This window comes from Castanea sativa, chromosome 10 (genome assembly GCF_040712315.1).
Source record: "Castanea sativa cultivar Marrone di Chiusa Pesio chromosome 10, ASM4071231v1".
In the NCBI taxonomy this organism is placed as follows: domain Eukaryota; kingdom Viridiplantae; phylum Streptophyta; class Magnoliopsida; order Fagales; family Fagaceae; genus Castanea; species Castanea sativa.
The window spans coordinates 21,898,304-21,967,463 of record NC_134022.1 but is presented as its reverse complement, the minus strand read 5'-3'; the positions used below and the strand labels follow the sequence as shown (position 1 = coordinate 21,967,463).

Below are 69,160 nucleotides of genomic sequence, written 5' to 3'. Positions count from 1 at the left end.
AATACTTGACCACATTGAATCAGGTCAGCCGAAGCGGCACTTGCTCACTAGCGGTTGGAGTACCTTTGTGACTGCAAAGAAGCTTGTTGTTGGAGATGAATTTATCTTCCTTAGGTTCTCTCTCTCTCTCTCTCTCTCTCGTTAGTGGGTATATGTTCTAGGATTTTTGGGGTTGGTGTATGTGTACTAAAAAGAGGGTTGGGGGGGGGGGGGGTATGTCCTGGCACTTCTTGAATCTATGTAGACATTACTATTATTGTTATTGTTATTATTGCTTAACAGAGGGGAAAATGGACAACTTCGTGTTGGGGTCCGCCGTGCTGCGAAACAACTAAATAGTCCATCAGTATCTGTCATATCTGGATACAGTATGCAACATGGCATACTTGCTGGTGCTTTCCATGCCGTTTCTACTGGAACCATGTTTACCGTATACTATCGCCCTTGGTACGCTGTAATCATCTTATGCAAAGAATCATTGAGTGCAATACTTTTATCAGGGGTTTACTTTGTATCTCTGTATCATTGGTGACAAAAGATTTTTAGTTAATACACAAGAAACCATTTAATTTGTGTTCTGCAGGACAAGTCCTTCCGAATTTATCATACCTTTTGATCAGTACATGAAGTCAGCTGAAAATTACTATTCAATTGGAACAAGATTCAGAATGCGGTTTGAAGGTGAAGAATGTTCAGAAAAGAGGTAATGAGACAAGCCTTGTGAACCACTTGGCTCTATCTTTCACAATTAATCTTCTTGTTATTCTTACTTATTTCAAATTATATTGAAGACATATCACTCCAACCCCACTCCCCCTCCAAGAAAAGAAGAAAAAGAACATAGATATATACAACATTGTTTGTGCTTGTGTCCCTGCAGTTAAGAAAAATGAATGAAGAGGCTTTAATTGCTGCATTGCATGCTATGACTTTAATCCAACGATTGTTTGATGAAAAATATTGATTGAAGCTTATCTTCCCGCTTTGAAGCACATATATACGCCCTCTACATTCTTTTGACTGAATATTGTTACTGTGCTAACCAGGTATATGGGTACTATAGTTGGTAACAAAGATATTGATTGCATTAGGTGGCCTGGTTCAGAATGGAGATGTCTTGAGGTAACAAGCTGTTTTCATGACTTTAAGATGCCTTTTGGCCCTTCAACAGTATTTTGTAGTTATAGTATCCTTCTACTCAATGATAATTATTTCACAAGCTATTTCTCCTTTCAGGTGAAATGGGATGCCACACCGGACACATTTTTGCATCCTGAAAGGGTTTCACCTTGGAACATTGAGCTGATAGAATCTACTTACAAGAGGTCCACTTCTATCATATCCAAACAAAATAGGAAACGACCAGTTAATCCATCATTGTCTGAGTGCTCTTGCTTGAGTAGAGATGGTTTGTATCCCACACTTATCTTGTGTTCTGAATTTCAAACTCTTATTGGAAGATTTCTCTGTATTTCTGAATGCTGGAAGATATTTTTGTATTAATCTCAATGCCTATATCATCAAATGCAGTTTATTTTCTGACTAATCAAATTCTCTTTTCTATTAGGTTTGGTTCAATATCCAGCTGAATATACATGTTCAAAACACCTAAGGGTCTTTCAAGGTCAAGATAAAAGGAACACTGGTGCTCAAGAACTGGATGCACAAACCCCTGAAGTATTACCACATCTGGTAGCCCCATCAAATCCTAATTGGGGCCATAGACATTTGGGATTAGAGAATCAACTATGCGGTCCAATGCATGAATTGTCTCAATGTAACAGCAACAAAATATCATATTTAAGTCAGAATATAGCGGTTCCTTGCCCTGCGTACCAATGGCATCCAATAATTACCTGTGACAATGTTGCAGCTAGCAGAAACATTTCAGTTTCAAATGTCACCTCTAGCAATTCTGGGTACCAGGAATGCAGGGCTTCCGAATTGAGGGATGAGAATGAAGCTCTGCTTGCTCCATCAACTGGCTGTTACAGATACAGGCTTTTTGGTGTCAATCTATTTAATAGTTACCCGGAGCTCCCTTCACCACAAGTAGCCACTTATTGTGAGCTTTCAAGTCCTTGTTCTGTTCCTCCAAAATCTCAGTCAAGTGTTTGTCAAACTATCCAGGTTTCAGAGCCCTCTAAGAGTATCTCGGATGTTCTTCTGGACAAACAATGCAACAATTGTTCTATCACTAATAGGAGTTGCACAAAGGTAATTTATTTATTTTTAATTTCTTTTACAAATTACAGGGCAAATAGTACTAATTGAATTGCAATTACTGAACTTGAATAACAAGTCATCAGAGTGTGGCAAAATCACAGAGATTAAGGTTCCTGCACTTAATATATAAGCAAGTAATCATGTTATTTTTAGATATGTTGATTGGGACCCTTGTGGAGTTAAAAATGATAGTGCTTAATTGAAGCTACGCAGCTGGGTGCATCTTTTATATATCATTTAGGTTTGATTTGTTTTATAGCTCATATGAAGTAGGCATTTAAGGTCATTATTCGTTGAAGTTGCCTTAGAAGCATAATGGTTCAAGCATGAAATCTAGTTGTTTCCTCTCACATTCTTCGTTATGGTTGAGTTGATTGGAGAAGCTAATCTTGAGTAACTGTAAACTGCAACTCTGCCAGGTGCGCAAGTATGGAAATGCTCTTGGAAGATCAGTTGATCTGATGCGATTTGATGGGTATGATGAACTGATTTCAGAGCTTGACCATATGTTTGATTTCAAAGGAAGTTTGATCAATGGAAGCAGCGGGTGGCATGTAACCTTTACAGATTATGAAGGGGACATGATGCCAATAGGAGATTACCCATGGCAGTTAAGGACCAAAACCCATATTACAGTCTCAAAAAATGTGTTTGGTGATGTCTTGGAGTTTGATTTGATATTGGTATGACTGGGCTAATCTGGTGATATTGCTCTATATATGCAGGGAATTTTGCCTCATGGTGCGAAAGATGGTCATCTATCCGAAGGAAGAGATTGACAGGCAGAATCCAGGCTCACCAGATCCAACTCCCCTCTAATTGCTCTTTGCCGAGGTTACTTATGTCTTATTTTGCATCTGATTATATACTTCAATAATACATATGAGAGAGAGAGAGAGAGAGAGAGATCATTATGTGATCATAGCTATGCACAATATGTTATGCTGTTAGTTGTATTGGGATGAAAACCTATGCACTTTAAATATGTATATGCAGCAATGCTTGTTACATGAATGCTGCTATTTGTTTTATCTACTGGCAAGGTGGTGGTGGTTGTTTGTTTTCCCCTGATGATAATCAATCAGGAACTTTTAGTAGAACACACTACCAAACTCAGTTATAGATGTCATAGCCCAATGGCTTATCTGTACACAATCTCAGTTATGGATATAAAGAAGAAAAAAAACAAGGCTACAACTACAATTCAATCAGCTCTAGTATACAGAACGGACACAAAAATACCCTGATAACACTATAAATCTCTATTTAAACCAGGACCACTGAACCTTCCTTTAGCAGCTACACGCACTTTTATCTCCCATTTGATGGATTGGACAATACTTTTTTCAGATTTAACTTGTTTATTATGGACATTTTTGTTTCTTTGAATCCAAATATGGTAGGCTACTAGATTGTAACTCCCCATGACAGCTTACTAATAGTAGCTTGGACACCACTCCCTTTCCATTTGTACCTACCCCAATCCACCACCTTCTCCCATTCAGTATGTGCGTTAGAGTTTAAACAAAGATCCATGATCTTTTTACCAAACTCTCTTTGTGAAACCACACTCTAAGAACAAATGATCTCTGCATTCCCAACTGTTTTTACAGAAAACACAGCTTAGAAGGCCAATTGAGCGTAGTTAGTTAGTTACACCGAAGTATAAAAGCATGTATTGGTAGAGCTGAAGGAAACCATGCTAGAGTTTTAGGGGCCGTTTGGTAACATTGTTCTAGTAATGTTATTTGCATTTTTTGAAAATACGTGTGGGTGAAAAAGTGTGTGAAAATGCGTGTAATGTTGTTTAAAAACTGAAAATATGTTGTTAAACTACTGTACCAAACGGGGCCTTAACTTCTTCCTTCCTTGATCTAATGGCATTCCAAGTATATGAGGTTGACTTTGAGAGCATGTTGGATTTAGAAGGAACCCACAATGGCTTGTCATGACTTTTGAGCTCCACAAGAAAAAGTTTAATATGAACTTCCACTAAAGCATTGGACCAAGCCGGCAACCGATATAAATGGTAGAAACCTTGGCCTTAATAGTAACTCCCAGGCTCCCACCATCTATACTATCCTTGGGTTATATTTAGGGTATAAATTATAAAACTACATCCAAGTGTCACCAATCCAACCAAAGATTCATAGAACTACCTGATAGAATTATGGTTAAATGATAAAAACCACAATTTTCGAACAATTTAAATTTTTTGGATAATTTGTAATTTATTTATCACTACCGACACCGATTTCAATTTTTATAAACTTTCTAGCTTCACTCCTTGAGTTCAGGATTTTCCTCCATCCCAAATACATTCTTGGGAATTTTTTGCTATCCAAAGGCACCAGCAGGGTTGTTTCTGTTGCTTGTAGAATATGGCGCTGTATTGAGGGCATGCCTAAGATTGTTGTTCCAAAAATTCCAACTAACCAACTAGTTCTAATTCATTTTATTGAATTACTGTGTAATGGGTCCATGAAGAACAAATTTTGAGTTAGTATACTCCTACCTGAGATGTGAATTGGATGTGGTTCATTCATTTTTAAGCGAATCAATGTCTCACTAGTCACTAGGCTCTTGAAAATTAATAGAGGGCCGCTGTAAAAATGTATGCAATGTCAGAGCTTTTACTTATTGTTCGTGAATCGTGATAATTCAAAGGAAACATAAGGCTTAAAAACTACTTTAAAAAAAAAAAAAAAAAAAAAAGAGTTGTTGAGGCGACTATTTGATCATCTATTAAGGCAATAACTTCCTAGAGAGCCATATTGTAGCGCCATCTATGTGCGATACTGAATTTATTTTTTTAGGCAATTGGAATTTATTATGAAGGCAACCATTGCCCACCTTCATAAGCCACCAACTCATGATTTTTTTTTTTCAGTGAAACATCCAAGATGCATGTTAAAGCACAAAGAAAACGAAGTTGTTTTTATTTTTAATTTTACAACAATGGAAGAGGGTGATTTAAATCTTAGATGTTTATATTAAAAACACCATGAGGTACTAATTGAATTACAAGACTCTTGACAAAAAAAATAATAATAATTGTGGCAATATTTTGATTTGTTTTAACAATTATGCACACAAAATGTTAGCAAAAGCAGAACTTGTAAGGCGAATATAAAAGTTGTAATGCAACAATATTGATGTAATAGATTGAGTTTTTATAGAATTATAATTTTTGTGTTACAACTTTTGTTACAATTTTGATGTAACTAACAAATAATAATTATTTATCACTTCCGCATAAATCCATTATTTTTTTTTTTAATTAGGTCACCATTCATAATTGATACATCACTTAAAAGTTATATCGACATACTTTCTCTAATAAATTGGGATTTCAATATGCTCAAACTCAATGAGTTGTTGTTGAAGAAAAAATAAAGAATGTTAATTTATTAAGTCGAGAAGTATTGTCGTAATTAACTACCGTAACGACTCTTATCAAGAATATGTTACTGAAACGACGTTGTTCTTGTCCTCACCGGTTAACTACCCTTTCCCGCGACCAAGCCATTTATTCCCACTCCAGCTATTTTTCTCGAGAAAGTGACAGAAAATAAGAAACCCAAACCCAAAAAATTTCCAAAACCATGAGGTCCTTGTATTCTACTCTACCAGCTACTACACTCATCCCAAACAGTAATCCTCATACATCACTCACAGCTACCTCTCCTGTCCTCTACTTCCCTATCTCACTTCACCCAATTCAGCCTCTTAAGCATTCACTCACTGTTCTAAAATCACAGTCTCATCCAAACCCACTAACCAATGGGTATGAAGATGAAGAAGAAGAAGAAGACCCAGATGGCCAAAATGCTCAAGTTGAAGACTTGAGGGTCCCAGACCATTGGTTGGACCCCTCCAAGGCTTTGGAGGTATTAACTTTTTCCAATTTTCTTCATAGCCCATTTTCCTCTTCAACTTATAGAATTTGTTTTCAATATCAGTTTACTAGCTTAGTGTGCATTGCTTTTATATCTTTTTCCCCATTTAAATCATCATGGTATTGTAAATTTGCAATGTTGGATTGTTGGGTAGTGACCATAAAAATTTAGAGATATTCATAGAATGATAAAAGGTGGAATTTTTTATTTATTTATTATTAATTGATTATTTTAAAGATTAATAATGTTTTTTAACGGTTAATAATGAAAATTTTATAAGACTAGACCAACTATGCTTTATGGTACTAAATGTTGAGCTAATAAGAAGAACATATTCATAAAATTAGTGTTGCTAAAGCAAGAATGTTAAAATGGACAAGTTGAAATATGAGGAAAGATAATATTCAAAATGAGGAAATCAGGATAGGGGTGGCGCTTATTAATGAAAAGAGGAGGGAGGGTAACTTGAGATGGTTTAGTCATGTTTAGAGGAGAGCAATTAATGCACCAGTGAGAAATAGTGAGTTGATTCAAGTTTAGGGAATGCAAAATAATAGAGAGTGACAAAAATAACATTAACTAAACTAGTAAAAAGGACATGTTAGTTAAGGAAGTAACATGGAATATGACTTCAGATAAAATAGAATGACAAAAAAGAATACATGTGTAGACTTTGACTAGTATGTTGAGGATCCATAATCAACTCCAAAATTTTGGAACTAAGGCTTGGTTTGTGGTGGCAAAAATTCTTCCTTTGGGAGTGAAATATCCAATTTGAAATCTGACTTCCTAAGCTAGGCAGCTCTATGTCTTTCGAAGCATGGATCTTTTATGTATTGCTGTTTGTATTTCCTTGATCAGCTGATTTCATTGCTGTTATAGCTAGACCACAGCTATCAGAGCCATCAATAACCAACAGTCATTCTTGAAATTCTAATAGCCATACACGGTAGTAGGCACTTGAGTTTGAGGTATAATGTGGTTCTTTTTGGAAGGTGGATGGGTTGCTGTTTCACTAGCACTGCTGTTCAAGGTTTCAAATTGTCATTTTTTAGAATATTTGATTGATGTGAGAGAGTATTATCTTTGGATCAACTATGATTCAGTGATGTTCATTGGAAATTCTTCGTCTTCCACCATTGAGAGAAGCAGCCCTATTTGCAGAAAATATAGCTAGGAGGTGCTGCCTTTACTTTTACATGGACAAGGAGATATGGTGTTATTTTTCTGTTTCATCTAATAGTTTTCTATGCAAACCAAAATTTTCCACAATGGGAACCATTTAAGTATGAAACACACCCTATGTACTCAATGATTTGGCTTGATTGAAACTGCTAGAGCTCGATCACCTGTTAGTAGGCAGGCATCTCTCATTATTTGACTACAGTGCTTTACCTCTCAAATTTCAGAATTTTGTCCTGCAAAATCTCTAGTTGCTAGCTATCTCAGGGAAAAAGTGTCCAACATTACTGTCAACTTTGCATTACATGGGATGGAAGAATTAATGTTGTGTTCCACCTCGATCTGGAATCCTTTTGAATGATTTATAATCAATCTTTTAATAGTTCAAATGTTATGAAATGCTTATTTATGGGAAGGAGATTATTTTATTTACTTTTGAGATTTTAATTGTAATTTATTTAAAATGATTAACGCTTATGCACAATTTAGGCTTTAGTGATACTGATTGACATTCCAGCATCTATTTCAGGAATCAGAGTGGCTCAGGATTACCCTGCATAAATGGTTGGATGATGAGTATTGTCCAGAAGAAACCAATGTGGAAATCAGCAAGGTTGCTGCCAATTCATACTACAAATCTTTGCTAGAGAAACAAACAGACCTGGGTGAGATTCTGTTGAAGATGGCTCGAGAGTTACAATCAATCTCCTACCAAGAAAGTTTTCATGGGGCATTCTCCTCAGCAAACGCAGCAGTGAACTTAATTGCCCAACGTATAGAACAGGTCTAGTTGTTTAACCAGTTGGGTTCTGAACATAACTAACTTCTGTTTAATTGGAAAAATTATTTGTGCCTTCGCTTATGAAGTTGATTTTGTGCTATTCAATGTTAATCAGAATTTTCTAATTGCAAACTTTGAGAGTATTGAAGACAAGATAGCTAAAAAGGCCTCCTTCATTTGTGTTATTTGAAAGAATTAAATCCAAAGTGTACATATATAGGGAAACTCATCTATATAATATCTAAGCTAAGGCATAGTATTTATTGTTGTTACGCTTCTATTGAGCCACATTAGCGTAGCACTTTTTTCTATTTGGCCCATTTCGGTCCATTTGGTCCATTTCAGTTTACCTACTTAAGAACGGAAAAAGATAGATTTGGCCCATTTGGATTAAAAGATTTATTCTAAATCCAAATTTATTAAAAACTATAGACCTCAAATTAATAAACTATAATAGGATGCTACCGTTTTGTCAAGATTGGTAAGGCATAATCTCTTTATATAGTTTGCTAAAAATACTTATTGATATAATGTATTCAAATAAAACTACAGATCAATAATCTTTTAAATCCTTTATGAATTAGTAGAGCCAAAAACAATGCTTGGCTGTGTAACTTCCACTCAGCACTATCTTATTAAACTTCCACATGGCGGCAAAATTTGCTAAATAGTAACTTTTTAGGAAAATTTTAGGTGAATAGCATGTGTTTGAAGTTATTTAGTTATGTAGACTGTTTTTGGAACTCGAGTTTATCAAACTCAAGTTCCAACCCATAATTGAGTTTGGCAAACTCGAGTTCCATTGGGGAGTAGTCTGACGTGGATTTTAAAATAAAAAAAAAATCACGTGAAACTCGAGTTCCATGCCCTTCTTTTCACTCCTCTTATGAAGCATCCACTACTTCTCACTTCCAAGTTCCAACAAAAAAAGTCAAGTCTATTTGAAATTTGAAGCACTGGTTTGAATTTAGTTCGCATTTGGTTTCAATTGTCAAAAAGCAAATAATTAAAGCCTAACATGTTTGAAATTTGAAGTACTGACTTTGATCGAAAAGAAAACAAAGAGTGCAAAGAAATAGTGTTAGTGTTCTGGGAATACAATGAATTAATTTTTACAGTGTGGAACTTGAGTTGGACCTATACTAATTTTTACAGTGAATTAATTTGTACCGTTTGTGAATACAATGAATTTTTTTTTTTTTAATTCCATGTTAGACCTATACTAGTTGGACCTCGAGTTTGTTGAACTCGATTTTGAGTTGGAACTCAAGTTCCAAAAAAGTTTACGCAACTAAATAACTTCAAACACATGTTACTCACCTAAAATTGTCCTTAGAAGTTACAAATCAGCAAATTTTGCCTCCACATGGCCCCTCATTAAAAATGCAGGTTTCTATAACTAAAATCTTATAAGATTAACTTACTATGAGAGTTCAAACATGAAATTCAGTACTACTACTTACAGTTTAAGGGCCCATTTAGATTGAGGGGGAGGGAGGGGAAGTGAAGGGAAGTAAAGTAGAATTGGCTGAAAATTGGTTAATTTTGGGCCAATTTTACTCTACTCTACTCCCTTTCTCTCTCTCTCTCCCTCTCCCTCTCCCTCGGTACAAACGGATCCTAAGTTGTCAAAACATATTCCAACGCATTTCAAAATATAAAGTACCTTTGGGGCAACTCCTGGAAGTGACAGATCAACAATTCTTTCATTTTCTCCAAAAGAATGCCAGACACTTCTAGATAGCTTTGACTTTGAAACCTGGATGGTTTCTGAAACACTCGACTGATGGTTTCTAAAACACTCAGACTGAGATGTTGGAGGAAGAGAACAAGGACTTACAAGCTCATATGAAGTGGCAGCTTGTGGTGATGGGTTTTCCAGGTGACTGAAGTAAATTTACTCCAAAAAAGCATGTTTCTACCACAGCCATTTTGTTGGGAAGTGGAGTTTCATTCTCAATTCTCCTTTCATAAACTCTGCATTCCTGTGAGTCTGTGACCCGGCATTGCTATGGGTGACATCTGAAATAGAAAAGTTTCTGCTAATCGTAACATGGTCACAGACTATAATTATCCATTACTGCAAACAAATAATCAATTAAAAGTTAAAACATCTTATTACTATATTAGGTTTATTTCATGCATTAAAACACACCCTTTCTCTGGATTTGAACCCTTAAGATTTTGACACATCATCAATCATAATTAAGATTTTAAGAACCAATCACAATTAACTAGCCGTTATTATATGCGTCCAACCCTATGTCAAAGAATGTTCATTGATCGTTGAAATATGATATTGCATGATTTATGATTTATCAATCTAGTACTCTGATATTTATACAAAGATTGCCCTTTTGCTCATTAAAAGTTTGTAATGATTTTAAAATCAAATTCACAATCGATGTTTTTAACGGTTCAAAATGATATTTTTAACCATGAGATTGTGAAATGATCATTTTATCCTTTAAATTTGGTATCAGTTGTAAAATTGGATGTCTATACATATATATTGGATTAAAAACAAAAACAAAAACAAAGACATAGAATTTTATACAAAACGCTTAAAAATAGAAAAGAGTTGCTTGAGGCTATAGTATAATCTAGCAAAGCACCACACTGTTCTTTTAAAACCATTCGAATTGAGATCTGGGCTATTGCACCTTGCAATAGTCTTTTAAGAAATGAAATTGAAGCCAAAGGCCTTGTAACTAAATTGGCACCTCCCTAAGTACAAAATGCTTAGGGGTTTAGGGGGGAAAGAGTTCGAGTTGCAGAGTTAGCAGCATGTTATAATTATTTCTCAAAAAAAAAAAAATTGAAAGTTAAAAATCCACTTTTAATCTCAATTATTACGATACTTTTTATCTTTGCACTTTTTAATTTTTTTTTCTTACATGATATAATTATGTTACTTCAAAAAGTTATTGCATAACTTTTAGAGATTAATTTATATTAAAATAAAAATTTAGTGAAGAATGAATTCAGATTGAAATGAGACCCTTATTGCTAGAAAATTTCTCACTGTAGAGCTTTCTTACGGTATGCCCTGACGAGAGTATGGACTTTTAATTTATTATTAGTCATGATCAACTGAACTGATCTTTTCTGCAAATGCATTTGTAACAAGTACTGCAGTCTGCAGAGGCATGGGTTATAGGTATGCTGCTGTGCTGGGCTCTTGTCTTGATCTTTATCAATTATCATTATCATCATCACTATATGGATTGATCTTGATCTATATACATTACGCAGAGACTGCTCTTTTTGTATGAATGCATGGGGCCGCTAGGGTCACTGATCTTTCCCTATAATTATTAATCTGTTTTTGTTATCCTGCACTGACATGGAAGCATGAATGGCCAGTGTGAAGTAAACGAGGAGCCATCACTGTCAACAAGGACAACAGATCATTTCTCTCTCCCGCAGAATTTTAAGGGCGTGGCTTCTGTCAGGTGCCTCCAGTGCATTAGACCTGCTGCGATCATTACACGTGTCCAAAAATAGACATGTTATAATCGCAGCGAATCCAATGTTACAGGACACTAGACAGAAGAGACACCTGAATTTTAACGGTAAACAACAACAAAAAAGTAAACAATGTCGGTGAAACCAGAATTTAGATAGATTGGTTGAGTGAAAGTGAAACTCTAATTTCTTCCCTGATAGGACTTTGGAGTCCAAGGACTAGACATTGCAAAAAATAGGACTCTATATAGGACTCTTGACTGAACGTCTGGGTTTCATCTCATATTGAAATAATTGAGTGTCACGACAATAAAGCTACACATGGAGCTTTCTGGACATGCACGACAATCGTTTTTCTTTTTCTTTTCTTTTTTTAAGGAAAAATTATTTAATTAATAGAGAAAAGTTAACTGATAATTTAAGGTATTGGTTTAAATTTTTTTTACAAGAAATAAAAAGTAATTGATTTTTTTTTTTTTTACAATTTTTATATTTTTCATAAAAGTGGTATAAAAGATTTTCTAAAATGATCAATTAACAAATTCCCTAATTATACCTATTAACAAAACCCATAATTTAAAGTGACAACCATTTTAAAGAGTTAACAATAATTTCAAATGCCAATGGACATAATGACCAATTAAAATAATTGTACTTTCAAAATTAATAAATTAAAATGACAAAATTTTAATTTAGTAAGTTAAAATGATAATTCATTAAATTTATAGGGTATAGTGGGTTCTAATTAGCTCAACTGATAAAGTCTCTGAAATTCCCAGATTTTTTATTCAACCATTTTTTAGGTACAAATTATTAAATAATATATTTTTTTTCACAAGTAGTTTTTTAAAATCAACTTTGTAAGGACACAATTCAAATTCCCAAACCACGACTGGGAGGAAATGGGCTTGAAAGGCCTTTCTTCACAATGAATTTGTAGAGGATGGGTTTGTAATCTAGATTTCAAGGAAGGCTTAGACAATTACAAAAAGAACGGGCTTTGGGCCCAATGGAACAAAACAAATAATCGTTTGCAAAGAGTAAGACTGAGAATTCCTCCTCGGACTGTTTCCGAGGATAATTTATAATAGTATTTCTCAAGTTTGGATACAAATATTGATTATCATACACTTTTTCTTTCTCAAAAAGCCTCCCCCTTTCTTCGTATGCCTTCCCTTCTATTTATACTCCTCTCCTTCTCTTCATCATCTTCCACTTTATGGTTGCAATCCTGATTTTCGGATACTTGTCCCATCCATTCTTCCCTAAAGCCCGCTGGGATTAGGGACCAAGTTCCAAGCTCTATGCTCAGGTCCCATCCTTCCATCTCTCCAGTCAGCGTATCAATTACAGAGCTTTTAATGTATGGGCTGTGGTAGCAGCTTTACTTTAGACATCCCACCGCTCTTTCTATTGTCCTCCACGTATACTGTGTATCCTTGGCTTAACATTCCGAGGACAAATCTACTCCTTGGACGTTTTGGGATATTTAAATACTCCACGATCATTTTGATGTTTTCGGTTTTGAGTTTCTAGCCCAAAAGACTTCGTTGGGCCGTCCTTCATAAATTACTGGGCCCAATACCCCTACAATAGCCCCTCGAGATTCTTTATTTTTTTCACCTCGGGAGGAAAATAGGATCTCGACTTAAAAGACCTTTTTACCCTGCAGAATCCTAGAATACTGCTGACGGAAATAACTTCTGAATTACCCATCGCGTGTTCCCGATGCTTCGGTATGCGAAACGCCCCCGAATTAATTATTGGCGCTTCTATGTCCCCCACGTTTCATTGATATGACACATATCCAACGGTCGAGAGCGATTCCTGTGTTGAGGCGGGAATTCGCCCGCTTCAAAACACTTTTTGACATATAAATACTAATTTTCTTCAAAATTCTTCACACTACAGAAACCTCATAACGTACCTGCCACACTTTCCATCTCCCCGTACTCTCTCTTTCTATCAAGTACCCTGTCCGAGGTGACGTGCTTTCTTCTTTTTTTAAAAGTAAGTTCTTCAATACTCTTTCCCCTCCTTATCAGCTTTTTGTTTCTTTTATTTCTTTTCCTTCCCATCTTTTCTTTTTCACTGTATCTTTCATCCTTGGCGTAGTTAGTTTTCTTCACACCCCCCCTTTTTTCAAAAGAAAATGGGTAGATTTGCGTCCCTGGTGGATTCAAACGAGAAAATAGAGCAGTTTAAGGTTAAGTACAAAATTTCCTCGGATGCATCCATTAGGTACTGTAACGAGGAAGAATATTATACAAAAAGAAAAACGGGGGAAGTTGTAATCCCGATGATTGCGTTCATCGAAGGGGGAATGAAAATCCCCATGGGAACTGTGACTAGGGATTATCTTAGGGCCTTTAGATTGGCTCCCACCCAGTGCGCCCCAAATGTCTTTAGGATCCTAGGTTCCATAGATGCCTTAAATGAGAAGATGAACCTAGGGCTCACTCACCACGACGTGAACTGGGTTTATAACCTCCATTACCTAAGCAAAAAAGACGAATATTACCTAAATTCTAGATACCCCGAAGTTAGGCTAATTCAATGTCTGCCTGAATCAAATAAGGGCCTAAAAAACGACTTCCTGATCGTATCAGGAAATTGGCACGACGGCCTCCCCTGTCCGACAAGGGAAGGGACTCCAGGTGAAGCTTCTTTTACATACTATTATATTTCGTCTTTTTACTTATTCTTACCCACTTTTACTTGGATAACTCTGCAGATCCACACGCAGCGGATCGTCATCCTAATCTTGTTGATTTCGGGCGGTTGGATAGGATCCTACAAGCTGAGATCTTCGTGCATACTGACGGCCAACTCCGTGCGGCCCATCTGATCCTCGGCTACACTCCGATATCTAAAGCTTTTCAAGCGCCGAAGTGTGTGATTAAAGCCCACGATCCTCGTCTTCCTCGGATTAGTGTTGCCGTTGAGGGTTTCTTGCTACCGGAGGGGACTACCATTCCTAAAGGTACTTTAGTCACCCAACCAATCCAACCACCACAATTCGTTCCAGTTGGGATTCCCACAGTTCCTTTCTCCACAAAATTAGCCTTTGGTGAAGCCGCGTCTTCCCACTCTACTGTAAAGGAAAAAGAAGAAGAAATAGTTGAGGTATCAGATTCCGAGGACGAGTTTGAGGTTTTTAATCAACCCTACTCTCCTGAAGATTCAACTCCCATCCTCGGCACCTCTACACAAATCTCAAAGGCTACTACTCAGGAACCTGACAACATGGGCATTCAACGTAAGATTAAGCCCAGCCTAAAAGATGTTCTTGAGGGCGCTGACAAGGGCCCCAGAGTCCAAGAACCTCCAAAAGAGGTGCGCCCTCGGACTCAAGAAAAGGGTGCTGACAAAGGCCCTGAAACTAGGCTTCCTCCTCCTCCCCCATCCTCCCAAACCCAACGCACCAACATAGCTGATCTCAAAAGAAAAAGGGATCAGCCAAAAGGGAAGGAAGTGGTGGAGGCAGGAAAGGGCTCTCTTTCCAAGGAGCCCGAGGTGGAAAAGGGTGGAAAGCAGGCCCGCACCATGCAGACTAGGTCGGAAAGAAGAACCGAACAACAGGTGGCCGTGCGCGCCCCTATATGGCTTCCTGACATGTCCATGGACGACGAGGCCATCACCGTGGACGCGTCCATTAGAAACTCCGATGAAGGGACAGCTGCATGCGTCGCGGATGCTTTGGAGCAGGCGCTGTTACTCCCCGAGGACATGGTTGAGCTTAGAAAGAAAAGGGACCACACCGTTTTTATGACTTTGAAGAAGGAGCTTGCAATGGTGAGTTTTTTTCTCTAATACCTTGGCTATTATTTTTATTACATATATATTTGTATACATATATATGTCTAAGTTTTATATGTTTTGTTTGTAGGCCGTTTAATCTGCCCATAGGGCAGAAGAGATTGCCATCAGCTCCTACAAGTCTCTGAGGGCCGAGGAGTCCAGGCGTGAAACCGCCCAAAAGATCTCGGACCTTCATAAGAAGAAACTGCAGGAGGTCACAGCAAAATTGGCCAAGGCCGAGAGTGATAAGGCGGGCTTAGAGGCTGATCTGAAAACAACGACTAAACAGGCCGAGGATCAGTGCCTAATACTTCGTCAAGCCGAAGATAACCTCTCAGCAGCACGAAGGCTCGTTGAGGATCTTAAGAAAGATCTGAACAAGTCTGAGATGGCCAAAGAGGAGGCCATCAAGGGCAAAGAGGAAGTCCTTGAGGAGAAGAAAAAGGCTGAGAAAGCAAAAGAAGAGGCCGAGATCTCAAGGGACCAAGCCGAACAAGACGGTTATGATATAGGTGTGAAGGAGGTCACCGAAACTTTCAAGGCTCAGGTTCCCGAGGTATGTAGGCATTACTGCCTCCAAGTGTGGAATGAGGCACTTTCCCAAGCTGGGGTTGATGCCTCTTCCATTCTTTGGAAAGCAGAGAGTGTCTACTATCCTCCTGCAATTCGAGCTTCTACCATTCCTGAAGCTGCCCAAGAAGCTGCCCTGGGATCATCTGAGGATAAGGGGGGTGATTTGGCTGAAGACTCAACTCTTCCTGAAGATGCTCCTAAGCAAGTTGATCCAGCACAAGAAAAGGCGCTTGAAGATGTACAGCCCTCAAGTGACCTTCAGGAATATTCGAAGGATGAGTTGGGTGATCAAGCTAATCCAATAACCTTGATAGATGATCCCAAAGGCAAAGGAATTGCCATTGAGTCCTCGGTTCAGTTTCCATCTCCTCAAGACCCCAAAGGCCCTCTGAAGATCAAGCTGAAACAATGACTGCTTTGTTGCCTTTGTCCTTTTTATTTTTATTTTATTTTATCTCTAAATGTAATTTCCAAGTGTGATTGCAAAAGTACTATTTGGAATCTAATATAAGCACGAATGTTGTTTTAGATGATTCTTACTTTTTTGCTTTGTTTTGATCACATCATTCCATAAGTACCATCTTTTTGTTCTTTACCAAAGTTAATAGCAATAACTTGAATTGAAATTGATATTCCAGGAAGGTTTAATTATGCCGGGAACAGTATTAAGTGATGCACTTTAAGTATTTGATTCTTCACTTTGGATCTCTAGTTGAACTATGTAAAAATAAGGCATATGGTCTTTTGATTTAGGCATGCAAAGATCTGATATTTTTCGACAAAAAGAAAAGAAGTGTTAATTCTTACCAAGTAAATGATCCGAGGACTAGGCCTAACCTAGGTTTTGCTTAACACTTGGTAGAGAATATTAATTTAGTCGAGGTATGTGGTCCGAGGATTCAGGCATACCAAGCTTCAGCTTGATATTTATACGAATAAATTGAAATGTTAATTTTCCCAAAGTAGATGATCCGAGGATCAAACGTAACTTAGGTTCTGTTTAACACTTAGTAAAGAATATCAATTTAGACGAGGTATGTGGTCCGAGGATCCAGGCATACCAAGCTTCAGCTTGATAGTTAGACGAATAAATTGAAATGTTAATTTTCCCAAAGTAGATGATCCGAGGATCAGACGTAACTTAGGTTCTGTTTAACACTTAGTAAAGAATATCAATTTAGACGAGGTATGTGGTCCGAGGATCCAAGCATACCAAGCTTCAGCTTGATAGTTAGACGAATAAATTGAAATGTTAATTTTCCCAAAGTAGATGATCCGAGGATCAGACGTAACTTAGGTTCTGTTTAACACTTAGTAAAGAATATCAATTTAGACGAGGTATGTGGTCCGAGGATCCAAGCATACCAAGCTTCAGCTTGATAGTTAGACGAATAAATTGAAATGTTAATTTTCCCAAAGTAGATGATCCGAGGATCAGACGTAACTTAGGTTCTGTTTAACACTTAGTAAAGAATATCAATTTAGACGAGGTATGTGGTCCGAGGATTCAGGCATACCAAGCTTCAGCTTGATACTTAGACGAATAAATTGAAATGTTAATTTTGCCAAAGTAGATGATCCGATGATCAGACGTAACTTAGGTTCTGTTTAACACTTAGTAAAGAATATCAATTTAGATGAGGTATGTGGTCCGAGGATCCAGGCATACCAAGCTTCAGCTTGATATTTAGACGAACGAAGATAATAAACGTAATGTAGTTTACAACAAAAAACGGCCGAAGTGCCTTTTATTTAGTAATAGTACCTTCGTAGATTATTTACATTCCAGGGACGTTGTACAACACATTCGTCCAAGTCTTCCAGATTATAGGCCCCTATTCCTGCGACCGAAGTAATACGATAAGGTCCTTCCCAGTTGGGCCCCAATTTTCCCCACGCAGGATTCTTCGTCGTGCCCAAAACTTTCCTTAGTACTAAGTCACCAGGTCCAAGAGGTCGAAGTTTCACATGAGAATCATACCCCTGCTTGAGCTTATGTTGATAATAAGCTAGTTGAACCATGGCGTTTTCTCGTCGTTCCTCAACTAAGTCTAAGTTTCTCATTAATAGATCATCATTGCTATCTGGAATGAAGGAGCTTTTCTTCAGGGTTGGGAACCCAGTTTCTAAGGGTATTACTGCCTCGGCTCCATAAGTCATGGCGAAGGGTGTTTCACCTGTGGATCTTCGTGGTGTAGTTCGATACGTCCACAAGACATGTGGCAGTTCTTCCACCCACCTCCCCTTGGCGTCACCCAACCTCTTTTTGAGTCCGCTCACTATTACTTTGTTGACAGCCTCGGCTTGCCCATTTCCTTGGGGGTAAGCCGGAGTGGAATATCTATTCTTAATGCCCAGATCACAGCAGTATTTCCGAAAGGCTTTGCTATCAAATTGTAAACCATTATCTGAAATGAGAGTATGAGGGATGCCGAACCTGGTAACGATATTCTTCCATACAAACTTTTTTGCTTCCACGTCTCTGATATTTGATAATGGCTCGGCTTCAACCCACTTGGTGAAATAATCTGTTCCCACGAGAAGCCACCGTTTGTTTCCTGTTGCTTTGGGGAAGGGTCCAACAATGTCCAAGCCCCATTGAGCAAAAAGCCATGGGCTAGATAGAGGATTCAGGACTCCCCCTGGTTGATGTATATTTGGAGCGAACCTTTGACATTGGTCACACTTCTTTGCATAATCTTGCGCCTCTCTCTGCATATTTGGCCACCAATAGCCCTGAGTAAGGGCTCTGTGAGCTAAAGACCTTCCCCCTGTGTGACTTCCACAAATCCCTTCGTGTAACTCTTCCAAAAGTAGCTCTGTTGGCTCGGGGTGTATACACAACAAATATGGTCCCGAAAAGGAACGTTTGTACAATTTCTGGTCCTCGGATAACCAGAAACGAGTGGCTTTCCTGCGAATTTTATCTGCTTCAGCCTTTTCTCCAGGCAGGATGTCATTTCTAAGAAACATTACTATTTGATCCATCCAACTAGGCCCTGTCCTAATTTGAAGAATTTGAGTGGAGTTACCGTCCGTCCCAGTGGGTTTCAACAGATCTTTAACAAGGATAATTCGTGGTAGACTTTGTGCCGAGGACGTTGCGAGCGTGGCTAATGAGTCGGCATGGGTATTGCCACATCTGGACACATGTAATAGTAAAAAAGACTCAAATTTAGACTGCATATACCTGACCTGGGTTAGGTATTCTCGCATTCTGGAATCCCTTGCTTCTAGTTTCCCTTCCACTTGGCCTACCACCAACAGTGAATCTGAGAACATTTGCACCGTCTTTCCTCCCATTTTATGAACCATGTTCATCCCTGCGAGGACGGCCTCATACTCTGCTTCGTTGTTGGTGGCCGAGAACCCTAATCTCAAAGATTTCTCAAAAGTAATTCCCTCTGGAGATATCAAAACTAGTCCTATACCCGATCCCCTCTGATTTGCTGCTCCATCAACATGGACTTTCCATAATGGAGGCCCTTCACACGAAATCATGCCTATCGACTTTTTTCCCATGCCTTCTTGATAGTCTTCTAACGAAGGCTCAGCAAATTCCGCCACAAGGTCCGCGATGACCTGTCCCTTTATAGAGGTGCGAGGCATATACTTGATATCGAAAGCTCCTAGGACAGTTCCCCATTTGGCAATTCTTCCCATATAATCTGCACTTCGCAGAATTGATTTAAGAGGGAGTTGTGTAAGAACAACAACCGTATGAGACTGGAAGTAATGGGGAAGTCTACGTGTAGCATGTACCACCGCCAAGATAGCTTTCTCCAGTGGCAAATAACTCAGCTCGGCCTCATGCAGAGATTTGCTTACATAATAAACCGGTCTCTGGATGTTATTGTCATCTCGGATAAGAACCAAACTAACTGCATGGTTAGCCACTGCAATATATGCAAACAGAATTTCATCAACTTCTGGTCGAGACATAACTGGCGGTCGCGAGAGATATTCTTTTAGCTGTTGGAAAGCCACCGCGCACTCCTCGGTCCATTCAAAACCCTTCCATTTATTCAATAATTGAAAGAAAGGTCTGCATCTGTCCGCGGACCGAGATATAAATCGGTTGAGAGCAGCAGTCATACCTGTTAGTCTTTGTACTTCTTTAGGATTCCGAGGTGGGTGTAAGCTGTTTATTGCCTTAACCTGAGCATGATTCACTTCAATTCCCCGGTGAGTCACCATATATCCTAGAAACTTGCCCGATCCCACACCAAAAGAGCATTTAGAGGCGTTGAGCCGCAATTTATACTCTCTTAGCTTCTGAAAAGTGTTGCTCAGATCTTCCAGATGTGCAGAAACTTCTTTACTCTTTACCACCATATCATCCACGTATACCTCAATAGTTTTTCCTAGCTGTGCCTCAAACATTCTCGTCATCATCCTTTGGTAGGTAGCCCCTGCATTTTTCAAACCAAAGGGCATTACCTCATAATGATAATTTCCTGTAGGAGTGACGAATGCAGTCTTCTCCTGGTCCTCAACGGCTAAGGGTATCTGGTGATAACCTTGGAAAGCATCAAGAAAACTCATTCGAGGATGTCCAACAGTAGCGTCAACCAATTGATCAATCCGAGGCATTGGGAATGAGTCCTTCGGGCAAGCTTTGTTTAAATCTGTGAAGTCTACACAAACTCTCCACTTCCCATTCTTCTTTCTCACCACCACCGTATGGGCTAACCATTCAGGGTAAAACACTTCTTTGATAGCACCTGCCTTCTTGAGTTTGAGCACTTCCTCTTTCACAGCTTCGGAATGTTCTTTGGAGGACCTCCGAGGTGGTTGCCTCCTCGGTACTACAGTTGGATTGACCTTTAAATGATGACATATGAAGCTCGGATCAACCCCAGGGGCCTCATACGCGTTCCAAGCAAATACATCCATATTTTTCCTTAAAAATGAAATCAGCTCCGTCTTCTCTTCCTATGGCAATTGAACTCCAACCTGGAAGAACTTCTCAGGGTCATTGTCTATGAGAATTTTCTCCAATTCTTCGCATACCGCTTCATCTACCTCGGCTACGGCAAGAGACTTTGATTGCTATGCTTCTTTGTTAGTCAAGGCCGAGGATTCTGGTTCTGGTCGACGCAGAATTGCAGCCGTGACACACTGTCGTGCCACAGATTGACTCCCAAGTAACTCCACCACCTGGTCCCCAGAATGAAATTTGACTTTGACATGCAAGGTTGAGGAAACAGCCCCTAACGCATGCAACCAAGGTCTCGCTACAATGGCCGTATAGGGAGAATAAGCATCGACCACGATGAAATCTACGTCTACCACCTCCGGACCTGATTGCACAGGCAGTCTAATTTGTCCCTTCGGAACGACAGCTCTCCCTTCGAAGCTTATCAGGGGTGAGTCGTATGCCATAAGATCTTCAACCCTTAAATTCAAGCCTCTGAATAGGTCAGGGTACATGATATCTGCGCCACTGCCCTGATCAACCATTACCCTCTTCACATCATAGTTCCCTATTTTGAGGGTTACCACTAAGGCATCATCATGAGGCTGGATGGTCCCCATCTTGTCCTCTTCAGAGAAACTTAAGACTGGCAGGATACTTGCCTTAATCCTCTTCGGCTGATCCCGTGACTCTTCGGCTAATGTTCGAGCTACTGACATTACCCTGAAAGGAGCTGAGCCAGTCCTTCCAGGTGCTGCAAAAATGACATTGATAGTACCTAGAGGAGGTCTCGACGAAGGGCCGTCGTGGTTTGCCACTCCTGATTGGTTTCCTCGCCCATTGGGTTGGTACAGGAACTGCTTCAGCTTTCCCTCCTTAACCAACTGTTCCAAATGATTCCACAAAGTGCGACAATCCTCGGTGGTATGACCCCTCTCCTGGTGATAATGGCAATGGAGATTTTGGTTGCGTCTCAAAGGGTCCCCTGCCATTTTATTTGGCCATTTGAAAAAAGGCTCATGCCTTATTTTCTCCAACAGCTGCTGCACTGGCTCCCTGAAGACGGTGTTGACCACTTGTGGGGGTATGTGACCAGCCTGCCTGGAAAAATCCCGCGCAGGCCTATTGTTGTATCTGTCCGACCTGAAATCCCTTCTTTCTTGTGGGATAACCTTCGCCTTGCCTTTTCCTTGCTGCTGATCTTCTTCAACCCTTTTGTACTCGTCAATGCGATCCATCAGTCGACGTACACTCCTGACAGGTTTCTTTGTTAAGGACTTCCTCAAGTCATGCTCTGTTGGTAGGCCGACCTTGAAGGTCCTTATTGCTACATCATCAAAGTCTCCGTCAATTTCGTTGAACATTTCCCAATACCTGTCCGAATACGTTTTCAGGGTTTCCCCTTCCCTCATAGCCATGGATAGTAAAGAATCCAATGGACGAGGAACTCTACTGCACGTGATAAAGCGAGAACCAAATGCTCTAGTAAGCTCTTTGAAAGAATCAATGGAGCCTGCCCCTAAGCCGTCAAACCATCTCATGGCCACGGGCCCCAGGCTAGAAGGAAAAATCTTGCATAACAAAGTTTCATTCCTGGAATGCATTGCCATTCTCTGGCTGAAATGGCTTACGTGCTCCACAGGATCCGTCCGACCATTGTAAAGAGTGAAGGCCGGTTGTGTGAAGCGCCGAGGTAACCTCCCTTCTTCCAATCTGCGCGTGAAGGGTGACCTGGAGATTTGGTGTAACGCTCTGCCCATTGCGTCATTTCTTAAGCCCCTAGGGGGGTAGTCCCTGCCACGCCTCCCATGCAGATTGTCTTCTTTGGAAGAGAAAAATTCACCTGGGGGAGTTCTGGATCTCTGCCCGTAATTGTCATCCTCGAATCCCTCCGAAGAGGGGTCAGAGACCGGAGGAGTTCTCCTTCGCCTTTCGTGGCGCAATCTCCTCTTTAGGCCGTCAATCTCCTTCTGCATGGCCTTGGCATTTCTTTCATAAGGAACTCTGCTTCCTCCTTGCGAATGACTTGCACTTCTGATGGTGTGTGTAGTATGTACACTTCCTTCTCGGTTCTCTCCGTGATCAGGATGCAAGGAGTGATCCTCATGCTGGGAGCCCACGGACTCCGCGCTGCGTTGTGGTCCTGATCCTACCATGATGTCCTAAACTTCCTTAAAGACTAAATTCCCACAGACGGCGCCAATTGTAAGGACACAATTCAAATTCCCAAACCACGACTTGGAGGAAATGGGCTTGAAAGGCCTTTCTTCACAATGAATTTGTAGAGGATGGGTTTGTAATTTAGATTTCAAGGAAGGCTTAGACAATTACAAAAAGAACGGGCTTTGGGCCCAATGGAACAAAACAAAGAATCGTTTGCAAAGAGTAAGAGTGAGAATTCCTCCTCGGACTGTTTCCGAGGATAATTTATAATAGTATTTCTCAAGTTTGGATACAAATATTGATTATCATACACTTTTTCTTTCTTAAAAAGCCTCCCCCTTTCTTCGTATGCCTTCCCTTCTATTTATACTCCTCTCCTTCTCTTCATCATCTTCCACTTTATGGTTGCAATCCTGATTTTCGGATACTTGTCCCATCCATTCTTCCCTAAAGCCCGCTGGGATTAGGGACCAAGTTCCAAGCTCTATGCTCAGGTCCCATCCTTCCATCTCTCCAGTCAGCGTATCAATTACAGAGCTTTTAATGTATGGGCGGTGGTAGCAGCTTTACTTTAGACATCCCACCGCTCTTTCTATTGTCCTCCACGTATACTGTGTATCCTCGGCTTAACATTCCGAGGACAAATCTACTCCTTGGACGTTTTGGGATATTTAAATACTCCACGATCATTTTGATGTTTTCGATTTTGAGTTTCTAGCCCAAAAGACTTCGTTGGGCCGTCCTTCATAAATTACTGGGCCCAATACCCCTACAAACTTGTTTGGCAACATTAGGCCTACTAAATCTTAAAAATTAATAACTTAGTATAGGATGTTGTCTTATTTAATTTATATTTTATAGGACCAAACTTACGCATAGATCCTTATATATAATATATGAGGTTCTTTAATTAAATTCAAATACATTGTTGCATTAAATTTAAGTGTCCTTGAAAAAGACTTTACATGTGTTATAGTGGTCAATGTAAGCATATATTAGTATTTTATTCGAGAAATTAATGTATTACACCTAAAAACTTTGTGCATATAATAATAATAATAGATAAGATAAGTGTCATACATGAAAAGGAAAATGATTTATCATAGAATGACATTATCAATTAAATAAAATGGAAATAACCTACCAATCAACTATGCTCCTCCTCTCCTTGAGGAACACTGTGGGAAACCAAAAAAAAAAACTATGTTCCTCATAATCATATCTTTTCATTATTGCACACCTTATAAAAGAGGAGACACATTATAAATGTTGTAAATTTGTTTGAGAAGACATCGTTGTCATGCTTGCACACCTTACACGTGAACTAGGCTAATTAATAATTGGTTGGTGCATGGAATCTTATGATTTGTATCGGAAGTTGATAATTTATTAATTTAGTGTGACATAACAGGACAGCCACAATAAATAAATAATAAACGTTTATTTTAAAAATTATATCTAAGTGGTTGATAATATCGTAAATCCACAAGCTAAAAGAAAAGACAGTAGAACTTTCTGAAATTTTATTGATAAAAATAACAGGATGTCCAATGCTGCTATAACATCCATCTTATACATGAAAACTTTAAATAATACTGTTAAGTCCCTGAAATCTTGATTTATACTGTAACTAAAGACTGAAATTATTAAGGAAATTGTCCAATTGGCAACTCCTGCTGCCTATTCCACTGTCCCACACTCCCACTCTAAATGTGATAGTTGGGCACATTGCATCACATTAGATCAAGATGTCATAGGCACATTATTGTAATTTAAAAATGTAGCCTCAAAAATAAATTTGGTAGTATATATATATATATATATATATATATATATATATATATATATATATATATATATATATATGCAGATGATAGTTGTAACTCTTGAAGTAGCAATTCCATGGACGTAACTTACGAATGAACCATGTGATATCTAGAAATTATATGTGTAGTTGATTTAATATCTCTTCTTTTTCTTTTTGATAGAGAAAGATTAGGGGCATAATTTTTGTGCCACAAATTTAATATCATTAATTGTAAGTAAGTAGAGGAAAAATAATGAATTTATGTAAAAGTGATAATTTAATATTCACAATCGATTATTTCATCAATTTATGACAAATATTGTGGTAAAGTGTGTGATCGTGAAAGAACTCCGATTGATGGTCCGTTTGTACACAAGAACAAACGTGCATGTCTAGCCATACACAACAAAGAATTAAGTAAAAGGCCGTAAAAAGTGTCCTTTTTATATCTTTGTGAATATATGCTTCAATATGCATGGTTTGGTAGAATAAGGATCAATGCATTAGCTACATACAAAAATAAAGCGATCGAGTACAATATGAGATCAAAATACAGCATATATAGGAATAGGAATGAATAATAGGGGCATATGCATGTGCATTATGGGAAATGAACCAGCAGGTTCATGTGGTGCTCTCTTTGTCATTCTATATTACTGGACACTCTTCAATTATTACATGGCCATGGGACTCATTGTTTTATAGGTCCCACTGCTTATCCATTCAGCCCCAGTGCCCAAATTGAATGGTCTAAGATTGTTCCATAATAATTTCAAAATCAAATTTGCAATTGTGAATATATAGAATAATATATACATCATATATTTCTTTCCATTTTGAGTGATAAAAATTCTGATTTTTATATTTATATCTATTTTTGTCTCATTACAAATCCTACTAATTGTTTACCAAATTTTTTTTTAATATGATATATATTTAATTAAATTAGATAAATTGCAGCAAGTAACTTACATAATTTAATTATGATTTATTTAGAAAAGATAAAAATAATAATTTAATAAGAATTTGTTTAGTGTTGAGTAGAATCTAATTAATTATCTAAATTAACATGATTTTGTATTATTTGTAACTCTAAAACCAAGTTAAATATATATATATATATATATATATATAAATTAGAATGGTGATATGAAAAATTGTGGATTTTCAACTGTTTATTTGACAACTTTAAAAAAAATCAACAAAAGTAATAAATAAAAAAACGTTTTTGTTTTGTTATTATATAGGTTATTAATGCATAAATAATTAAATAAGTTGCAGTTACTTTGTGAGCCTGCTATATTAATTAGAGTTTACTTAAGCCTTAAAGGCTTCAACTAACATCCAACCAAGCCAAGCAGTAAGCATTAAACACTGATTGATAGGGGTGGCACCAATTCAAGCCAAATCATTTTCAACATTGGCACAAGTAGATTTGTGTTCCCAGCTATTCAAGTACCATTGTATTAGACTATACTCAAATAGGATCACAAATTAAAAAATTTAAACTATATTGTAAAGGTTATAGTATTGAGAGGAAGAACAAAGAGTCACAAGCCTACAAGAAGACAATCCCATCTTTGTCGGTATCATCAAGAACGATGGACCCACTTTGTGCAATGTGTACATGGTCCCATGCATATTTACTCACCTAACAAATTGTATGGCTCTTAAAGGCTCAATTGCTCAATCTATAATCCAAAGGGGTCAGAAAATCACTGAATTGTGAAAAGGACATGAACCTCATTTACCATAGAAATGCCAATTGATGTTAACACATAACAGATTATATATTGTCGTCTCAGGAAAAAAAATTTCCCACTGGTAAAATTGAATAAAAAGTAGATGTAGTACTATTAAAGTATGCAACACAAAATCATTATGGTCCTACTAGTTATATTATCACACTTACGAGTCCCAAAATTATTGGATCGTGATGAAATAATAGAGGTTGGCAAAGAGATATGAGGATTTTCAATTGTCATTTTATGTCTCTCTGGCACGTTGAAGGGGGTCATCACCCTTGGTAGTCGGTACTCTAGTGTTTTATCATGATTCATTGCCAACAGGAATGAATGATCCCCACAAACACAGTTGCCAATCCAAGTTCTGTTAAGAAAAAAAATAAGAAGTGAGCAACCAAAAAAAAAAAAAAAAGTACATGTTTAGTTTATATATATATATATATATATATATATATATATAGTGTGGTGGGGCAACAGTCAGGGTTCAAGTTTCCGAGAAAAAGCTTTACACACGTATATATTTAAATTAAGACTAGAGTAAATTTTTTATTTTGTATAAAAAAAATAATAAAAAAAAAGAAAAAGAAAAGAAGGAGCATGCTAGCGTTCACTCTGATTACAAACTCAAAAGTCAAAACAAGGAGGGTCACCGTCCAAATTAATCAAAAGAGTCATTTATTGTTCAATAAAGATCACTTCTTCAAGGCAGCCACATTATTTGCTTCGATTTGAGAAAGAATACGTGAAATATTATATATAATTTGAGTGAAACATGTGGTATTTTGATTCCGAATACTTCCTTTAAAGTAATAATGTCCACCATTACTTGCATTTTGGCCTTAGGTAATGCATCTTTCACTTTATAACATAGTCTAAAAGTCACAAAATTCTAAGATTAAGGGAGTAAAAATATTTAAAAATTTAAGAAGGTTACATAGGAAATATGAAAATTTTGGGAAGATACGTACTTACACTTATTGCAAAATTTAACTAAATACAATGATAAAAATTTGATTCTTTCCATGTAGTTTTTCATAAGATCGTCTTATAAGATAATTTTCTCACCTATTGATAGAGTTCCCTCCTTGCATCAAACATTAGATACTATTACATTAGCTATACAGCATGTTAATTAGGGCATAGAAGTGCCAAAGACAAAAACAGAATTGTGGCCTTTAAAATTGATGTCAACCAATAAAGTGATCAATATTATAAAATAGTATCAGGGTCTTAGGGTATGTTTGGAAACTATTTTTTCTCCTTATATTCTGTTTTCAAAAACAATTTTCTATTTTTGAAACTAAAAAACTTGTTTGACAACCCAAAACGGACATAAAACAAAAATTATTCTTAAAACTCAATTTATGAAGGAAACTAAAAACATGCAAAAGACTATTTTCAGTTTTTGATTTTCAAAAGTCAATAAAAATACGCATTTAAATAAATGACTCTAACTCATTTAATGAGTTATCATTAGAATTTAAATCTTAATAACAACATATTTTAGTGTTTTTTATGTTTTTCTTCAAAATATTATCTTTTTAATTTCAACTAACAAAACATGTTTTTGATTTCAATAATACAAGAAAATCGTTTTTTCTTTATATTCTCAAAAACAAGTTTTTGAAAATAGAAAACAAAAACTATTACCAAACATAACCTTAATGTTTTATAAATTTTTATTTATTGAGATTCTAGACCTACCCATGTTGTCACATTGCATTAGAAAAAGAGTTCCAAGGTTGTGGTCATTTCACTGCATGCCTGCCATGTTAGGGTTCCCCCACCATTGCTCCCACAACGTTTAGCTCGCCTTTCTGTTTTCCAATCAAACTCCTAGTTCTTTCTTCAATTAAACAACAATTGTCCCTACAAATATCATTGTGCCCCACAATGTCTACAGTCTACCTCACTAGCTTTTTTTTTTTTTCCTATTTTATAAAAAAAAGAAACTCACTTTCTTTTATTTAATTTCCTTGTTAAAAACATATTCTTAATGTATATTAAAATATTATAAAAATAAATAAGGGACTGTCAATTTATATAGACAAAATATGTGTATACTACTAGCAATACGAGTGTAATACAAAAAAACTTGGAACAATGTGTGCAAGTGGAGATCCAAGCCCTAGGTGACCTCAAGGGTGAGGTGAAATATGTTCTGTGCCATGTGGCCTATTTCTATTTATAAAATATTATTTTTAGTTGAATCCGATCTTTATTAGTTTTTTTTTTTACGTTGCAGTGACATCTCTGCTATAAATCAACAAGCTTGCTCATTGGTGACTAGTGAGGTTCTAAAATTTCTCTCTCAATTTCTCACTTCTCTCACTCTCACTCTCTCTATCTTTGTCTTTCTGTCATCCATCTCAAATAATAATGGCATTCAAGAATAACCTGCTAGTGTGCACACAACTACAATGTGAGACCATGGAAGAAATGCTGGCTTCAATGGAGAAAGCCAAGGCCGAAGGTGCAGACCTTGTGGAGCTTTGCATAGATTCCATGTCATTCTCCCACACTTCTGAGGTTGAGAAGCTCATCAAACAAAGAGCTTTGCCAGCCATAGTCTCTTACAGGTAGCACCTCTTACTCATACTCCTCCCACAATAGTATAGGTCCCTATCTATTTTGTCACCTCCAATTCTCTCCCACAGTATTTGAAAAGGCTCCTCCTCTTCATTTGCCCAAAAAAAATGTCCATTTTGATATTGCTTCATCTAAAATTTTATTCTCCTTCTACTATATAAGGATGATTTATATAATATGATATTATATTCACTTTTAGATTTTTAAACCACCATATCCTAATATCATCTCCAGCAAAAAAATATATATATCCAGCAAAAAAAAATATCCTTATATCATCAAATGGACCTTCTCCACTCAAATCAAGTGAAGAAAATCTCTGTTCATGAAAAACATAATGTCACAATCTGCTAAATATAAAAGATCTTCTTTTGTTAAGAAGCTTGTCGCCTTTAATGAATGGATAAAAATCTTCTATCCAACCAATGAAAGATCTTCTCCTTTTCTTTTTTTTCTTTTTTTTTTTTTTTGTGGTAACCAAAATTTAAAATAATATCAGTTGGTAGAGTATAAAATGAAAACTCAGATTGGAACATAAGATTTTTATCAACTATGATGTTCAAAACCATTTTATTAATTATTTTCTTTTTACAATTAACTCAGACTCTAGACTATATTTAGCACAGAAAAGAAAAGAAAGTAAAAAGAGAAGAAAAAACCCAGAGAATTTTATTCCAGTGGAACAATAAGCCAACTCAAAACACTTATTGCCACACTATTTTCCCCTATGCCACCTTTTAATTTGCATGTGTAATAAGGGAACTTTTCCAATGAGGTTTTTGATCCAATCTGCAAGAATCAATAGAGAAGGTAAATCTCTTGTGATACGAGTCATACGACAGATTTGGCTTTTTTAATCTATAGATTTAAATACAATTCTTGTGACTTTCCCCAGGATAGTGTTTAATTGTTAATACACATAACTCTAAGGGATTGACTAAATGATTTCTATGGTCTCATGATATTCATGAGATCCTAAATTCGAAACTTCTTCTCAGCATCTTAGAACTATTTTCAATGAATTCCTCCCTATAACCCGGTATGTGTGGAACAAAAGGACTACACATGCTCAAAGGTAATCAAAGGTTTAGATACCTCCAAAATTACTTCGTTGATCTTCATCCAACTTCGGTTAAGTGGCCCAACTCTGTTATTTTGGCAGTGAGTTCAATCACCTGGAATCGGAGTGAGCTGGTCTCCTCTCAACATAACTTATATATAATGGCTCCTTTGATAAGGCATGGTACTTATGTTTGATTACATCTAACTTTTCAATTGATAAACTTAATTTTTGTTGGCCCTGTCGTACCTATATAAAATCATGTCAGTGATCATATCTCAAAAAAATGCAATTCTTACCAAGTGTATAGTTATCATCTAGCTTTGTTGGATGCGTATCACGTGCATACACATAGGTGAGATTTACATCTTAATCATATAACTCGTACAATAAGCAACGGACGACCCGTGGTAACAATGTTAAGCAAAGTTCCCAAATTTTAATAGGACCGTCAACTAATTTATGATTAATTAGACTGTGAGTGATTCTCAAAAAAAATCAAAAAAGAAAAAGAAAAAAGACTGTGAGTACATTGATATGAAAGCCAACCCTGGCTTTCTCAGCAACTAGTTATTATTAAGTAGATACGTCCAGTGTGGGGGGGGCTATTGCACTTTTAAAAAATTATTATTTATAAGTTTAAATATCTGTTTGGATTGTTCGTTTTTGCGTCTCATGTTTCAGCTTTTTTCTTCTTTTTTTTTGTCTCTGCCGGGTTTCACACTTTGTGGCGACAAAATGCACTGTGCACACTGTGCGCATATTGTGCGCACATTGTTCACGCACTTTTTTAGCAACTTTTTATTAAAAATAGGTCGCACAGTACTATTCACATATTTAAAAATTATTTTGCTACAGTATTTTCATTTTTTAGTTTTCAGTTGTATCCAAATGGACCCTAAGAATATTATTAAGAAAAAATTTCTTAGTACTAGTTTGCCAAAACTTTTTTTAGTTTATCTACAATTTTTTAAATTTTATTTTTTTAGATATAATTGTACTTTTACTTAATTAAAAAAAAAACTCAATATTCCAATGAAAATAAGATCTCCCAAATGCACACTTAAGAAGTAGAAATTTAGTATTAAAAAAAATGTAGAAATTTATTGGAATTACTTAGAACTGTATCCATTAAGATTAAATTATGTGGGATTAATGTAAAATTTAAAAATATTTCATCATTATAATAATCTCCCTTAAATTTTGAAAAATAAAAATATCCTCCTATTTTTATAAACGACATTGCATCCCATGTTTAATTTGATTTATACAACAACTAATCCCTTATGACTATTTATGTCCATTAACCAAATACATCTTTTTTTTTTAAATCCATTTTCCATCCAAAATGATACTTATTAACCAAATTGATTATATGACAAGAAAGAAAATAAATAGCCTCAAGTGGTTAAATACTTTTTTTGAAAATTGAAGGGGGTTTCTAAATTCTAACATTTTCCAAAACTTTAGTAGATGTTAGTGTAATTTATTTAAATAATTATTTATTTTTAAAAAAATTAGAGGAAAAGATCATTCCTTGCTCAAATAAATGGGCAATATCCTCGTGAGCTAAGGGTACAATGTGAGTGGTAAAATGTGTTTCACTACTAGATAAGGGGAAAGTAGATGTGGTCCAAGACTCCAAGGCTGTAGGGACTGAGACGAGTAGCTGAGCCCGAGCCATAAATAGCTTATCACCACCAAACTGACCTGCAACCATACAAACAACATAAAATACGTAGTTTGGACAATGTTCTAGAGATCCATAGCTTTCCTGGGTTTGACAAGTACATCTTTTCCATGTTTTCATTCTCCATGTTTTTTCTAATTTTGTTTTTGGTTTTTTTGGGTCTACCTGCTGCACTCTGGCCCAATAATTAATTTGTGTGACATATTTTGGCGTTTTCAATGAAGATAAATAAGTCACAAAGTTTGCCAAAGTAAGGCAGGTTACATAGCATTTTAGATTGGCTAGATTGTTTTTATTTTAGTTATCTATTTATAATTTTATAGATATAATGGAATGAGATTATTTGATTCATAAATGTCTCAGTTAAAAATATTAAGAAGTGTTAAGTAAACTACAAGACTTTTGGTTAGATTTGTTTGATGAGTAATGCTATAACCACAAATTATTTTACAACATCTTTACAAACTATTGAAATGACAAATTTTTAAGGGTTATTATTTGGGCTCAATACTAACTTCATTTTTTTACATACCAATAATCACTCATTACATCAACCGTTTGTAAAATAGTTTGTGCCCTTTAGCATTTTTCTTGTTGGATTAGTGATGAGCGATGAGCATTTTTCTTGTTTGATTGGTGATGAGTAATGATCATTTATGTGAATTAAAGAACTTTTCAGAATTATTGATTCATATTTGGGCCCATCATATTGTAATCAAGCCATGTGACATTATCAAAGCCATGTGACATTGTCAACTTTATTTCATATCACATTATTGCATTTTGTGGGGTTCTTAATGATTGTAATATCTTAGAAACTTAAATTAGCTTACTAAAAAAGCACTAAAATTTCTGAGATAATTTCAGGTTGAAAGGAACTCATTAGTAAAACTTTGCTTTTTGATGGGCAAATAAATTACTTTAGTGAGTGTACCCCCACCCACAATGGATGGGTAGCAGCAGCCCATTTCTCAAATTTCAAAAAAAAAAAATTAAAAAAATTAGTGAGTGTACTTCAAAGTTCAAATTGAATGGGTCTTGATCACCATGCCAAAAAGTCTCATAGCTTAGTGGCATGTCCGGATAGCTCAATTCCAATATGAGGTTTCTTCTCTAGCTAAATGTAGCCAAAAGTGTGGGGAAAAAAACACAAAAATCAAAAACAAAAACAAAAACAAAAAAAACCCACCAAAATCAAATATTGGAGAGACCATACTAGATTAAAGAATGCATATGAGAGGATTCTTTATAATTATTCACAAGAAAAGGAAAAAAAAAGATCTTAAATGACATTTTTTTTTTCAGCAAAATAGTGTCCCCTACAAAATATGCACAAATATAATTCAAGCACACACGATTTATGAAATGGTGTAGCACCCTTTAAATTAAAGAACTTTTAAGAATTTTAAAACTCGGAGTTCATTTTGACAATAACAAGGAAAGTAAGAATAAAGAAGTAAACCAAAGATGTTTAAATGAGTGTTATAAAAATAGCAGTACTAACTAGTAACTATTAAGAGTAACAATTAGGTGGATAAAAATTCCCTGATATTTACCACAATTGCCATTCACAGGCTCAAATCATCAAGGACTTCAGGCAAAGGAGAATGCAAGACTACCTGCTTGCAAGTACTGAGACTGGCTCTTGAATTAGATGTTGAATTCGTTGAAATGGATTTTGAGGTAGTCATCCCTTTTTTGTTTAAATCCCTCAACTATAAAGTATTCCTTATCCACTTGTCCTTATATAACTGTCATAACTACCACAAGAAGTACACTCTATACTATTTTATATTTTTAATTTCGGGTTCTTAATGTAAATCTTAAGTCTTAAACTTCTGTCTTCATTTGTGTTAATACGTAAGACATATAGTGTTGAAAACCCAAACTAGTACATTGAAATTTGGTCTGAATATTTGTTTCTGCCATATATAACTATATCTAAAGTTCATTTAGCTTTGTTGTTTTCTTTAATACTCCCAACCAAAGTGAAAAATTTCAGGTGGCTTCTGATATTGGCATGGCTGAATGCATGTACAAGCGTGCCAATAGCAAAATAATTGTCTCAAGCTATGTGAATGGTGGGAAACCTTCAAATGAAAGACTTGGTAATCTGATCGCATGTATGCAATCAACTGGAGCAGATGTTATTAAGCTTGTTATTAATGTGGATTATATCACAGATTTGGCACCGGTTTTCCAGATCCTTGCTCATTGCCAGGTATTCATTTATACAATTGATTTCACAAATTCAACATCCTACATATTATGTCACTTATTGCCCTCCTCGTATTAGTTGTGACGTTCTTAATGGGGCGCAGATTTTCACAAGTACATCAATTTTGCAACATATATACAAGTTATTGTATTGCACTCCAAGTATTCAGTGTAACATTCTTTAATTGTCTGTGGTTCTCTTTCTTGCTTTCTATACTGTGATAAATTCTGTAATGGTGTTAACTGTTTCCTAGTAGAATGCAACACTAAAAAGTTGCATTTGTTAGACAGACTCATGGCTTAAGGCATAACATGGTCTATAGAACATTATAATGCAGCATTTTAAAATAACCTCAAACAAAAAAACAAAAAAAAAGTATAGTTATAATTCATCCTACACCTCTAGTACTTTCTTTATTTTGAAAAGTTTTTCGGGCTCAAGGAATATCAGATATTCTTCTTTCTCCTTATTTTTTGGAGTTAAATTACTTCAGTTTTCTTTCTTTAGTATAAACAACATCTGTCATTTACTACTTCTGTGTTATATCCAGGTGCCATTAATTGCTATTGCAGTGGGCAGCAGAGGTCTAATAAGCCAACTATTGGGTCCTAAATTTGGTGGATTTTTAGTGTATGGATCTCTGGAAGGAAAATCAGTACCTGGGTTGCCAACTTTAGTTAGCCTTAAACATGTTTACAAACTTGAATACTTGAACGCAGATACAAAAGTTTTTGGACTCATTTCAAATCCAGTAGGTCATAGCAAGGGCCCTATTCTGCACAACCCTGCCTTTAGACACACAGGATATAATGGAATTTATGTTCCCATGCTGGTCGATGATATCAAGGAATTCTTTAGAACCTATACAGGCACTGACTTCGCAGGTTTCAGGTATGTAGCCACTCTTTCATAAAAGAAAAAGAAGAGGAGCATCCCATTGCTTGTCTTGTAAGGTTCTTTTGCAACTTGACTCCTTCAAAAAACTTGTTCTAAATAATGTTATCACCTAGAGTATCAGATACTTCTATGATTTACGTATGCTACCTGTTCTCCATTCATAACAGGCTCAATATTCTCTTTAGTTTGTGGGCATCAATAGTTACATTAGGCATTTGCTTTCTCAAATATCATGGTGCACACTTTTGCACTGGCCAAATGTATAAACTCTGCTTGTTTGGTACAATCCCAGTGCTTTTTTCTCTAATGTAAGGTTTTTTTTTCCCTTTATTCCATGAAACTTGTAGTGTTGGAATCCCACACAAAGAAGCTGCAGTTGGGTGTTGTGATGAAGTCCATCCACTGGCTAAGGTCAGTAAACTTGGTAATATAAACACTTTTTTTGAACTGCTACCTGAACAAGAGGAAAAAACTTTAAAAACATTGCTATAGGTTTGTTGACTTTGTTCCTTTAACAATAATCCCTACATATATTTGCTATATATCAGGCCATATATAATGAAAATTTTAATCTCAAATAAATAAACCACTTATGATCCTTTGTTACATTACTGTAATTCCACTAATCCAAGTCTGTCTTGAGCACCAGACAATGGCACAAGACCTGGAATGAAGGTGTATAAGATATATACAACTCTGCTGAGTAATTGGGATTATTAAAATCCAGAAGTTGACATTAACGAATCTTCTATGGAGGCCTAGATATCAGACATTAATAACGATACTTCAGGGTTTCAGCTTCAAGGCACACTACTTTTTTATTGCCGTGTTAATTGTAGAATCATGTTTATATAAGCTTCTAAATTGTGGTATGCTTTCTCAATCAGTCTATAGGAGCTGTAAATACTATAGTCAGGAGGCCTATTGATGGGAAGCTGATCGGTTATAACACAGATTGCGATGCTTCTATCACTGCAATAGAGGATGCATTAAGAGGTAATGTGATAATTGAAGTGTTACTTTCTTGATTATTTAGACAATGGTTGTATGTATCGTTCTAATTTTTTGTATATCATTTAAAGTTGAGTACTACTCGGGCTAGGAATAAAAATGTGTATTGTTTTGGGGAGAATGGAGTACTTGATTGCTTTGTTTGTCACAGGGTTCATGACCTCTACTTGTTTGTTTTGCAATACCATTAATAATTTGATGTTTTTAAACAGCATTACCTGCAACCTGAAATGGATGATTACTTGATGGACGACCATGTATAATGATAGTATAGGTAAAAGAATAGATTGTTATATCAAGTGGTGTCTAGATAGAATTACTTATGTTTATTTTGTCTGGACAGAGAGACGAGTTGCCAATGGAGAAGCATTACGTACTTCTCCTATAGCTGGGAAAACATTTGTATTGGTTGGAGCAGGAGGTGCAGGAAGAGCACTTGCTTTTGGTGCTAAAAGTAGAGGTGCTCAAGTTGTCATATTCAACCGAAATTATGGTAATAAGGCAATATTGTTCTCTCGTTTTTGGTATTACTTTTGAAGATCAGCTTTCTTGTCTCTAATCTTGACATTTCTCTTTTGAAAAGAGAGAGCAAAGGCGCTTGCAGATGCAGTTTCAGGGGAAGCTCTACCATATGAATGCTTAAAAAGATTCTGCCCTCAAGAGGGAATGATCCTTGCAAATGCTTCTGCTGTTGGAATGGAACCAAATACTGATCAAACTCCTGTCTCAAAGGTTTTCTCTCTCACTCTCTCTGAGCAAATAGGTAATAACTCAGAAGAACACATTGAACAATGTATTGCCTCTTGTCATGCTTCTTTAGGAGACCTTGAGAGCATATGAGCTAGTTTTTGATGCGGTTTATACACCTAGAAATACACGGCTCTTACAAGAGGCTGCAGAGGTTGGGGCCATCGTAGTGAGTGGAGTGGAGATGTTTATCAGACAGGCCCTAGGCCAATTCAGACTGTTCACCGGTGGCTTAGGTATCAGTCCTCCTCTTATGTCAAACCATTGATTTATTAATTTTACAAAAAGGGCTTTATATTTTTTTAGTAATTTGTACTGATCCATTTACTTTGAAATGGAGACGGTCCATTTTAAGGTTGAAGACATGGTATTTCACAAATCTAAAGGTGAATAAAGTACCAAGTCATTTAAAATAAGATATCATTTCTTATTTGGTCAAATGAAAAAATTTAAATGATATGGTACCATGTAAACCTTAGATGCATGTAAACTAAATCTTCATCATGAAACAGGCTTCTTAATGTCAAAGCAAATGGGGAGAATCATTCTCCATAGGTTTAACCTTTTTAGTCTTCAATGTATTATTGTTGAATTTGTTCACATGCAAGATTCCATTCTTTTAGTAATTCTAACAACAGGTGCATTAATCTTTATTTTGTTTGAACTGCTTTTCAGCTCCAGAAGATTTCATGCGCAAGCTTGTTCTAGAACAATTTTGATACTTATAACCGATCAAGCCAAGAACAAATTTGTCACTTCTTCTGCGGTTTTGAAGTAATAAATCTGCGAAGATGCACTCTAGCTTAGCTCACATGGTTTGTTTGAGGTTGTCCTACTTGGAGCTCGAACACCGTCATCAGCTTGTCAATTAAAAAGCCCCCCCACTCTGATGAAGTTGCATGCAAGGACAAGGCTCTTAAGATTATAGATAGGATAGGTCGAGACCAAATAATAAAAGAAAGCTTTTTGGGCCATGTGTTTGTTAGAATTACCAGGTGCTCCAAATTGTGTCACTTTTTTTTTTTTTTTTGGAGTAATGTTTGTTTGATGGAAGTTCAGCTGTGTTCCATGAAATATTCTCATGATTGTGCAAGACAGGACTAATCCTATTGTTTGTTTAGCACAGTTAGTTTTGAATGAACATATAGAGGTAGTACATGTATTTTATTGCTTAAGCCATATATTTTGCTTTCTGAAACTAAGCAGGTCACCGACTTGAACTCAACTCTCTATATGCATCACTCTAAACAATGTTACTTAAGGGGATGAGGTTGGTTTTTGCATACACCATGAAAGATTAGCTTTAATGCAGAGAGTTAACTTGAAACAATCCATGCTTGAATACTCTCTAGAGGTAGAAGCTTGAACATGTAAACTAGAGTCAATTAAAAGGAATGGACATGAATACATTCATTTGTGCTCCTTTTACTTGCAAATTTCTGTTTCTATTTTCTCTGTTCAAATTTTACTGCACTTCATCTGGTGCAGGAAACCCCAAATGCTTAAAAGATGTAAAGCCTCCATCTAATACCAAATTATGCCCACTAACATACTTGGCATCATCAGAAACAAGATAGAGCGCAGCATTAGCTACATCATTGGGTTCACAACTAGTTCCCTCCAAAACACCAGCATTAGTAACCATTTCCACAAGCCATCGATCATCTACACCAGGAAAAACCTGACTCATTTCATCCATTACAAACTTAGCTGGAATGGCAAATGGTGATATACAATTCACCCGGATTCCATACTTGCATAGCTCTGCAGCCACAGACTTAACAATGCCTATAACAGCAGATTTGGACGCAGAATATGTGTGCTGTGCTAACCCACCCATTAGTCCTGTAACACTAGCTGTGCAGAGAATTGATCCAGTTTGACATGGGATCATCACACGTGATGCATGCTTGATCCCAGCCATGACTCCCCGCACATTGATGTCCATGATTTTATCAAAAACTGCCAAATCAAGGTCCACAATGCTTGGGGGAGTTTTGCAGGGCACCCCTGCATTGTTGTACATGATATCAAGTTGGTTGTACTTAGAGATGATAAAATCAACAGCGTTGGATATGTCAGACTCTTTAGTGACATCACAGGCGACAAAAGTAGCATTGGTTCCAAGCACTTTTGCAGTATGTTGGCCAAGTTGATGTTGGATATCAGCAATGACAACTTTAGCACCATTGTTGATAAATTTTGCTGCAGTTGCCTTTCCAATGCCACTTGCTCCTCCAGTTATCAATGCTACCTTGCCTTTTAGCTTGCTATGTTATAACATAAGAAAAGGTTTTAAGCATCAAACCAAAACGATTCCAACTTGGGTGGATTCATTAATCAAAGAAAGTTGGAAAATTTCATGGTCCAACATGTACCATTTGATCACATTCGCAAATTCTGGATTTTTTTGAGAATGTTTGGTTAGCATAATGATGCAAGAACGTTGACCCATGTATTTTGGGAGAGTGCAATCAATGAGCATCTTGGCCAATCACATGAGATTAAGCTCACATTCATGTGATTTAAGTGTGTACTTGTTTATCTCTTTGTTTAGCTAAGCCTAGAGATTATTAGTATGGTTGCAAGGCCTCTTGGCCCTTAGGCATGTTTTCATAATTATTTTGTAAAAAAAAAACCAGAACTTTTTTTTTTCACTTGTGCATTTAAGCTTCTTCATTAGTGGATTCTAGGTTTTATACTGGTTGTAGAGGTTAGATACTGCCTGATCCCTCCAGGTCAAAATGTCTCATTTTTTTTTCTTTTAGACTAGCCATTGTTTACGCTATTTGACTATAGGAATGGCAGTGGATACACAACTGCCTGATTAAGGCTGCCTCTAACAACCCCTATTCACAGATGACAAATTTCTTACAGAAATGCCATTATTTTATTCAACCCAACAAACAATGAATACGGAAAAAGTGCAGGACAACAGGAAAAAAACAAAAAGCTAGTTCCATTAGGTATATAATGATGTGATATTAGTTAAAATAATCACTTGTAAATCACTATAAAACCTTCACTATCACACAAGTGGTGCTGAAACATACTTCCAGGCAGACCATAAACTGGTGAGTACTACTGGCAACAGCATTTTATAGAAGGTGTTATATATATATATATATATATATATATATATATATATATTTGATAAATAAAGAAATATAAAACATATAATAATGTTTTATATTTTATAGAAAGTGTTTTATAATTGTATCTTGGAAAGGTCTGTGCAGATACTCAGTAATGTGGCAACTCTAGGCACTAACAAACAAACAAATATAAGACATTAAAAAATAAAAGAGGTAGACATTTTATTGTATCATTCTCAAAAAAAAAAAAAAAAAAAAAAAAAAACTAATATAGGTATTACTATACCACCATCCATGAAAATTCCTAGCATCTAATAATATTTTACAGCTTATTATTGGATCAGCATGCACATCTAATGTGATCCTATCAAAAACAAAAAGAAAGAAAGAAAGAAATATCCAAGGTAAGAAAAGTAAATTTGAATATAATATATGGTAAAAGTATAGGTAACTTTGACACACCTTCCAGTCTGGGTTGATAGTAACCTGTAGAAGCTCTGAGCAAGCAAAGCTCTTGAAATGGAGACATTTTTGCTGTTAAAGCAATAGGAACATATCATGAGCTATATTCACTTCAGCATATATGAAACAAAGCAAACAAAACTAAATTTCATTAATTAAAGGGCTAATTTAAATGGGGTGCACCCATATTGATCAATTCTGAAATGGCCAGCAATTATGCCATTTCAGTAACCCATAGTTGAGAATTGAGTCCTCCATTCACATAGAAAAGACATGGGTCAAAATGGGACTTGAAATCAAATTTGCCTTGTTTTTAATTTCCCAGGAAGAAGATGATACCCCTTAAGCTCTTTAAACTTATTAAACCCCAAAAAATAAAGATTCGGTTGAAGGGGAAAGAAACAAAAGCTGAAACTTCAAGTACTTCTTTCCAAGGATCAACATAGAAAAAGTAAACACAAAGAGAAACCAACCTTAGGCCATACCTTAACATGCTTTCTTGCAGAAAGATTGCATTTTGAGCTTTCAGCTTGGCTCACCAAACAAGTACAAGGTTTGAGAGAGAGAGAGAACTTTACAATAGATAGCAACGTGCCACAGTCATACCAAAATGTGATGGACAGAAAAACACCCTTCCAAGTTGCAACTTCTTGGATTGGACCATAAGACAAAATATTAAAAACCAAAAGTTTTGAGGGGTAATTTTGGCAGGTCAACCAAAGCTAGTGTAATGTTGTTTGTGCAACAATAGGGACTAGTCAATGCTTAATAGGTATAAAAGGTCGTATTTACCAATAAATGAAATATATCAGAATGAGATGCAAAACATTCTCCTTCCAAATTTTGGAAAGGTTAATAAGGAATCTCCCGGACTCAGTTAAGAAGGAAATTTAAAGGCTGCTGATTTCTCATTTAAGTCCTGCTTTGTTTTTTAGTATGTTTTCTTGTCTTAAAATGTGAAATCTGATATGAGAAAGTAGTTGTATTCCTGTAATCTTGTGTTTTTGTAGTTTTTAGTCCTGCTGCTAGTTCTTTGTAACCTGATATGCAATTCAGGTCTCTTTTGGTTTGAATAAAATGCTTGTTGATTCAATAAAGATATATGTTCTGCTACAGAAACTTGCCAAGTAATTGCTATGAAAGTAGCATCTCTTATACACTCGAATTTCTCTTCATACTGTGTATCCAAATTACATCATTAATTGTTTCTCAAAAAAAAAAAAATTACGTCATTAATTTTTTACCTAGAATCGTGGGTTCTTAGCAAATTACATATGGACTCACTTAAGGCATCTCTTGCAAAAACTTAGATTTTTCATGAGTGATGAAAGAGTGTGATTGATTGGAGTGCCATACTGCCATTTCTCACAAGGCAGTCTCCAAGATGCCAACCTCAAATGTCTTTTTTACTGTATTCCGTAAGGAGTGTCGATAAGAACATGTACCATAAAGGCAGCAGAGGTCAACTCTAACCAAGGCTTGGACTGAAACGAAAAAACTAATCTTCTGGTTTTAATAATAATAAATATTAGTCACAAACACACACAATGTGTGGGAATATATAATTATTTTGTAATATTATAATTTATAATTTATTCTCTAAAAATTATTGAAAATAATTTGTTTTCATTAAAAATAACTATTTTTAAAAGTATTATTCATTTCTGTTCTATTATTTTGGGTTTTTTTAATAACTAAATCATGAAACCAATGAAGAATCAAAAACCAAAAACAATGTCTATACATATTTATACTATATATAATAATGGAAGTTAAAAATTTTATAAAAAAAATTCTTTCTTCTCTTATAGTTCCTTAGATATGTCTCTGGCCACTTAAGAAACCTTCATTGTCAAACTCTCATATATCTAGTTCAATGGTCCTAAACCTTGCAAGAACCAAATTCCACATTTAGCTTTATTAAAATCAAATAAAAATTAAACCCTCAATCATGTTTTGAGATTTTCTATTTTCTTGTAACCAAACTTTTGAGGTAGATTTTTTATTGTCTATTGGACTGAAAGATCAAATTACTATGTGCTACGCATAATAAGAAGTATGCTAAACATAATATTGTCTACGCCATAAAGAAATTGAGAAAGGTCCCATAACAAAAAAAGAACAATTGAATCAGAAAATATGAAAACAATAATTGGAGTATAATTATAGTGTATACTCTATTATTGTTTCAAAACCATGAGAGGTAAATATATTAAGCTTTGGTTTCTTTTTTCTTCTTTTTTTTTACATAGAGTTAAACAAATGTCAAGTTTAAGAAAACTAAAGTGTCAAAGATAAACAAAAACAAAAATATAAAATAAAAATTGCACAACATGAATATGAAGTAAGAAGATGTTGTAGAGATTTCTAATTCTTGAAAACCATTCTCATTACCAACAAACCAATCCTAGCCACCCATAGCCCCAAAGTGATCACATTGTCGGCAACCCAAAAAAAAAGCATGTCATCCACAAACTTTAGAAATCCAATGGAAAAACCGAAGTTGGGGGAAAAAAAAAATAAGAAGGGAAAGAACACACCTCAAAGAGACTTTCCAAATCTTATGCCACTTTGGCAACTTTTGCAGAGGTAGAGAGAGCAACTGGAAATTTATAAGTGTTAAAAATAACATAGTTAATCACAGGAGTGGCAATTGAAAGGTTTGAACTTCAAAATAGCAAAACGGTTTTGAAGGGAAAAATGAAGAGTTGAGAATTTGAAGAAGTCTAAATTAATTGTGAGTTGGATTTAATGAGTTAAAGAATATGTAAGGTTGTTCATAGTGAGTTGGATTTAATGAGTTAGAGAATGTGTAAAGTTGCACTATTTATTTATATATTAATATTGTTTAAAAATGAAGGAAAAAAAAGAATGTGACGTGATCAATGATGTAGCTCAATTGGAGTGTGGCAATAATAAATGTTACGCTTCACCTTTTAGATATATATAAATATAAATTACTAGTCTTTAGGTTTTTTCTTTTAGTTATTGACTAAGCTATTAAAGTGTTAATCAGCAAAGGAAAAGGGGTAGTTATAATCAACATTAGCATTCCTCGTAAATAAAATGGAAAAAGGCCTCAATGGCATAATCAACATTAGCCGTATCTCTTTTCTCCATTCAATTTTTCAGTTAAAAAACGACATGTAGTTGTTGTATTATCCAACAACCTCTTACAGCTTACAAGTATGTGTACGATAGGCTGTAGTGATGACTATTGTTTGTTTTGTGATTGGTCTGGTCTGGTCTGCTAGGGTTGAAACGTTTTTATTATATGCTCCTTTAATTTCCATGGCTTCTTGGGAAGGTGGTGATCAAACTCGTCTTCTTCTTATTACTCCTGCTAATTAGTTACCACTGGATTCCATGGCTCAGCAAGTGTTTTGTTTACTTGTACCTAATAAAAGCTCAGATGCAGCATTTGCATAATAGCAATTTGCCTGGCTTTTTCCAGATTATTTTTATTTTTTTTGGCTGCGGCAATGGAAAAAATAAAACTGGTAAGTTCTAATTACTTTTATTTGATTTGTACATTAATAAGTAAATCCAATTCATTCCTTAAATTCTTTCCTTAAATGGAAATTGAATACAAGAGAAGTACGAGAACATTGTGCTTTCTCCATTTTTAATTCTGTATGTGAATGTCCTATAATTGGCTTTTGATTGCTACAATTCCCTGTGTAGAAACTCTCAGACTCTGCATTGCAAAACAATAAATCATAATAGTATATTATGACATAATCAGAACTAGATATATATTATATATACTACTAGTTGGTAATGAAAATAGCATTATTAACTGAGTTCACCAAAATAAGAACCAGTTCAAAGTCAACTCTTTATGTGAGAACAAAGTCATTGATCTCAGTGCTCCAAATAATACAATTAAAAGTATAAGGAGTATACCTATGTTAAAAAATAAGAGCTATAAAAAATCAAGCCCTCAAAGTGACCAACTTTGATTTTGAGAGAGGTGAAATCTCAGTGTTTCTATATTACAAGTGAAAGTATGAGTAAAATTTTGCTAAAACAAAATAGCAAGAAGAAATCAGCCCTCAAAGTGACCAGCTCTGATTTGGAGAGAGGTGAAAAAATCTTGGTTGGATCCATACCCCTTTGAGGTAACAGCTTTCAAATTCTTCAGCAGACTCAACTTCCTCATTACATATAATAATGTCAGTGCTATCATTCTGTACCACTGTTCCACAGATAGAAATTGAAACATCATCACCCAGCCCCAATTTCTTCTTCATGTTTCTTCTCACAAAATGACTCTTACTACGAACATATGGGAGATGCTTTATGGTGGTTGAATTCTCATTCTTAAGCAGAGTGTGCTGTACACAGGTTTTGTCCTTGGCAGAGAAGGTAATCAATTTGTTTATCTTGTCAAAAAAATAGAAATTCTGATTCCCATATATAGCACTACCTAATTCCCTTACATTATAAAACTGAATGAGTTCACACTTAGCCCATGCATTAGCTCCACGTTGAAGAACATATAGCGAGAATCCAGACATAATGTCACGATGCATGACAGCAACAATACATTCAAGAGTGGTGGGAGGAGATGAAAATGCTGCAGCATGGTTAGAGAGTACCGAAAGGGGAAACCTAGGAATATCTATTTTTGCATGAGAGAATGGGCAGTAGAAGAACATTGAGCCTCCTTGAAATACAAGAAGCCATCCTTGGTGTGATGCAATGCAAGTTGCTCCATCCAATTCTGGGATGCTAGTAGTGTACCTTCTTCCAGATTCATTATACAAATGGCATTGTGAATTTTCACCATAGATTAGAAACCAGGGTTTATAATTGGCTGAGGCTTCAATCTTAGATAAAGCTGTGGATGCAGCAGCTCTCCAAGCCTTACATACACCATGAAAACTCAGAAGCTCAATTAGGCCTAATCGATCCACAATTAACGATAGAAGGTCTGCAGGAAGACCAGAATAAAGTCCTGTCATACCACTTTCTTTTCTTTTTTTTGAAGAGGTCATCCTACTTTCTTTGACTCTGAGAATGCCGAGTTCTCTTGCTCTTTCTTTGCCATTGCTAGCGCAACTAGGTTCTCTGAGCATATAACAGAACATTATAAGTGAGAAAAATAATAAGACATTGCAAATGAAAATATTAAAATGAAAACAAACATGTAAGCACAATATTTAATTATTAGTAGTTTGTTCAAAGAGAGTTGTTCCCTTGCATAATTTTTGAATAGTTATGAATGAAAGTAGATCTCTTTGTGCTGATACTTCTAATTAAAGCCAATTCACTCAATACCTCAAGTTGAGGTCCGACTGCAACAGTGGTGCAGGCATTTTTTGAATGTTATATTGCACAAACACAAAATCATATCAATGATTGTTTTGCTAGTTCAGCAACATCATAATATCATAACACTAGAGACGAGCTATAAAAAATTATAAAAATCAGATCTTTGAAATAAGATTATGTTACAGAATATATTACTAGAACAGGTCTACATATGCTTGTAAATTGTGCTTCTACAAAAACGTAATAATCCTTGTGTAATGTACAAACTATATATATTGCACGATCAACAGCACTGGGTCATAACAATCATAAACAGTAATAATATGGGTAAGAATCAACTTGATTACATATTGTGTTACAATCCCAGATAATTTCACATCTCATTTTACACAATGAAAAACTTATTGATCATTGTTGCTATACCCCATGAATAAAAATCCCATCTTTTCAATATTCACTGTGAAGAAGAGAATGAAATTTAGCTATTAACTTTTTTGCTTTTAATATGAGAAAGTCCTATGTTACATGAACTTTATCAAGAAAATTCTTACAAAAAAAAAAAGAAGAAGAAGAAGAAGTTGATCTAATGATCTTGATTCTTGTCTCACCTTTATGCTTTTGCAAAACAGAGTCCCATCTTAGAAAGTACAAGAAAGACTCTGAAAAAGAACACCCAAAGAAACCATCAACCTTGAGGTTTGGTTTTCTGTATTTGTAGAGCCAAATCCAGTGTTGTTGTTTGTTATATATATATATATATGGTGTTCAAAAGAAATCATCAAGTTTTCTGTGCTACTTTTCTTGTTCGGAAATATTTAAAACCCTATATATGTCGGCTAGTAGGGTTTTTAGGGTAGTGTATAACGATGTCGTTTTGTTCCAAAAAAAAGAAGGCAATTTACAATTTACCAGGTATAGTTTGGTCCAAATTTAAATTTGATACTTTACCTACCTAAGGTTTGACTGAAATTTAAGTTGCCTATATGTGTTTTGAAATTAAAACGATGTAAATGTTCCGTTGGATTCTTTTTTATCTTATTTGATCTTGTATTTTTATGTTTTATTTTTGTGTTTTGTAAGGAGGAAAACATAAAATTGGAGCAGAATTATATATTTAGCCCAATTTTTAACATAAATAGGTTACGAAACTCTAATTGAGTTACCTAAAGTAGGTAAAGTGTCAAATTTCAAATTATAAGTAGGCAATTTAAATTTTAGTCAAATCACAAATATGTAAACTAAAAAAAAAAACGCGGGCAATAGGCATTCCACTAGACCAAATGCCCATTTGTTTTTACTATTATGATTAAAATTATTTTATAGAAAAACATCATAATTTTCCTACAAAATATTTAGCCAAATCTTCCCACTGCCTTTTTCACTTCCCCTCCAAACTGCAAAGCCTTAATATAATGATGATGATGAAAATCTCATAAAACCCTCTTTATTTCTCATCACCATCTTCTTCTTTTTTCAAATTTTTTTATAAGTAACATGGTTTGTTGTGGTTTTCTTTAAGTAACGACAGTAAACCAAACAAATAACTGCCTTAAAAATTATATTTATATATTCATAACCTTTATATTTAGAAAGACTTTTATTTGGATTCTCAAAAAAAAAAAAAGACTTTTATTTAAATTTAAACGTATTAAAATGGACTAAAATGCTACATTAATGTGGCTTAATAAAAGCATAGCTACAATAAATACTATACTTAAGATTTTATATATTACAAGTTTGATATTTTTTTTAATAATAAATTTGGATTTAAATTAGGTGCTTTCAACTCAGACATATCTTTTCCCATTATGTAAATGTACAAAAATAGATACCAAAATGATCAGAAGTGATATGAATGAACCAAATTGGACCAAATAGAGATAATAGGACCGAATAAGCATGAATGGACTGAATAGGACGAAATTAAAATGAATAGACCAAATAAGACCGAAATGGATCAAATTTGATATAATGGACCGAATAGGACCAAAAATAACCACAGTAGACATAATCGACTGAACAAGACCAAATTGGACAGAATGGACCGAAGTGAACAGAATAGGACTAATGAAAACGGAATTGGGCCAATGTGTATTTGAAGAACTGAACTAGACCGTAGTGTACAGAATAGAACCAATGTGGACCGAATAGAGCTAATATAAACTGAATGGACCGAATTAGACTGAAGTGGGCTGAATAAGACCGAATGATCTGAATTGGACCGAATAAAACTTTAGTGGAAGAGTAGACTAATTGGACCAAATTGGACCGAAGATGATAGAATGGACCAAATAAAACCAATGTGGACCAAATAAGACTTTTGAATATTTATCATTTTTATTTCATTTTTACAACTCATATTTCTAATTTCTAATGTCTATTTTAGTATTGTTCTTTATATTGTTTAAACTCAAAACAAAAGATTTTAGCCCAAATATAATAAATGTCATACTTTTCAACCAACAAATGAAAAAAAAAATTGAGCTAAACTTAAAAAGAAAACTTACAAAAAGAATCAATTTAACGCCAAATTAGTCTAAAATTGACTGAAAGAGGACCGAAATTGATTGAGTAGACCGAATTGAACTGAAGTAGACTTAATTGGACCAAATAGAAATTGTTTAATTTTTAGGGAGAACAAATTATCTTCAAAAAAAATATTAGAGAAAAAATTATACATTATATTACAATACAAAATAATTATTTATTCAGACGCATCGCGTGGATCTGGGACTAGTAATAATAATAATTAATTATAAATCAAATGATTAGCTTTTCATCCATATTTGGTCATCCATAACCAAAAACGTCCAAATTAGCCTTCAAAAAAGAGAAAGAAGAAATATGAATCACAAATGTAAAATGAGGACTTACAAGCAGGTCACTAGTCGTCTAGCAAGGATCTAGTCGTCCATAGAAGGTACGGTCATCCATACCATATTCAAGAATAGATGACTAATAAACACTTACGCTTCGTTTGTTTCAATGAAAAATCTTGTGTAAAAATATTTTTCCTTGTTTTTCAGTGTTTGGTAGCATAAAAAAAAAAAGTAAAAAGAAAACTATCTTTGGTCAACATAAAAAATATGACTTATTTTTGGAGATTGTTTTCCATTAAATTTTTTTGGAAAACAACTCTATCTCACAGCAAACTAAATAAGGGAAGTTAGGAGGTTGTTTTTCAACTCATTTAAAGCTGCTACCAAACATTGGAAAATGAGATAGTTTTATAGAAAATACTTTTTAGAAAATAACTCATTTTCTAGAAAACATCATTGTTGAAACAAACGGAGCGTTAGTAAATTTCTAACTGTTTTCTACAATCTCAAATGGTTAGCCCACTAATCCACGTCTTGGAACGTGGGATGAATTATCCAATATTTGCTTCACTCTCCCCACTAAATCCACACATCTCCTATGATACTAGTGGCACCCAACAAGTAAATCCACTCTAAACTCTCTATAAAAGAACCAAGCCACATCCAACCAAGGTACATTCTATTATTCATTCACTCGCTATTCTTGTTATCTAGAGAGAAAATTGCCTTAACCGTTGAAGGATCCTTGGCCAGTTCACTCTGGTTACCTTTGATAGTCACTTTATTCTTTTTCAAGTCATCCAAACATCGTGAAAGTCCAGAACATTCAACCTATTGATTTTTGTGCATCATCAATAATAATAATAATAATACAAAGTAGGCTAATCCATTTCTTTTGCTAGATGAACAATTTCTATATATGATACCACCACTGTAAGCATTCTTGATTTTAGTTGCAACAAGTTCTGAATTTATGCTTTTACATTTTTTTTTTTAATGTCAAGTCAGTAGCTTTTGATTTATAAAAATTTCAAGTTCAGAAACTATATGCCCTTGGCCTAGAAATAGAAGATTATAATATTTTCTTAAAAGAAAAGAAAAAACCTTAATAGATTACTACTTGGAATTGGAATTTTCTTACTAAGTTCACCAGCATAAAAGATCTTAATAATTATGCAATTAGCTATAAAGTCAAGTGCTTCCATAAAACACAGAAGAATGTGCCTAAACAAAACTTGAAAAAGAGCAAGAGAGAGATAATCTGAAAAGGGATAAGTCCTCAAGGTCACCAGCTCTGATTTGGAGAGACTTGAAAAAATCTTGGTTGGATCCACACCCCTTTAAGTTGGTAGCTTATGGAATCTTCAGCAGCTTCAATTCTCTCATTAAGTACAAGCTTGTCAATACGATCATGAACTAGTGTCCCACAAGTAGAAATGGAAACATTCTCTGGCAACCCCAATTCATTCTTCATGTTCATATGTATAAAATGTCTCATCCTACGACCAATTGGTAGATCATCTACACCCGGCAATTTATCTTTTGGACGGGGAATTATAACAAAGAAATTCCAGCTTTTGTCAATTGAAAAGGTAACTAGATTCTCTGAATTGTCAAAGAAGTAAAACTCTTCATCATGATAAGTAGCACCTTTGATTGTCTTTATGGCGCCTCGTGGAAGATACCTTTTGTGATTAGTCCAAACCTTAGCCCCATGACAAAGCATATTCAACTCCAATGTGGTTTCACTACTACGATTAATAACAGCAACAAGACAATCTTGAAAAGTAGGAGGTGATGAAAACGCAGCAACGTGGTCAGTGACTTGCGAGTGAGGGAACCTTGGAAGGTCTATTTTAGCATGAGAGAAGGGACAAAAGAAGAACATGGATCCTTCTTGGAACATAAGAAGCCATCCTTTGTTTGATGCAAGGCAAGTTGCTCCATTCAATTCGGGGATATTAATGGTATACTTTTTACCCGAGTTGCTTAACAAAATGCATTCAGAATTCGAACCATACACCAGAAACCAAGGTTCATGATCTGGTAAGGACTCAATCTCAGCTGAAGCTGTGGTAGAAGCAGATTTCCAATCCTTGCAGACACCACGGAAACTGAGAAGCTCAATTAGGCCTAACCTATCTGCAATTGGTGATAACAGGTCAGAAGGAAGGTCAGACCATTTTCTTTCTGCCATTTGGCCATATGTAGTCCTCATAAGACCCGTTTCTATGGACATTCTATGCCTGCTAAACATGTTATAACTTATAAGAACATAGAAAAAGATTACTGAAGAAGTAGCAAGAAAGGAACTGATAAAACATAAAGAATTTTATATTCATACAGGCATACCCTGATCAATGTAATGGAGTGTCCTAGAAGTAGTAAAGCTTCCTAATGCTTAAAAGGACACTAGTGATGGAGCTACTGATATTATTGTGGTCACCATCACCATCTTAAAGAAAGAACAAAGAAAAAAGAATAAGGGCATTTAATGAAATCAGAAAAACAAAGCCCATTCAACATGATGAATTATTCATTATATGTTATATGGTCTTATAGAAAGTGTGAATGAGGTCAAACAAATTCTAACGACAACCAAATTGGCCATCGTGTATAGTTCTTACCACAAAAGAAACTAACTAGCGTATTGAATAGCTCAATAACCAAGCAATGCAATTCATCACCAAAATGACTGCACTCAAAGAATGCAATTCATCACCAACAAGAATCAATAATCATAAAGCAAATACCTCATACGTGAGAGCATGACGTTCGGTTATGTAGCACATTCCTTCAAATTCCCTTTATTTAGGCCTCCATTTCAATGAGTTTGCATTTATATTTAAGTATTAGTTCACTAAATTATATTAATTATGATGCTAATATTGTTTAGTAGAGAACGTGACCAAAACAGGAGTTAGCCTGTATATATATATATATATATACACACACACTCTTCTCTTTCTAATCAATTAATTAACCCCAAAAACAAAAACAAAAACAAAAACAAAAACCCTGTTTGAAGCTATACAAAACATTAACATACCAGATATTGTCAAGAACAAAATTTTAAGAAGGGGCAATGAAGGATACTCAAGCATCAAAGCAACATATTACTAAAATTACAATCAGAATTGCCACTCTCTTTTTTCTTAATTGGTAAATTGCCACTCTCTTTTTTGTTTAGAAAAGAACCCAGAAATGTTGACGTCACGTATTGTATATGTATTCATGATTTTTGAGATGGGTGTGAAAATACAACATTAAAATGTACACTTTGTTGATCATAATCATGGTCCATGGATCATCTATGCATGACATGTTATGGTAAACCTGCCACAATAGAGAGAAACAAAGACAAATCAACAAGAACACATGCATTATATTACCTTGGAGATTGGGGTGAAGAAACCCCCTCCTCAAGAGAACAAAGATCTAGATTTACAGAGTGAGGATCAGCCATCACAATGTTAATTTGTGATAAGTGCAAAAATACTAAACCACATAGTATTGTTTTTATGTGTTGGGAAAGTCCAAACCAGTACACGCGCACAAGAATTTTAGTTTCACTAGTTCACTAACAGCTGTCAGATTTTCCAAAGATAAATACTAGGTAGTTTTCACAATCTTTAACACATCTAATAACGTACTAATCAGTGACGGTATTATTTTTATGATTGAAAACGTTGTAGCTTTGAAATAGATTTTATTAAGAGACCATATCATATCACATAAACTCACTTTTATTAACACCAATCTTTTTTTTTTATAATCTTATTAACACCAACCAAATCAAAATACATGGCATGAGTATATATAAAACAGATTGTGACAATTTTGCATCTAAGAAGAAAAGGCTAAATTATACTCCAAATGCAATGGACGTGAGAGTGAGACCCACTGGTTGTGGATTTTAACGAACCTCAAATGACCACCTCATTACTTAAATAATGTATACATAATAATAAGAAATGAAATAATAACAAAAGAGGGCATTTGGTCTAGTGGTATGATTCTCGCTTTGGGTGCGAGAGGTCCCGAGTTCGATTCTCGGAATGCCCCTAGAAACTATTCTTTTTTTCAACTAGTTTTTTTTTTTGCTCATAACGATGTCGTTTTGTTGTTACTTTTTTATGAATAAAATATACTGTAGAATAATATCACAAAAAACAAATTTCCCTCCCAAACATTCTCATTTCTCGGCTTTCAGCCAAATCTTTTTTATTTTCCCACTGTCTTTTTTCAGTTCCCCTCCAAACCCCTGTTTAATTTCCACTATTTCTCATCATGTTTTTTTGTTGTGGTTTTCTTTTAGTTTTGGGCTAATCAAGAGTGACCCAGATGCAAAAACACACTCTTTTTTCTTCTTCTATAATGGGTAAGGAAATTTAGCAGCAAAATATTGTATATATATATGGTTCATAAATTTTCCCAATGGCTAATGTTAGCGACTCTAGCAATACTCAGATTCTTGACTCTCAGCCTCAGCCCCCATCATCACCACCATCTGGTAAACTTTTTTTCTTTTTTTCCCTCTTTCTCTATTGTTTTCTCAGCTCTTTGATTTTGATCAAATGATTGAAAATGGGAAATTGTAAAATACCCATGTCTTAAAAAGTAGATTTTTAAAAAAAATTATTGTTATTATTTGGTATTAGATGTTGATAAATAATTTTTTTTTCTTTTAATAATAATAACGCGATTTTTATGTGGTAAAGTAGACAAATATATGGTAGTGTTAGTCTGTGTAATGAGATTTTTCTTTTGGGTACAAAAGTAGGAAATGAAGCTAATGATGTGACAGAAGTTGGGTATGCTACGGCTTATGAAGATACTGTTGTGCTTGATAGTCCATTAGCCGAAACCCAGTTGGAGAAACTTGTTTTTGATGATGAGGCTGTGGGTGATGGGATTGGGGGTGCAGTATGTGAGTATGAGGAAGAGGTGGTGCTTGACAGTGAGGATGAGGGAGTGCAGGGAAGTAAAGTGGTTAATGTTGTTAATGGCGTATTGGATGGTAAAGCCGGTAGAAGATTGAAAGGGAATGTGATGGACTTGTGGAAGGGGCAGCTCAGTTCGCCTTGTAAGCCAGTGGACATGGCATTGGCATCAAATGTCTCCAACCAGGAACAATTTGGAGCAGGTTAGTGTCCACTACTTTTATCTGAAATAGTATCTTGTTAGTGGGTTTTGAATTTTATTTTCTTCGCGTTATTTATGACTATTGTTGAGTCTTCATGTTGTGTTATAACTTATGAATGAACTTACATTTACATGTATATGCATTTCTTTAATCCTTCTGTGAGAAAAAAGGGCAATTTTGTGAAAACTATTCTGTGGATTGTTTGAAGGGAATAAAGGCTCTTCTATAAATTTTGAGAGCACTGGTAGGGGAAACGATCTATCTCATCCACCTTCAAGTGATTACAACCTTGCTAGATTGAATTACATCAATTCTCAGGAACCTGGGGAGTCAGCTGAAGCCAATGCACTCAGGTTTGTGGATCACTTCTTGTCATCTAACAATGTTGGCATGTCTCCAAGTGTTGGCCATGGAAAGACTTTTAGGGAGAAATCACTTCCTGTATTCAGTGCAAAAGGAACTCAAAGTTTGGCAAAGAGAATTAAACTTGGAACCGCAATTGTAAAAACAGGAGCCCTTGAATGGACTGATAGTGATCAGCATGAAGGAGGTGGTGAAATTGCTAGCAAAAGGATGGAGGCATCTATTGATTTTGGAGGTTGCAAGCAGAAATCAGTGACAAGTCATCAGGACACCAGGAATCTTCACATTAAACGAGGTAGCAGCTTAGTTCATGAGGGCAAAGAGAACAATGAGTTCCTAAATCTCAGTAAGGAAATGATGCATTCAACTCGTGCTGATTCAAGATCTGCCTTATTCAGCTCAAAAGAGATTAACAGGACATTACAAGTAATTGAAGGTAACCCTGTTGAGGAATTAGAGGACCAGTTAGATGCTAGCTTAACAAGACAACAGTTGGAAGCTAGCGATATGGAAAGAGAAACATCTGACATGTTTGATATTGGTTTTAACACTCAAGTGGCTGTTGAAGCTATGGAAGCTCTAGCATATGGGCTCCCTGCAGGCGACAGTTATGGTAATGCTTATCAAAGTCCAGAAAACACCCTTGATCATTCTACAAGAGGTGTAAATGAGAATGAAGCTCATTTTGGACATTCGTCCTTACAAGAGACTGCTTGTTTTGATTTAGGAGACATAGCAAGAAAAACAAAGCGAAGAAAGCGTTCTGCTAGAAGATTTAGTAGAGGAAGTTCAGGTTCATTTCAGAAGCAGTCTGTAAATCAGGAGCTAGATCTTGAGTTGGCAATAACAACAAAAGTGAGAAGAGGCAAGTCCTCTGATCAGAGACAGTTAAACAGTGGAAATTCTGGTGATGCAATTGAAAGTTTAGGCAGAAGATCTGTTAAGCCTAATAAGCAAAGAAAGGCAGAGGGATCTTTAGAAAGGAACAAACTTAAAGAGTTTAAGATTGATGTGTGTTCACCTCTGTCAGTTGAAAATGTCTCACTTGGCAAAGTACAGTCCCAAGGAAAGTGTATGAATTTATCTCTGATTGCCCACCAAAACAGGCAGTGGATGTCAAGGGGTAATGTGATAAAGACTAAGGATCAATTAGATAATCCAGGAGATGTTATAATTCAATACAGAAGAAAGAAGAGCCGTGTAGCTGCTGATCCAGTTGAAGTTTTGAGAGCCAATGAAGGAAATTCCAAACTGGCCTTCAATTCATCTAGGGAAGCTAGAAACAGCAAATTGAATCACAAAGATCAATTTGTTCAAAGAAAGGCAGAGGCATCTTCGGAAGGTACCAAACTTAAAGAGTTTGAGATTGATGTGTGTTCTTCTGTGTCAGTTGAAAATATATCACTTGCCAAGGGACAGTCCCAAGGGAAGTGTATGAATCTATGTCCTGTTGCCCACCAAAACAGCCAAAGGATGTCAGAGGGTAAGTTGATAAGGACTAAGAATCTAGGAGAAAGGATAAATGATGGTGTTATAATTCCATACAGAAGAAAGAGGAGCCGTGTAGTAGCTGATCCAGTTGAAGTTTTGAGTGCTGATGGAGAATATTCCAAATGGGACTTCAGTTCATCTTGCAAAGCTAGAAACAACCAATTGAATCAAGATGATCAATCAATTCAAGAGGTCACTGCCATAAACAATTCCTTAAGATCAAATCCATGGAGATATCCAAAAGGGAAAAGAACATGTCGTAGTGTACGAAGACATTTAAGTGGACCTAATAACATGCATGCCCCATTCACAACAGTAGATGGAAATGACAGAAATCTTCATTGTATTGAAAGTCAAAAAAGGTCAGAGGGCATTGAAAAAGTGAAGGAGAAAGCAAATTCACCAGTATATGCTTGCCCACATCAGCATTCTACAGAAACTGATGAACCAGGTTCTGCTGGTGCTATTTCAAACTGTGAATTAGATGCCATCAGTACAAGAGTATTTCCTACAGGTTTGTGCAGAGCCAGGGCATCTATGCAATCTGGAAGTCTAAATGGGAAACATTCTATATCATCTACTGGTGGTGCAGGAAAGAACCATAAGTTGGAGGTGTTATCAAACAAGACTACTGAGCCATCTGGTTCAGAAAAAACTATTACATTTAGCTCCGCCAAGGGCATAAATGTGGCAACATCCAATCGTATATATTATGATTATCACAGAAAACCATGCAACAAAAACCTACCAAAATCATCCTTTTTGAAAGAGCTTTTAAGACTGGGTGTCCCTGAGTCAACACCTGAGATTACCTGGAAAGACTCAAGAAGACGAAGAGATATGGCATTTGTTCGAGTCTTGTTTAGCCAGCATTTGGACAACAATATCATCAAGCAACAGAAAAAGGTAGATCTTGGAAGCTTTTTAATTAAATTGCTTTTTGTATTTTCTTGTTCATGATTTTTGAAATCCCAATTCATTAGCTAGTCTAACTTGGAGGTCTGGACTCTCTTGAATTCGGTCATTTTATCAAATTTGGAGGTTTTGGTACCCTTGAAGCAAATAACAAAAACAATGTCCATAACACTTGTACACTGCATGTGAAATTACCGTAATTCATGTCTTAACTTGTATTTATTTTCTTCTGGCAGATCCTGGGACGACTGGGCATATCCGTTGCATCATGTTGCAGGGATGCCACACATTTCATAGCTGACAAATTTGCACGTACAAGGAATATGTTGGAAGCCATTGCTCTTGGAAAACCAGTGGTGACACATTTATGGCTAGAGAGCTGTGGACAAGCAAGCTGCTTCATTGATGAGAAAAATTACATTCTGAGGGATACCAAAAAAGAAAAGGAAATTGGCTTTAGCATGCCTGTCTCACTAACTCGTGCAACCCAACATCCACTTCTAAAGGTAGGCATTTGTTAATTGGCTCTAACCAGATAGAGCTTTGGCCTGCTTGCAAATTGGTTATCTCTTGTCTTGTCAATTGGGCTGTTTTTACATGCTGATGTCTGTTACCTTACAATTTTTTTTTTTTTTTTGATAATCGTTACCTTACAATTGTTGCTTCTTCCCTGTAGGGTCGCAGAGTCGTCATTACCCCAAGTATAAAACCTGATAAAGAAATGATTACAAGCTTGGTCAAAGCAGTTCATGGCCAGGTATGTAATATGTCAAATATGTGTAAATCCAAAGCTAGCATCTATTAGTTCATTGTTGGTAGCAATGTAGCGCCTGTCCTAACGTAGTTAAATTATATTATGATCTGTTTTCTGTTTTTTCCCTGCATCTCACAGATGCAATGATATTCTATGTACCATTTACCTCTTTGATGTTTTATTGAGTTTCTGATAAATTGCTCCTCAGCCAGTGGAGAGAAGTCAAGTATTTCCAGCAAAGGATGAAAAGATCCTAGATGATCTTTTGATTCTTTCTTGTGAAGAAGATCATGCAATCTGTAGGCCTTTCCTTCAGAAAGGTATACATCTATCATACATCTTCTTTTTTCTATAAAACAAATACTAGAGTTGTTGTAAATGACATATGGTACCACCTGTTCTTGCAGGAGCTGCAGTCTACAGTTCAGAGCTTTTACTGAATGGAATAGTTATTCAGAAATTGGAATACGAAAGGTTGGTATTGGTATGACAACTATATTGTAATATTGAAGTGTGCTTATGCTTTGAGCTGAATCTAGCATTCACAGGCTCTAGAGATCTGGTTCACACCAACTCATCATTAGCTAGTATCCACCTTGAAAATGTTTTTCATGCTTTTAAAAGCTTTTCACTGAACAAATGATTAACCAGGCACTTTTTTAAGTCCAAGTGGCGCTTAGCTGGTAGTATGGGGTTAAAGCAACTCAATTCATGGAGTAGCATACAGTGCTAAAGGTCTCACCAAATTACGTCAGAAATTTGATCTGGTGAAGATGAGTACTCCACTTTAGTTAATTAATGGTAGAGAACAGATAACTTTGGAGACCAGATAAAGTAGTAACCAGGGCCCTTAATTGCCCTAGTAAGAAAATACCATGCGACTTTGATTTGATTAAACATGTTTTGCATGTATGGGATTTATGCTATTCTCATCAGGCATATGTAGTGAATATTTTCAGCCATTTGTTATTTTTCTAACTCTCCGTTTCATTTTGTTTATGACAGACATAAGCTGTTCACAAATCAAGAGTAATCTCTATAGCACATGATCAAGAAGCCACTTGCTATAACAGTAACTTTGCATTTTTGCAATCGCATTGATAATCTGAATCTTTCTAGCACAAGATCAAGGAAAGATGATGACTTTTGTCTTTGTGTAAGCAATGTATTTAGTTTTCCCTTATTGGTTTTTGCGTTTGTGGGTGCTAGAATTCCTTGCAGCAGAATCAGCTCTCTCATGGAAAGGGAGGGGTTGGTCATTTTTGTTGTAAATTATATATCAGAAGTTCACCGGAGTTCTTTTGGTAATCATAGAAACTTTTGCATGTTTGTTTCATGTCAAAACTCATCAAATTTCTTTGGGAAAAAAGAGCACTAAATTGTTGTCTACTAATCAATGTAGTGTAGTGTAGTGTAGTATAAAAAAGCATTGTGCCAGGATTTGGGGGTTTGTAATTGCTTTTTTAAGGACACCCTGCAATATATATGCCCCAAGAGTATTAAGCATATATTGATTTGTGTAACATTGTTGTTCAAGGCATTAGTGCCCCAACCTAGTTATATTGTAAATTTCTTTTTCCTTTGCCTTTATTTCTTGAAAAAAAACATTAAAGCAAGAAAAATATAATGCAAGCGTAGCATTGAAGATGCATTTTGGTCCACAACTCACACCTTCAAAATGATATACCCCATATATACATGTATATATGAGTATAGAAGCATCAATCCAGTTGCTAGTATAATGTCCGAGCAAATAACGAGTATTGAGTGTAAAGCAGGCAAGTGATCTCTTTCCAATATTTCGTATATTTTAAATGTGGCAGATGGTAAAATACCAGTGCCAATCAATCCAAGGAGTGACAAACCAATAGGAAATAAAGCTGTAAAATTGGTGCGAGGATAACAAGCCACAGGATGAGCAAGGACCTTATTGGAGCCAAGTTATCTTCAAGCCCCAGTGCCATTCTAACAAAAAAATGGTCCTTGAACACAATTTCTTTTTACTTAGTGAGATGAGGGAAGAGAAAGGGGGTTGCAGGAAGTGGCAAACCGAGAACCCAAACAAATTACGATATGTATTGGCCAAAAATTATGTCTTTTCCTTTCAACCAGCGCTTGCTTGCGAATTGGTTTCTGAATACATATTTGAAGCAATAATTGCTGCTACGGCATAAGAGCATGTCAAAGTAGATAATAACTCTCTGCAAACAATTCTTTTCCAGTAGCAACAACTAGATATGCATCTATGACATGATTCTTACAAAAATGAGAATGCACAACTATTCTTTATGTTCAGCATCAGGTGACAAGCTCTTAATGCACATTACACAGTGAGAACTGAAAATCACTGGACCAAATGATGGAAATCCCAACATAGGGGTTGAACCACAAGAATTTCTTGGCTTGCTTCATTTGCCTGTGACAAGAGCATTATCACTAATGTCACCATCATAAATACAGAGTATGATACTTGGTGCATCAAACAGATGTACTTATTAAAAAAAAAATTTAAGACGTGGAGGATTTATGTAATTTTCTTCAATTATATTAAGGATGTACAATAGAATCTATATTAGTTTTCAATAGTCACTAGAGTTGATAAAAAGAAAATAACAATGTGGGGAATTTCATTTAAAACTGCCTTAGAGTCCCACCCATTGTAAGTTAGAAACAATATATATTTCAGTTTCTTAAGATATTAGATATGGAAATAAACCAACCAGAAGATCGAGGCTAATGATTAGCCTCAGGAGCTTGAGTGTTGGCATTGAGACTATCATAGCCTCCACCTGTTGATGCCACTGGATTGGCTTGATACAATGGTGGTGTGACCATAGGTGGTGCACCGTTGGAAGAGGTGGGTGCTGCTGTGCTTCCAGGAACTGTTGTGGCTACACTACCAGGAGGCCTTGGAATAGGATTTAATTGAGCAGGTAAGGAAGGAGCACCAGGTGGAGCCATCATAGGTGTCATCGCCGGAGAAGGCATATAACCTGCCAAACCCAAGAGAATTATTTAACATAACACGTTGCTACATGCTTACGGACAAAGAACAGTTTGCATTGCATGTCTTGCACTATGGATCAAACATTGTGTACCAAGATCACACATTAAATATAAACCTGGACGAGAACTAGCATCAAATTTATATTCCATGTGTCTGACAAAGGAGTTTAGGGTAGAACCATTTGATTGATGAAACATAGTGATAAGTTTTTAATGTAGTAAACATGCAGACACAAATCATAATAATCTGCCAATGTTCTTGTCTATCCACCATTTGATTGCTAAATATTGGGAACCTAATTAAAGATGGATAGCATACAGCAGCAAAAAGTTGGGAAGGGGACATGACCAACAGATCCTGGCTGGATCCGGGCAGGGATAGTGGCACCCAATCCTAACCAGTTTAAAAAGGTTTGCTCATGGGAGGGAGCAATAGCATCCCAATTCGATGATTTGCTCACTAGTTCACGCAAATAACAAAAGAAAGAAAATAGATGTGCACAATTATATCAACTAGCAGTGGCAAAAGCAATGCACCAAGTCAAAGAAAGATAGCAGGCACAGATGAAGCCAAACAATTCAAAATATGAAAATCTGCATGCAAAATGTGCTAACACAAGGATAAATGCAAAATATGTTTCAATTTACCTGGAGCACCAAGGGGTCTCGGCAAAATAGGAGGCCTAATCCCTGGGATTAATGGTGAACTTCCAGGTAACTGTGTGCTACCAGGCATCGGCATTACAGGTGTAGGTAGAACAGGAAGGCGGGGCCTCTGAACCATTAGATGTTGATTGTAAGCAGCACCAACCTGCTGGAATGCTGCAGTTTGCCCAAGATGTTCCTTAATCCTTTGGTCAATGAAGTTTTGGGTTTGTGCCTCCTCAAATTGCTGATAGTATGACCTAACATTTGCCTATATTTATTAAAATAATTAGCATATAAATATAATTAAGAGAGAGAGAGAGAGAGAGAGATGTGAAGTACCTTATGTTTGTAACCTGCATTGTGCTGCTTTCTCACAGATGGCTGAGATAGAAAGACGATATCATCAGCAATGTAAAAACATTCATTATGTCAATTTCTAGGAGCTGTAACTATGATTTACAGGAGAAGGCGCATTAACAATTTCAAACTTCAAAGGACATAGATACCAGTAAACCATGCAGATTTTCATAGTTACACTTTTAATGAATAACATACAATTTTATTAAACAAACACACAAATCCAAGGTCACAGAGAATACATAAGAGAAACACTAAAAACATAAAAATAAAAAATAAACAAGGCAATGAACAACAGTGAAGTGTTCTTTCTACGGGATCTTGGACTGAGAGAAGTGGTTAGTAAGCAGTCATTCCAACAATTTTTAAGGAACTAATTCCCGGACTAGAACCCTCAACGTATTGTTTGAATGGAGGAGACTTGCCATCACACCAAGGTCCAGAGTCAGACTCTAAGCAATATTGTATCCTTGATATTTAAAAATCCTAAATTACTATTTACAACCACTTAAGTTTGAGGTTGTTCTAAATCGGCCCCTTGACTATGAAAACTTTTAATTTACACTTTGGAGTATCACAATAATGTCAATGTGCCCTTTCCGTCAACATCCATTAGAATCTTGCAATTATCCCACACAAAAAAACGACATCATTTTCAGGAAGGTTAATGGCGAAAATGTGACGGTGACAGACCATAACAGTAGGAGCACACTGACATCATTATAATATTGGAGGGTGAAAATTGCAAGCTCTGATGCACCGACTTAAAAGCTACCACAAGCTTAGAGAGAAGAGTGTGTAAAGTAAAGTGCATTTTTAGCATTTTGAAAATCATAAGAACCCAGAAGATCCCCACTCACCAAATTGAGTTCACAAAGATAAACCCATCAGCTCCTAGTAAAAGACATCATGTACAAGAAAAACCACACTTTTACTAACAAACAATACGAAACATATGAGGAGCCATCGCATTTGCATGATTTGGTTCAATATAGACATAAACCCTTAAACAGACATACATATATAATCCAAATGCACCAAATAATTTGAGAGAGAGAGAGAGAGAGAGAGAGAGACTTACAGAGTCGTGGGTTAAGTAAGTGTCACAGTAATCGCAGTAGTAGCGAGGCATGGATGTGAGTGTGTAAAGTTGAATTGAATCGAAACCCTAAGGTTCAGAGACAGAGAGAGAGAGTCGAATCTTCGATGGGTCAAATCAGAGAGAGCTCTCGGTCCGAATTAAATCTCTAAGCCCAAATGCATTTAAACGGCACCGTTTATCGAAACTACATCGTTTTGACTATAGCGCAGCTGCTAAGGATTGTTTGGTAGCACAATTTAAAAGTTGTTTTCTTTTAGAAACATAGTCTAAAAAATCTATTACCTATATTAAAAAAAGCGAATGCACCTGGTGAATAGTGCTTTTTCGTCGAGCTACTTGTCTGCTATTTGTTTATTGTTTCAGCAACTTTTTTTTTTGTGACCGAGTTTGTCCCAGCACCTTCTTCTTTATTGTTTCTGGGTAAGCACCTTTTTCCTCTTTCTTTATTGTTGTTTCTTGTTTGTTATTTGGTCCCGTTAATGTGTGCACCCTCTATTTTTTGAAACATTTTTTGAAGAATTGAAAAAATTGTAAAAAGATTTCAATTTCCATAAAACTTTTCTCAAAAATAATATACTATTGTATGTCATTAGGGCACACATTAATAAAATCATTGTTATTTATATCTTTCTTAGCCTTTTTGTCAACCACTCTTTATAAATTCATTGTTTTTAGCTCTCTGGGCCTTAGTCCTCTTCACCTTTGGGCTTTTCAAGCAAAACGTGCCCTTACAGTAATGAAGAGTTAAAAAAAATTATAAAATAAAGCAGGTTTATCACTAGAGATTGAGATTGTTGTGGTGATTCCTAGATTTTTGGTTGGAGATTGAGATTGCCTAGAAAGTGGAAAGAAATTTTTTTATTTTTTTTTACTTATTGTTTTAATTTTAGAAAATTGTTTTATTTAAAAAAATTAATTTAATTGATTTGGCATAATTTAATCAACATGACATGATTTATTTGGTCCAACTAACATTATTTTTTTGAGAAACTTGGCCTAATAAACATAGACGTCAGGCTTTAGTGGCATTTGATGGACCTGTGATATAGACTCCAAGTTATTTTTCATTCTAATATATCTATTCACTAGTTGAAGGCCCGTGTGTTGCACGGTTTTATGTTAAAACTTATAGAATATATATATAATTATTATTGTAAGGACATACTTTGCACCTAAGCCCAAAAGAGGGAAGGGAATAGGCCCAACAAGCCCAAGATAATGAATTTGTAGAGAGTGAGTTTGAAATCTAGACTCTAATAAGTTTGTATGTCAATTGTAATGGGTCAAGATCCCTATAGAACAAAGATGAAGTAGATTTATATAATGAAAATCGTCCTCGGACTCAATCCGAGGAGGCTAGTTCTTCTATGTATCTCACTTAATGACATTTTACAAATATTGTTCTTTAGTCTACAGTGTTTTTCTCTACTTCCTCTCCGATCCTTCATTCTGAGGGTTTACTCTGCCTTTTATACCATCATTCCTCATCTCTCTACCCTCCACGTATGGATCAGATTGTTAGTATGGATATTTGTCCCGTCAGCACTTCCCTTAAACTTTTAGGAGTAGCTGTAAGGCTGTACACTGCTGCACAGGCATCACCTCCTCATTAATGTGGCCAGAGAGTTAGCTACAGAGCATTCAATGAGGTGGTAGCAGCTTTTTCCTAGATATTTCATAGCCTTTCCCTGCTCGGTGCTCTTATGATGTATATCTTTACCAACAGGATCTCCTAGAACGTTGCTTCTGGGTGGCAGGCCGTACCTTCTGACATCGGCTTTGCTCGACTGAGGAAGTATTCCTTCTCGAACCACCTGCTTGGACGATCATGATCAGGTTTTATTTCTTAACTTACCAACACGGATTCTTAGGAAGATATTTGTCCGTCCTCGAACTACTTAATGTCCTCGGATTGGGCCTCTAGCCTAATATATACTCCTGGACCTATCACCCCCACAATTATAACCAAATAAGTAATTATTATAACGAAAGGAATAAATTGCATTGGTATAATATCATTTGTAGTTACATGTATCAAACTATTCGCATATGAATTTTATATCTAATGAATCTACAATTAGGGGTGTGCAACCAACCCGCCACAATCGACCTAACCCAACCCAGCCCGCCGGGTTGGGTCGGATTTTAGGCCTTGGTGGGTTGGATTAGGTTACAAAATTTCTTTGATAGCGGGTCGGGTTGAGTTTTGGTCATAAAATTTCAAACCCGCCAAACCCAATCCAACCCACCCATATATTTAATATATATATATATATATAAAATATTATATAATTAATAAAATTTTTAAAATAATCAGCTCTTCCTATCCTATATAAAAGCCAATTAGTTCATACAAACCCTAGTAAATTACTATTGTTGTTTAGTCATTAGTGTTGTTTGCCTTTAAGGAGTTACATTGCTACTAATATTTGAGTTTTTTAAATATATTTATATTTTTTTTTCTACTTAATTTATTAATAATAATAAAAAATTTTGTCCAACCCATGGGTTCAACTCGACCCATGTGGGTTAGGTTGGGTTGGACTTATGTGATGGGTTGGGTTGAGTTGAATTTTTTTTGACCCACCATGGTGGGTTGGGTAAAAAAATTCCCTCAACCCAACCCAACCCATGCACACCCCTATCTAAATATAAGTGATTTGCAGTATTGTTAACAATAATATTTGATAGGGATGAAGATACTCAGACCGTCCATGGTCATCACACCAGCAGCCGTCCAGAAGGTAGCGTCAAGACGAGTCTAACGAATGTGGTCGTCCTTGGACGAAAACAAACCTACATCAGTCGTCCAAGGGAGGCGCACACCCCCGTCCTGAAGGAATTGGTCCACATGAAGACCCTTAGACGAGACCTTTACACTTGGGAATTACTAAGTACATTTTACCACTCCGTGACTTACGCGTAACTTTCGGTGACCGTTTTATGAGAAGATATAACTCCTAAACGGTTGTAGAAGTTATCCATGAACCCCCGACCTCCTCAAATCTAGGAGAGGTTACAATTCCAATAACTGCTCCTAGAACACTACATAAACACCCGTTCAGACCAATGAAAGGTACGTTTTTACGATTCCCAAAAAGTTGGAATTCCAAAAATACAGGGAGAAAACTAACTTTGCCATCGGAGGGTTCTTGGCTGGCGATCCCAGTCACCTTTGATCGCTTTTCTTTGTCTTTCAGGCCATCAAGAAAGCAAGTGGTCCCTTCAAGTCCGAAGCATCCAGCCTACTGATTTTCTTTACATCATCAGTTGATGAGCAAGAACCACAAACTATGGCCGAGCTCGTCCATTCGGCCCAGAATTTTATGAATGCTGAGGACGCTATCATAGCCAAGAAAAGAAAAAGGGAAAAACGCTCGGAAGCGGGTCACCATCGTTATTCAGATCAGGGACCTCATCCAAAGAAAGCTCGGGTAGACAAGAGGAAAGATAAGGATAGTAAGAAGGCGAGTTCCTCCGCGAGGAATCAACAATACACGCCCCTAACTATGCCACTAGAGCAGGTTCTTATGCAAATCAAGGATGATCTGTCCTTGAAGTGGCCGGATAAAATGAAAGGAGACCCTAACAAGCGTAATAGGAGCAAGTACTGCCGCTTTCACAGAGACCACGGGCATGATATGGACAAGTGCTTTGACTTGAAGCAGCAGATAAAGAATCTCATTAGACAAGGAAAACTAAGGAACTTCCTTGGACGAGACCAAAGAGATGAGAAAATGAAAGCCAAGGTGGAAGAATCATCACGTCCCCCACTAGGAGAAATAAGGGTAATTATAGGAGGAAACTCGACAGAGCAGTCATCCAAGTCAAGAAAGACATACCTGAAGGTGGTGCAGAACATCCAGCTGTCCGGACGACCTCCTAGGACGAGGGAAGTAGACGAGCAGGCCGTTACGTTCACGGACGAGGAAGCAGGACGACTTCACCACCCACACGATGACGCGATAGTCATCACTCTACTCATTTCTGACTACATGACTAGGAGGGTGTTGATAGACAATGGCAGTTCTGCAGACATTCTCTACTACCCCACATTCCAGCAAATGAGGCTAGGACGAGATCAGCTTCGACCAGTGAATTCGCCGTTGGTAGGATTCGGGGGAATGAAGGTGCAACCGGTGGGTACCATCACATTACCAGTGGTCGTTGGAACATATCCACAGCAGATAACCAAGGAGGTAAATTTCCTTGTTGTTGATTGTGCATCGTCATATAATGCGATTATTGGAAGACCAATTCTGAATAGCTGGAAGACGGTAACCTCTACCTACCACTTGTCCATCAAATTTCCAACTGAGCACGGAGTAGGCCAAGTACAAGGAGATCAGTTGGCCGCCAGAGAATGCTACTTAGCTATGCTGGCGATGGACGAGCATATACAGGCAATGAGTATAGACGGGAGAAGAATCGCGGCGGAGCCCACTGAAGTATTAGAAGACGTCCCTTTAGACAAGAACCAGCCTGAGAAGTTTACTAGAATTGGGGCGAGCATGGAAGAGGGGGCAAAGCACGCTTTGGTCCGGTTTCTGAAGAAAAGCCTCGATGTCTTTCCATGGAGTATTGAGGACATGCCTGGCATTGATCCGAGTGTCATTACCCATAGCCTGAACGTGTGTCCCTATTCAAAACCAGTGCGTCAGAAGAAAAGGATTTTCGCTCCTGAGCGAGACAATGCCATTAAGGAAGAAATACAAAAGTTGGTCGCCGCGGAGTTCATCCGAGAAGTTTATTATCCAGATTGGTTAGCGAACGTGGTCATGGTCAAAAAAGCTAACGGCAAGTGGTGAATGTGCGTGGACTTCACTAATTTAAACAAAGCTTGCCCCAAGGATAGTTACCCATTGCCACGCATTGACCAGCTGGTGGACTCGACGGCAGGTCACAGAGTGCTTAGCTTCATGGACGCTTTCTCAGGTTACAACCAGATACAGATGGATGAAGCGGATCAAGAGAAAACCTCATTCATTACAAGCCAAGGGTTGTATTGCTACAAGGTAATGCCCTTTGGTTTGAAGAACGCAGGGGCGACTTACCAAAGGCTGGTTAACCATATGTTCCGTCCTCAAATCGGGCGAAATGTGGAGGTTTATGTAGACGACATACTGGTAAAAAGCCAGGACGAGGATAACCATCTGGACGACCTTCAAGAGACTTTTGATACATTGCGGCAATACAACATGAAATTAAATCCAAGCAAGTGTGCTTTCGGAGTTTTGTCGGGGAAATTTTTGGGGTTCATGGTGTCGCACAGAGGAATTGAAGCAAATCCGAACAAAATCCAGGCGATACCGAATATGGAACCACCAAAAAATATCAAGGAAGTCCAGTCTTTTACCGAACGGGTCGCCGCCCTTAACAGGTTTGTCTCAAAAGCTACTGATAAGTGTTTGCCTTTCTTTAAAGTCCTCAGGAAGGCATTTGAGTGGACGGACGAGTGCCAAAGGGCCTTCCAAGACTTGAAGACATATCTCATGACAGCGTCGCTGCTGAGTCCGTCTGTACCTGGAGAAGAGCTGTATTTATACTTGGCAGTGTCCCCACACGCAGTAAGCTCAGCTTTGGTCAGAGAAGAGGGGAGAATCCAGAAACCGGTCTATTACACAAGCCGTGCAATGAGAGGAGTAGAAGGACGATACCCGATGATGGAGAAACTAGCCTTTGCATTGATCACGGCTTCCAGGAAGCTGAGGCATTATTTCCAGGCTCACATCATCAACGTCCTAACAGACCATCCCATAAAGAAGGCAATGAACAAGTTGGAAGCTGCTGGACGGCTAGTATAGTGGGCTGTTAAGCTTAGCAAGTTTGATATCAGATACCTCCCAAGGAGTGCGATAAAGGCGCAGACATTAGTAGATTTCATCGCAGAGTTCACCCCCAGCCAGGATGACCTGGACAAGGACAAAGGAATTGAAAGGTGGGTGATTAATGTAGACGGATCATCCACACTGTATGCAGGAGGGATTAGAGTTATACTAAAGTCCCCCAAGGGTGACAAGCTGGAGTACGCGACCCGTCTACAGTATCAAACCACCAACAACGAGGCTGAGTATGAAGCACTACTCAAAGGATTGGAATTGGCTAAGTCCTTAGGGGCGGAGTCGATAACAATCAGAGGAGATTCTCAGCTAGTCATCAACCAAGTAAATGGAATGTGTGATACTAAGGAGGACTGGATGAAGAAATACCTCAGCAGAGTGAAACGACTCGCACGAAAGTTTTCAGCGATAAGTTTTGTTCAACTCCCTAGGGAGGAAAATATGGAGGCGGATGCCTTAGCAAAAGCAGCTTCGGCAGGAGTTACGGACGAGTACGACAAGGTCCAGTATATGCCAAGCATAGACATTCCTGACATACAGTAGATAGGAGGAGGAAAAAATTGGATGAGTCCAATAGTAATTTATCTTAAAGATGGAAGGCTTCCGGAGGACAAAGATGAAGCTAGGAAGTTGAGGGTCAGGACAGCCAAGTACGTCCTCATAAATGAAGTGCTGTACAAGCGAGGTTTTTCTCAACCTTATTTAAGGTGCTTGGCTCTTGACGAGTCAAATTATGTTTTGAGGGAAGTCCATGAAGGAGCATGTGGAAATCATTCAGGGGCGAGATCACTAGTCCATAAGATCGTCCGTGCCGGCTACTATTGGCCTATAATGCAGGCAGATGCTAAAGCCTATGTCAAGGTATGTGACCAATGTCAACGCTATAGCAATGTACCTAGACGACCGTCAGAGTACCAGACCCCAATGATGGCCCCGTGGCCCTTTGCACAGTGGGGACTGGATATCCTAGGTCCCTTCCCCGTGGGAACCAGACAAATAAAGTTTTTGGTGGTAGGAATCGATTACTTTACCAAGTGGGTAGAAGCCGAGCCTCCTGCAGCAATCACTCAGCAAAACGTGAAAAATTTTGTATGGAAGAATATTCTATGT

The 69,160-nt window shown here is 36.5% G+C and overlaps 8 protein-coding genes and 1 non-coding gene across 16 annotated transcripts in view; 5 read left to right on the top strand and 4 right to left on the bottom strand.

The window, feature by feature from the left end:
* The window catches only part of LOC142612765 (auxin response factor 9-like), a 7,375-nt gene extending 4,107 nt beyond the window's left edge, over positions 1-3,268 (top strand). The window contains exons 7-14 of the mRNA XM_075784916.1: positions 24-114; positions 283-447; positions 584-703; positions 1,047-1,122; positions 1,237-1,408; positions 1,568-2,217; positions 2,646-2,836; positions 2,952-3,268. Coding sequence (XP_075641031.1) covers positions 24-114; positions 283-447; positions 584-703; positions 1,047-1,122; positions 1,237-1,408; positions 1,568-2,217; positions 2,646-2,836; positions 2,952-3,045 — 1,559 coding nt within the window. The 3' untranslated portion in view covers positions 3,046-3,268. The remainder of the gene's footprint in view (positions 1-23; positions 115-282; positions 448-583; positions 704-1,046; positions 1,123-1,236; positions 1,409-1,567; positions 2,218-2,645; positions 2,837-2,951) is intronic.
* Positions 3,269-5,729: 2,461 nt separating this feature from the next.
* On the top strand, positions 5,730-8,220 carry LOC142613907 (uncharacterized). Of its 2 annotated transcripts, none has more exons than XM_075786425.1 (2): positions 5,730-6,116; positions 7,837-8,220. In XM_075786425.1, exons 1-2 carry the CDS (start codon positions 5,832-5,834, stop codon positions 8,095-8,097), a joined length of 546 nt encoding a protein of 181 aa, XP_075642540.1. In that variant the 5' UTR covers positions 5,730-5,831; the 3' UTR covers positions 8,098-8,220. The 2 variants fall into 2 exon arrangements, with proteins under 2 accessions (XP_075642540.1, XP_075642539.1); XM_075786424.1 differs by having other exon boundaries at positions 5,737-6,116; positions 7,825-8,220.
* Positions 8,221-28,832: 20,612 nt separating this feature from the next.
* LOC142613518 (bifunctional 3-dehydroquinate dehydratase/shikimate dehydrogenase, chloroplastic-like) lies at positions 28,833-37,954 on the top strand. The gene is made up of 10 exons (XM_075785892.1): positions 28,833-29,142; positions 33,477-33,585; positions 33,905-34,123; positions 34,671-35,011; positions 35,365-35,428; positions 35,905-36,013; positions 36,372-36,521; positions 36,612-36,760; positions 36,849-37,011; positions 37,451-37,954. Exons 1-10 carry the CDS (start codon positions 28,943-28,945, stop codon positions 37,492-37,494), a joined length of 1,548 nt encoding a protein of 515 aa, XP_075642007.1. The 5' UTR covers positions 28,833-28,942; the 3' UTR covers positions 37,495-37,954.
* Positions 37,955-38,096: 142 nt separating this feature from the next.
* On the bottom strand, positions 38,097-40,959 carry LOC142613519 (secoisolariciresinol dehydrogenase). Of its 2 annotated transcripts, none has more exons than XM_075785894.1 (3): positions 40,818-40,959; positions 40,333-40,404; positions 38,097-39,045 (listed from the first exon to the last, which is right to left on the bottom strand). In XM_075785894.1, exons 1-3 carry the CDS (start codon positions 40,823-40,825, stop codon positions 38,241-38,243), a joined length of 885 nt encoding a protein of 294 aa, XP_075642009.1. In that variant the 5' UTR covers positions 40,826-40,959; the 3' UTR covers positions 38,097-38,240. The 2 variants fall into 2 exon arrangements, with proteins under 2 accessions (XP_075642009.1, XP_075642008.1); XM_075785893.1 differs by having other exon boundaries at positions 40,806-40,927.
* A 3,187-nt stretch (positions 40,960-44,146) lies between these two features.
* LOC142613768 (F-box protein At4g00893-like) lies at positions 44,147-46,398 on the bottom strand. Its single transcript, XM_075786259.1, has 2 exons — positions 46,218-46,398; positions 44,147-45,405 (listed from the first exon to the last, which is right to left on the bottom strand). The coding sequence occupies exon 2, from the start codon at positions 45,330-45,332 to the stop codon at positions 44,388-44,390; it is 945 nt and encodes a 314-aa protein (XP_075642374.1). The 5' UTR covers positions 45,333-45,405; positions 46,218-46,398; the 3' UTR covers positions 44,147-44,387.
* A 3,315-nt stretch (positions 46,399-49,713) lies between these two features.
* Positions 49,714-51,894, bottom strand: LOC142612221 (F-box protein At3g56470-like). The gene is made up of 2 exons (XM_075784338.1): positions 51,821-51,894; positions 49,714-50,674 (listed from the first exon to the last, which is right to left on the bottom strand). Exons 1-2 carry the CDS (start codon positions 51,892-51,894, stop codon positions 49,714-49,716), a joined length of 1,035 nt encoding a protein of 344 aa, XP_075640453.1.
* Positions 51,895-52,421: 527 nt separating this feature from the next.
* Positions 52,422-52,493, top strand: TRNAP-UGG (transfer RNA proline (anticodon UGG)). Its single transcript has one exon. It is a non-coding gene; the product is annotated as a tRNA-Pro (tRNA).
* Positions 52,494-52,646: 153 nt separating this feature from the next.
* LOC142612666 (uncharacterized) lies at positions 52,647-58,405 on the top strand. Of its 4 annotated transcripts, none has more exons than XM_075784792.1 (8): positions 52,647-52,941; positions 53,212-53,574; positions 53,783-56,334; positions 56,580-56,849; positions 57,020-57,100; positions 57,306-57,417; positions 57,505-57,571; positions 58,103-58,405. In XM_075784792.1, exons 1-8 carry the CDS (start codon positions 52,866-52,868, stop codon positions 58,128-58,130), a joined length of 3,549 nt encoding a protein of 1,182 aa, XP_075640907.1. In that variant the 5' UTR covers positions 52,647-52,865; the 3' UTR covers positions 58,131-58,405. The 4 variants fall into 4 exon arrangements, 3 of the variants coding, with proteins under 3 accessions (XP_075640907.1, XP_075640908.1, XP_075640905.1); XM_075784793.1 differs by having other exon boundaries at positions 53,209-53,574; positions 53,792-56,334; XM_075784790.1 differs by having other exon boundaries at positions 53,209-53,574.
* Positions 58,406-59,151: 746 nt separating this feature from the next.
* On the bottom strand, positions 59,152-62,365 carry LOC142614212 (U1 small nuclear ribonucleoprotein C). 3 transcript variants are annotated; one of them, XM_075786774.1, is made up of 5 exons: positions 62,190-62,351; positions 61,091-61,132; positions 60,752-61,019; positions 59,818-60,090; positions 59,152-59,513 (listed from the first exon to the last, which is right to left on the bottom strand). In XM_075786774.1, the coding sequence occupies exons 1-4, from the start codon at positions 62,238-62,240 to the stop codon at positions 59,831-59,833; spliced, it is 621 nt and encodes a 206-aa protein (XP_075642889.1). In that variant the 5' UTR covers positions 62,241-62,351; the 3' UTR covers positions 59,152-59,513; positions 59,818-59,830. The 3 variants fall into 3 exon arrangements, with proteins under 3 accessions (XP_075642889.1, XP_075642890.1, XP_075642892.1); XM_075786775.1 differs by lacking the exon at positions 59,152-59,513 and having other exon boundaries at positions 59,621-60,090; positions 62,190-62,365; XM_075786777.1 differs by lacking the exon at positions 59,152-59,513 and having other exon boundaries at positions 59,621-60,090; positions 60,752-61,008; positions 62,190-62,345.
* Between the last annotated feature and the right edge of the window lie 6,795 nt (positions 62,366-69,160).

What these genes read in the sequence shown, in the direction of transcription:
- LOC142613907 (XM_075786424.1), top strand. Translation starts at nt 5,832, where the DNA reads ATGAGGTCCTTGTATTCTACTCTACCAGCTACTACACTCATCCCAAAC. An exon ending in ACCCCTCCAAGGCTTTGGAG is followed by an intron (nt 6,117 to 7,824) that starts GTATTAACTTTT and finishes TTGACATTCCAG; the next exon opens with CATCTATTTCAGGAATCAGA.
- LOC142613518 (XM_075785892.1), top strand. Translation starts at nt 28,943, where the DNA reads ATGGCATTCAAGAATAACCTGCTAGTGTGCACACAACTACAATGTGAG. An exon ending in CCAGCCATAGTCTCTTACAG is followed by an intron (nt 29,143 to 33,476) that starts GTAGCACCTCTT and finishes TGCCATTCACAG; the next exon opens with GCTCAAATCATCAAGGACTT. An exon ending in ACTGACTTCGCAGGTTTCAG is followed by an intron (nt 35,012 to 35,364) that starts GTATGTAGCCAC and finishes TGAAACTTGTAG; the next exon opens with TGTTGGAATCCCACACAAAG.
- LOC142613519 (XM_075785893.1), bottom strand. Translation starts at nt 40,825, where the DNA reads ATGTTAAGGTATGGCCTAAG. An exon ending in ATGTTAAGGTATGGCCTAAG is followed by an intron (nt 40,405 to 40,805) that starts GTTGGTTTCTCT and finishes TTGCTTTAACAG; the next exon opens with CAAAAATGTCTCCATTTCAA. An exon ending in CTATCAACCCAGACTGGAAG is followed by an intron (nt 39,046 to 40,332) that starts GTGTGTCAAAGT and finishes GTTATAACATAG; the next exon opens with CAAGCTAAAAGGCAAGGTAG.
- LOC142613768 (XM_075786259.1), bottom strand. Translation starts at nt 45,332, where the DNA reads ATGACCTCTTCAAAAAAAAGAAAAGAAAGTGGTATGACAGGACTTTAT.
- LOC142612221 (XM_075784338.1), bottom strand. Translation starts at nt 51,894, where the DNA reads ATGGCTGATCCTCACTCTGTAAATCTAGATCTTTGTTCTCTTGAGGAG. An exon ending in TCTTCACCCCAATCTCCAAG is followed by an intron (nt 50,675 to 51,820) that starts GTAATATAATGC and finishes CATGTTTAGCAG; the next exon opens with GCATAGAATGTCCATAGAAA.
- LOC142612666 (XM_075784790.1), top strand. Translation starts at nt 52,866, where the DNA reads ATGGCTAATGTTAGCGACTCTAGCAATACTCAGATTCTTGACTCTCAG. An exon ending in TCATCAAGCAACAGAAAAAG is followed by an intron (nt 56,335 to 56,579) that starts GTAGATCTTGGA and finishes TTCTTCTGGCAG; the next exon opens with ATCCTGGGACGACTGGGCAT. An exon ending in TCAAAGCAGTTCATGGCCAG is followed by an intron (nt 57,101 to 57,305) that starts GTATGTAATATG and finishes ATTGCTCCTCAG; the next exon opens with CCAGTGGAGAGAAGTCAAGT.
- LOC142614212 (XM_075786775.1), bottom strand. Translation starts at nt 62,240, where the DNA reads ATGCCTCGCTACTACTGCGATTACTGTGACACTTACTTAACCCACGAC. An exon ending in ATGCAGGTTACAAACATAAG is followed by an intron (nt 61,020 to 61,090) that starts GTACTTCACATC and finishes TAATAAATATAG; the next exon opens with GCAAATGTTAGGTCATACTA. An exon ending in GAGACCCCTTGGTGCTCCAG is followed by an intron (nt 60,091 to 60,751) that starts GTAAATTGAAAC and finishes TGGGTTTGGCAG; the next exon opens with GTTATATGCCTTCTCCGGCG.